This window comes from Nansenia antarctica (genome assembly GCF_963989245.1).
Source record: "Nansenia antarctica genome assembly, chromosome: 4".
NCBI lineage: Eukaryota > Metazoa > Chordata > Actinopteri > Argentiniformes > Microstomatidae > Nansenia > Nansenia antarctica.
Window position 1 is genome coordinate 16,302,989 of NC_137689.1, and position 71,303 is coordinate 16,374,291.

The 71,303-nt window shown below is 44.4% G+C and overlaps 5 protein-coding genes and 1 long non-coding RNA gene across 6 annotated transcripts in view; 4 read left to right on the top strand and 2 right to left on the bottom strand.

The window, feature by feature from the left end:
* Positions 1-19,724, top strand: part of sptbn2 (spectrin, beta, non-erythrocytic 2) — a 41,677-nt gene extending 21,953 nt beyond the window's left edge. The window contains 34 exon segments of the mRNA XM_080529826.1: positions 287-402; positions 847-959; positions 1,115-1,302; positions 1,523-1,640; positions 2,193-2,351; positions 3,175-3,477; positions 4,356-4,509; positions 4,792-5,186; positions 5,550-5,813; positions 5,935-6,146; positions 6,599-6,736; positions 7,038-7,257; positions 7,608-8,144; positions 8,282-8,484; positions 8,600-8,690; positions 8,837-8,983; positions 9,107-9,370; positions 9,591-9,815; positions 9,968-10,057; positions 10,190-10,480; positions 10,750-10,880; positions 11,091-11,295; positions 12,390-12,764; positions 13,507-13,751; positions 13,881-14,019; positions 14,469-14,553; positions 14,706-14,902; positions 15,098-15,225; positions 15,363-15,438; positions 15,923-15,997; positions 17,202-17,380; positions 17,676-17,849; positions 17,963-18,005; positions 18,117-19,724. Coding sequence (XP_080385952.1) covers positions 287-402; positions 847-959; positions 1,115-1,302; positions 1,523-1,640; positions 2,193-2,351; positions 3,175-3,477; positions 4,356-4,509; positions 4,792-5,186; positions 5,550-5,813; positions 5,935-6,146; positions 6,599-6,736; positions 7,038-7,257; positions 7,608-8,144; positions 8,282-8,484; positions 8,600-8,690; positions 8,837-8,983; positions 9,107-9,370; positions 9,591-9,815; positions 9,968-10,057; positions 10,190-10,480; positions 10,750-10,880; positions 11,091-11,295; positions 12,390-12,764; positions 13,507-13,751; positions 13,881-14,019; positions 14,469-14,553; positions 14,706-14,902; positions 15,098-15,225; positions 15,363-15,438; positions 15,923-15,997; positions 17,202-17,380; positions 17,676-17,849; positions 17,963-18,005; positions 18,117-18,338 — 6,502 coding nt within the window. The 3' untranslated portion in view covers positions 18,339-19,724.
* Positions 19,725-24,708: 4,984 nt separating this feature from the next.
* Positions 24,709-26,806, bottom strand: LOC308156473 (tubulin alpha chain, testis-specific-like; the record flags this gene model as incomplete). Its single annotated transcript, XM_080529816.1, has 5 exons — positions 26,671-26,806; positions 26,272-26,420; positions 25,919-26,071; positions 25,222-25,749; positions 24,709-25,002 (listed from the first exon to the last, which is right to left on the bottom strand). The coding sequence occupies exons 1-5, from the start codon at positions 26,789-26,791 to the stop codon at positions 24,709-24,711; spliced, it is 1,245 nt and encodes a 414-aa protein (XP_080385942.1). The 5' UTR covers positions 26,792-26,806.
* Positions 26,807-29,427: 2,621 nt separating this feature from the next.
* On the top strand, positions 29,428-30,203 carry LOC308156486. Its single transcript, XR_013937414.1, has 3 exons — positions 29,428-29,480; positions 29,594-29,636; positions 29,748-30,203. It is a non-coding gene; the product is annotated as an uncharacterized lncRNA (long non-coding RNA).
* Positions 30,204-41,568: 11,365 nt separating this feature from the next.
* On the top strand, positions 41,569-42,336 carry cdc42ep2 (CDC42 effector protein (Rho GTPase binding) 2; the record flags this gene model as incomplete). Its single annotated transcript, XM_080529815.1, has 1 exon — positions 41,569-42,336. One exon carries the CDS (start codon positions 41,569-41,571, stop codon positions 42,334-42,336), a length of 768 nt encoding a protein of 255 aa, XP_080385941.1.
* A 2,509-nt stretch (positions 42,337-44,845) lies between these two features.
* Positions 44,846-54,996, bottom strand: LOC308155740 (DNA excision repair protein ERCC-6-like; the record flags this gene model as incomplete). Its single annotated transcript, XM_080529114.1, has 3 exons — positions 44,846-44,908; positions 52,075-52,148; positions 52,929-54,996. The coding sequence occupies 3 exons, from the start codon at positions 54,994-54,996 to the stop codon at positions 44,846-44,848; spliced, it is 2,205 nt and encodes a 734-aa protein (XP_080385240.1).
* Positions 54,997-66,263: 11,267 nt separating this feature from the next.
* The window catches only part of dpf2 (double PHD fingers 2), a gene marked incomplete at its 5' end in the record, with an annotated part of 9,775 nt that continues 4,735 nt past the window's right edge, over positions 66,264-71,303 (top strand). The window contains 6 exons of the mRNA XM_080529805.1: positions 66,264-66,295; positions 67,989-68,149; positions 68,678-68,785; positions 68,894-69,075; positions 69,244-69,336; positions 69,546-69,630. Of these exons, the coding sequence (XP_080385931.1) occupies positions 66,264-66,295; positions 67,989-68,149; positions 68,678-68,785; positions 68,894-69,075; positions 69,244-69,336; positions 69,546-69,630 (661 nt within the window). The remainder of the gene's footprint in view (positions 66,296-67,988; positions 68,150-68,677; positions 68,786-68,893; positions 69,076-69,243; positions 69,337-69,545; positions 69,631-71,303) is intronic.

Below are 71,303 nucleotides of genomic sequence, written 5' to 3' on the forward strand. Positions count from 1 at the left end.
CGATAGTTTGAAATCTCAAATGGCTAGCCAGCTACAGTTAGTCATGTCAATTCTGGCATGTCCATTTACATGATCTGATCGGATTCAAAGTGGGAGGAAATGAATAATCATCGAGGGGTATCGCATTGGATAGGGCCACACTTGCTGATGTCATCTTTACAACATGCATGGGCTACCGATCAAACTAGAACTAAGGATTGTTCCTTAGGTCAAATCTACCCTCCAAGCTTCCCTTCCCGAGCTTCGTGTAAATCAAAAGCAAACAACTGTTGTCCCCCTCTCCCAGATCGGACCTGATTGAGTTTGACACCCTGAAGCGGTCCAACGCCCACTACAACCTCCAGAATGCCTTCAACGTGGCAGAGAAGGAGCTGGGACTCACCAAACTCCTGGACCCTGAAGGTGAGTGGTGCCCAGCAGACAGTGGACGGGGGGGGGGGTTGTGTTCGTGTGCCACGGCACCCTGGGGTAACCTTCTTCCACCCTCCCTCCCCCACCGTCAAGACAGTACACCTGTGCTGCGGTGTGGGGGTAGGCAGGATTAAGGCAATTAATTCCAGATGAAGTGGGAATAAGGGAAGCGGGTGGCCAGTCTGAGCACAGGGATGGGGCTGAGAGACCTTGATGACATCACCTGGCCAGAGAGGAAGTCTATACATGGGGTGGGTTTGGCACTGCTCCTGAGCCAGTAGTTAGGGTTAGACCAGCGCTGCGTGTGCGTGTGCGTGTGCGTGTGTGTGTGTGTGTGTGTGTGTGCGTGTGCGTGTGCGTGTGCGTGTGCATGTGCGTGTGCGTGTGTGTGTGTAAGTGAACTTGGTTGATGAAGCAGTACCTCTCTCTGTCCAGATGTCAACGTGGACCAGCCAGATGAGAAGTCCATCATCACCTACGTGGCCACGTACTACCACTACTTCTCCAAGATGAAGGCCCTGGCTGTGGAGGGCAAGAGGATTGGCAAGGTGGGGTGTGTGTGTGTGTGTGTGTGTTTGGTGTGTGGGTGTGTGTGTGTGTGAGTGTGTCTGCGAGCACAGTGTATTTCCTGTGTGTGTGTGTGTGTGTGTCTGTCTGTCTGTCTGTCTGTCCTTTCAGCCCTCCTCACATCTCTCTCTCCCAGGTCCTGGACTACGCCATAGAGGCCAACCAGCTGATTGAGAAGTATGAGACAGACGCGTCAGAGCTGCTGCAGTGGATAGAGCAGACCATCCACACCCTGAACGACCGGCAGCTAGCCAACTCCCTGAACGCTGTCCAGAACCAGCTCCAAGCCTTCAACACCTACCGCACCGTGGAGAAACCCCCCAAGTGAGTCTGGTGGTGGTGGGGGGGGGAAGGGGGCGCATATGTGGGGAATTTAGAATCCAAGTAGCTGAATGGTGTACCAGATCAGAGGTCTTGAACATGTATTGTTACCCCTTTCACCCAGTTAGTTTACTGCATACAGTATATGATGTGACTAACGTGAGGTGTGTGTGTGTGTGTGTGTGTGTGTGTGTGTGTGTGTGTGTGTGTGTGTGTGTGTCAGGTTCACAGAGAAGGGAAACCTTGAGGTCCTGCTCTTCACCATCCAGAGCAAGATGAGAGCCAACAACCAGAAGGTGTACATACCTAGGGAGGGCAAACTCATCTCTGACATCAACAAGGTACGGTGTCACATTCACTGTGCCCAGGGGCTCTGGGAGGGTGGGGAGACGTCATACACAAGCACATCCCTCACCTTCTGTTGAGATGTAGAACTTCTCATCACTGGAGCTTATATGTGACAGCTGGTGAAACCGGGAACAAGTTGGCAGCCGAGCAAATGTTTGGACAGAGGTCAGGGGACAGATCTGAAAAATGTTAATAAAATCACGAAGATCAATGACACACTCACTAGTCAACTAACACAGCTTGTTTTGTGAGCCTGCTAACAATGTAAAGTAGTGTTATAGTTAACTAGGTAGTAGTGGGGATTACTCACCAAATCCATTGCATTGCAATATTTTGGCTTGACTAGCGAGTGTGTCATTGATTTTCACGTTTCAACGTTGACATTTATTTCGAATAAAAATCGGAATAATTTGATTGGTTGCCGACTTGTTCCCGTCACATATGAACACTAGGTGACCCTGCAGAATCTCTAGAATTATACAGGAGCAACCTTGGTTCCATGATCTCCCTGACGACCAGCTTGTGTGTTATGATTGGCTTGGCAGGCGTGGGAGCGCCTGGAGAAGGCGGAGCACGAGCGGGAGCTGGCGCTGAGGAACGAGCTGATTCGCCAGGAGAAGCTGGAGATGCTCGCCGCTCGCTTCGACCGCAAGGCTGCCATGAGGGAGACCTGGCTGAGCGAGAACCAGAGGCTTGTCTCTCAGGTAACACACACACACACACACACACATATTATACACACACCTGGTCTTTCACGAGTCATAAGGAGGATTTTTAAAAACTAGCTAAAACACATCTACCTGGTCTCTGCCTCCCGACACTGCACTTTTTGCACTTTTATTTGTATTGCACCTTTTTTGTTAGTGTATTTTATCTATTTTATCAGTTTTTTTTATCTGTATTTTATCTGGCTTTTCTCTTTTACCAGTGTTTTATCTTTTTATCTGTTAAGCACTTTGGGCGGCTGTTTGTCGTTGTAAAATTGTGCTATATAAATAAACGTTACTTACATAATCATAACATTATGTCAATGTCATATCATCATAATATATATAATATATATTCAGACTCCGGGGGGAGCCAGGGCTGAGATAGCAGTAGGCGCCTGTCTCCCAGAAGTGCAGTGCTCACAGATAGCAGCAATCATAATCCATGGTTGTGATGGTTGTGATGACATTATTTTGATTGAGCGGACAGTTTCAATATCATGCTGTCCTGCGGAGGAGTAATTATCTCTTATCATGCTGTCCAGAGGATGTGTAATTATCTCTCTAATGCACATTGAGGCTGCACATTTAGATTACACATTGAGACTGCACATTTAGGATACCTAAATATACCTGTCTTGACAGTATTTGTATTTAACCATTTACCTTACCCATTACATTTACCTTTACGTTAACCGTAACGTATTCCTTTTGAACATATTGACTGCCGTGGACACACATATACAGTCATAATTTTCATAGTGACAAATACGCTGACTTTCCTTACTGATGAACGCAAACTCTTGCCCCTCTCCACCAGGACAACTTTGGAGTGGACCTGGGAGCGGTGGAGGCCGCCACCCGTAAGCACGAGGCCATAGAGACGGACATCGGGGCGTACGGGGAGCGCGTGGCGGCCGTGGAGGCGGTGGCTCGGGAGCTGGAGGCGGAGGGATACCATGACGTGAGGCGCGTGCTGGCGCGGAGGGACAATGTGCTGCGGCTCTGGGAGTATCTGAAGGAGCTGCTGGCGGCGCGCAGGGAGAGGCTGCACGCACACCGCGACCTGCAGAGGCTGCTGCAGGAGATGCGCGACATCATGGACTGGATGAGAGAAATGAAGGTAACCATGGTAACCCTGTATAAAGTAATAATAATAATGCATTTTATTTATAGGCGCCTTTCAGAGCACTCAAGGACACCTTAACAAAAGAAGACAAAACAAAAGACTTAAAAACAACCATCATAAAATATTATATATAAATATATATATAAATTACGCCAGTTTAAAAAGGTGGGTTTTCAGGCAGGATTTGAAGGTGGAAAGAGAGTCAGTGTTGTAAAGGTACAGTTCAACTCCAGCCATTCCGTACACTCAAGTCCATTGCATGCCGAGTTTGTAACCCAGACAAACTGGACTGATCTGTTATCTGTAGTGTAATATAGGGTACATGTCCCCAAACACAAACCTTTCCTCAACCCTGTTCAGAAGTCCATTGACACCCACAACACCTCAGCCCCCTTCCAGGCCATGTCCTCTGTAGCTGCCGTGGCCCTGCCTGCACTGGGGCGTTAAGGGTTAACTCCGGCTGACCTGACTGAAGGTAGTTTCGAAGAATGCCCTATGTGTCCAGTAGTCTTAGCCCTTTCTTAGCCCTTTGGTCTCGGCCAATTCTGTTTTTCTTTCCCGGGTTACAGTTTGATGTTACTGTGACTCAGAGAGTCTAATCTCATCAATACCAAATGAGCACTCCCCTCTCTCGAGATAACAGTCTCACTAATCACCACAAAAACTGTGCCCCTCTCATTTCAGATATTGATGTCTTTGCTTAATCTATAACTTTTAGTGACTGCTGGAATCCATGAAATGTCTTACCAATACAGCCTTCCATTAACTTCTACGGTAATTAGGAGCGTCTGTAAAAGCAGCCCTGGAATCCCGACATGGTGAGCTTTTGTGGCTTGTTGCTGATGTGGCTTGTTGTTTGTGTCGTCTCCCAGGGCCGCCTGCAGTCCCAGGACAGTGGGAAGCATCTCCACGACGTGGACGACCTGCTGCAGACACACAGCCTGGTAGAGGCAGACATCTCAGCCCAGGCAGAGAGGGTCCGAGCAGTACAGGGGGCCGCACAGCGCTTCACCTCCGACGAACAGGGTGAGACAAGAAACCTCCAAATTCATACCGTACTCACATACCGTACTCACATACTGTACTCACATACTGTACTCACATACTGTACTCACATACCGTACTCACATACTGTACTCACATACTGTACTCACATACTGTACTCACATGCCGTACTCACATCATGCTGTGAACAAACCCCCTGGTGTTGAGTAGGCCTGAACTGGGACTGAATTTGATTTCTCTTCCCCCTTCATGACCTCTTCCTCCTCCTCTTCCTCCTCCTCTCGTCCTCCGTCTCCCTCTCAGTGTATAAGCCGTGTGAGCCAGCGCTGGTAGCAGAGAAGGTGTCCCTTCTGGGCTCGTCCTACGAGGAGCTGGGCCGGCTGGCCGGGGCGCGGCGGGAGCGCCTGGAGGACTCCCGGCGTCTCTGGCAGTTCCTGTGGGAGCTGGGCGAGGAGGCGGCCTGGATCAGGGAGCAGGAGCAGATCCTGTCCGGCGGCGACTGCGGCCGCGACCTCACCTCCGCCCTGCACCTGCTCAGCAAGCACGAGGCTTTCAGGGAGGAGATGGCGGCGCGCTACGGCCCCCTGGGCAACAGCATCGCCGCCGGGGAGACTCTGGTGCAGGAGGGACACTACGGGTCGCCGGAGGTCACCGAGAGGATCCACGACGTCCGCGACCAGTGGTCCCATCTGGAGGAGGTGAGGGGGACGGGACAGGGTGGGAGAAGAGCATGAAGGGTAGACTTACAGTCAGTCTGATACAATCTGAGTATGTCGTTGTTCTTCTTGTAATCTCGCCTCTCATACCCTCTCTCTTTCACTATCTCTCTCTCTCTCTCCCTCTCTCTTTCACCCTCCCTCTCTCTCTCCCTCTCTCTCTCTCCCTCTCCCTCTCTCTCCCTCCCTCCCCCTCTCTCTCTCTCTCTCTCTCTCACCTCTCTCTCTCTCCCCCCCTCTCTCTCACCCTCTCCCTCTCTCTCCCTCTCTCACCCTCTCTCTCTCCCTCTCTCACTCCCTCTCTCTCTCACCCTCTCTCTTTCTCTCTCCCTCCTCCCTCCCCAGACGTCCCAGCTAAGAGAGCAGCAGCTGAGGGAGGCTGTGGCGCTCCACCAGTTCCAGACGGACGCTAACGACATGGAGGCCTGGATCCTGGAGACGCTCCGCCAGGTGTCCAGCCAGGAACTGGGCCACGACGAGTTCTCCACCCAGACTCTGGCCCGCAAGCAGAGGGAGGTGGAGGAGGAGATCCAGAGCCACCGCCCCCTCATCGACTCGCTGCACGAGCAGGCCCTCTCCCTGCCCCAAACCCACGCCAACTCCCCTGAGGTCAGCCCACGCTTTCTCTTCATCTCCTCCCCTATCCTGTCGCTCTTTGTCTTTGTCCTTTGATTCTGTTCAGAGCTTCAGCTAAGTGAACGGTCGTTGCCCCCCCCCCCCCCCCCCGCAGGTGGAGGGACGCCTGCCTGCTATCGAGCAGCGCTACGAGGAGCTGGAGTCTCTGTCTGCGTCGCGGCGCCAAGCCCTGGAGGGGGCGCTGGCGCTCTACCGCATGTACAGCGAGGCTGGCGCCTGCCAGCTGTGGGTGGGGGAGAAGGAGCAGTGGCTGGACGGCATGCAGATCCCCACCAAGCTGGAGGATCTGGAGGTGGTGCAGCAGAGGTAAGCTCCTGAGAAGAAGACGTGTAGGTAGAGAGGGAACGCTGGAGAAGAAAAGAGAAGCTCAAATACCCGAGACCCAAGAATCACTGACACTGTGCTCATTCTGCCTGGTTCAATGGATGTCAAACGAGCTCCTCTCATTTCTCATCTCAACGCTACAATCTGATGTAAAATCAGATCAGGGTTTTTATTTTTTATTATTTTCAATGATGAATCTAGAATCGTCTCCACACTCGCGTGACAGAGGCTGCTGCTTTCAGGTTCCCTTTCCCTTCCTCTTTTCTGCGTTATATATATATATACTGTATATATATATAGAGATAGACAGAAAGATAAATGGATAGGAGTGGGAATCACTGTATGAGACTTAAGTTGATTATTTGTGTGTGTGTGTGTGTGTGTGTGTGTGTGTGTGCGTGTGTGTGTGTGTGTGTGTGCGTGTGTGGCTGCAGGTTCGAGACCCTGGAGCCTGAGATGAATAACCTGGGCACTCGCATCGCTGACGTCAACCAGGTGGCTGAGCAGCTAATGGGCTCTGACAACCGCAGCAAGGACCAGATCCACCAGACTCAGGAGCAGCTTAACAACAGGTGTGTGCTCCACCAGCCTCTCAACGCACGCACTGTAACAACAATCTGTACAGTCTAGGCAGAAAGGACAGTCTGTGCACTCCAGGCAGAAAGGACAGTCTGTACACTCCAGGCAGAAAGGACAGTCTTCTTGTGTGACTAATTGGCTGTGTATTGTCTCCCATTGTGCAGGCTATAATGGTTTGAGTTTGTGGCCAGAGAGCTTGGAGAAGTGGGTGTCTATCAAACAGAGATATTGTCTATCAAACAGAGATATTCCTCTGATGTTCATTGAACATTCCCCTTGCTCATGTCTCCCCAGATGGAAGGAGTTCCAGCGGCTGGCGGACCAGAGGAAGCAGGCCCTGGAGTCGGCCCTGAACATCCAGAACTACCACCTGGAGTGTAACGAGATCCAGACCTGGATGAGGGAGAAGACCAAGGTGATCGAGTCCACCCAGAGTCTCGGCAACGACCTGGCCGGCGTCATGGCCCTGCAGCGCAAACTCACAGGCATGGAGAGAGACCTGGAGGCCATTCAGGTACGGCAGAGGATGGGGATCAGGGGATCAGGTTGTGGATTAGGTTTCGGAGATTAATATCTTATCCAAATATGTGGCCTGGGGTGGTCCAGTGGTCTAGCACCGCAGTCTACAGTGCACACAGTGACCTCTCTCCCTTCTTCTCCTTACTTTCCTGTCTGTCTTCACTATGCCTGTCCAATAAAATGAGAAATATGAGTGGGACTGCCCCACAAAAACAAAAAAACAAAAAAGATCTTATCCAAATATGAGAGAGTTTTTACTGCGCTTTACTGAGCATCATTAAAATAAGTGTAGGTCAGGTGATACTGTCCATGTTCCGTACTTATTTATTTCCTGCATCATTTCAGGGCAAGTTGGATGACCTGAGGAACGAGGCAGAGAAGCTAGCTCAGGAGCACCCGGACCAGGCGGAGGAGATCTACGCCCGCCTGGCGGAGATCCAGGAGGTGTGGGAGGAGCTCAACGCCACTATGAAGCGCCGCGAGGAGTCTCTCGGCGAGGCGAGCAAGCTGCAGGGCTTCCTCAGGGACCTGGACGACTTCCAGTCCTGGCTGTCTCGCACGCAGACGGCCGTGGCCTCAGAGGACATCCCCACCTCCCTGCCAGAGGCCGAGTCCCTGCTCACCCAGCACGAGAACATCAAGAACGAGGTGGACAACTACAAGGAGGACTACGAGACGATGCGCGCGGTGGGCGACGAGGTGACCCAGGGTCAGACGGATTCCCAGTACATGTTCCTGGCCCAGAGGCTGCAGGCGCTGGACACCGGCTGGAACGAGCTGCGCCGCATGTGGGAGAACCGCCACAGTCTCCTGGCCCAGGCCTTCGACTTCCAGAACTTCCTGCGCGACGTGAAGCAGGCGGAGGGGTTCCTCAACAGTCAGGTGAGGAGGAGGAGGAGACGGAGGAGGAGGAGGAGGAGGAGGAGGAGGAGAAGGAGGAGGATCAGGAGCATGGGGAAGATCTTCCAGAGATCATGTGTATTTGAATAAGTTACTAAGGATCCTGTGTTTCTCTGTAGGAGTATGTGCTGTCCCACACAGAGATGCCCCCCAGCCTGGAGGGAGCAGAGGAGGCCATCAAGAAGCATGAGGCCTTCCTGACCACCATGGAGGCCAGCGAGGAGAAGATCACTGGTGTTGTGGAGGCAGGCCGCCGCCTCGTCAACGACCTCAACGCCAACTCTGACAAGATCCAGGAGAAGGCTGACTCCATCCAGGAGAGGTGAGAGGAGAGGGGGATGAAAGAGACTAAAACCCCATTAGTTTTTGGTTCTGATTCTGATTCTGTTCTGATTTACCATTGAAAGAGTCACTATTCTCCTCTCAATTTTCCCCAGACATCAGAAGAATAAGCAGGCTGCAAATGAACTCCTGACTAAATTGAAGGATAACCGTGAACTTCAGCACTTCCTACAAGACGGACAGGAGGTAAACATGCAACTTAAATTTGACATATTAATATAGGTATATACATTTTTATGGACGTGTGTCCTGTAACTAGAAATCTTAAAGCAGTTGTAGTTAAGATAATTCATCTGAATACCCATTCATATCGTTCCATCTTGTCATTGCAGCTCACTCTCTGGATCAACGAGAAGATGCTGACAGCTCAGGACATGTCATATGACGAGGCCAGGAACCTCCACAGCAAATGGCAGAAACACCAGGCCTTCATGGCTGAGCTGGCCTCCAACAAAGACTGGCTGGACAAAATTGATACGGTATATTACCATTATACATTTAGATATTCAAGTAAAAAAACGAGGTGTGTGCCCATGGTTTTGCTCTGTCTGATCCCCCTGCTCCCTCTCACTCTCTCTCTCTCTTGTTCTCTCCTCCATCAGGAGGGCCAGGCGCTGGTGAAGGAGAAGCCAGAGCTGGAGCCTGTGGTCCAGCAGACCCTGGAGGACCTTCAGCATCAGTGGGAGGAGCTGGAGGCCACCACACGCACCAAGGCGCAGTGCCTCTTCGACGCCAACAGGGCGGAACTCTTCACCCAGAACTGCTCTGCTCTGGACGTCTGGCTGAAGAACCTGTCGGGCCAGCTGCAGAGTGGCGACTACGGCAAGGACCTGACCAGTGTCAACATCTTGCTCCAAAAGCACCAGGTGGGTAATGTTGTCCAAGCCATCCAGAGTGTGTGTGTGTGTGCGTCTCTCTATTGGAATTCTCCATCTAAAGCCATTTTGGGATTAAACAAGTGTTACTGTCATAAAAAACAAAAGAGTAACAGCTAACCGTCACTGGCAAGAGAAGAAAAAAAATACATGTCATTTGATAGCTGATATGGATCGTCTGAAAGGCTCCGTGTTTTTCGTCCCCGTCCAGATGCTGGAGCACCAGATGGAGGTCCGTGAGAAGGAGGTGCAGTCGCTGCAGTCCCAGGCCGTGGCCCTGACCCAGGAGGACGCCGGCCTGTCCGAGGTGGACGGACAGCAGAGACGCGTCACCGACAGCTTCTCCGAGCTCCAGGACCCTCTCAACCAGAGGAGACAGCGCCTGCTCGCCTCCAAAGAGGCCCACCAGTTCAACAGGGATCTGGAGGATGAGATAGTGAGTGGGACCACACTACCGCCTGACTCCTAGTACAGAGAAGTCGTACTGCACATAGAATTGTCTGTCTCTTTTTGCACTTTTGTCCGTCCCATTTGTTTATTTTTGTCATCTAATTTTCTTCCCTTTCTGTCCTGACTCTGCGTCCTCAGCTGTGGGTGAAGGAGAGGATGCCCCTGGCCACCTCCATAGACCATGGGAAGGACCTGCCCAGTGTACAGCTGCTCATCAAGAAGAACCAGGTACAGAGATGGGGGCAGGGAGGAATATAAGGGAAGGACTGTGAAGGGCAGAAATGGTAGATAGTTGTATTCTGCATATTACAAAACCATTTTAAATATTTTTTTTCTCCCTTCTCTCTTCCTCTCTGCTAGACTTTGCAGAAGGAGATCCAGGGCCACCAGCCACGTATCGACGACATCCAGACCCACCGGCGCGGCATAGCCCTGAGCCAGGAGGAGGTGGACGGGGAGAGACACTCGGCTCTGGAGGGCCGTCTGGCTGAGCTCCGGGACCTGTGGGCCCAACTCATCGCTGAGACAGACGAGCGCCACGCCCGCCTGGTGGAGGCTAACCGGGCCCAGCAGTTCTACACTGACGCAGCCGAGGCCGAGGCCTGGATGGGAGAGCAGGAGCTGCACATGATGTCAGAGGAGAAGGCCAAGGTGAGGAGAAAGAAGGGTTTCATACAAAGGAATGCAAAGCGAACATGCTATGGATGTATCGTGTTTTTTTTTTGTTTTTTTTTATGATAACTATTCTGCTCACTGGTTCTGTTTTTTTATTTTGATTATTTGAGCTTTTTTTTTTTTTTTTTTTAATCTTTTTTTTTTAATCTTTTTTTTTTACACTGGCTCTGTTTTCTTTTCTTTTATTTAGCTTAATGATGCTAACCTCATATCTGTTTGCGTCCATCTCTGTGTTTGTTACTCAGGACGAGCAGAGTGCTTTGGTGATGGTGAAGAAGCACCAGACCCTGGAGCAGGCCCTGGAGGACTACGCCCAGACCATCCACCAGCTGGCCAACAGCAGCAGGCTTATGGTGACCAGTGAACACCCAGAAAGGTGTGTGTGCACCCCAGCCCAGGGGACTTAACACTTCTCGGGTAGAAGGGACACTCAATGTCCGAGAGATGATGGAAGAAGAAAAGATGATTAGCTTAAACATCCACCACATAAAACCAGTGCCACTTTTTCTACCTCACGACGTGCGTTTTAATGTGCATCACTGCTACTGGTCTGAAGCTCACTCTCCTCATTCTCTTTCGTTATCAGTGAGAGAATCAACCTACGGCAAGCCCAGGTGGACAAGCTGTACGCCGGGCTAAAGGACCTGGCCGAGGAGCGGCGCGGGCGATTGCAGGAGAGGCTGAGGCTGACCCAGCTGAAGAAAGAGGTGGACGACCTGGAGCAGTGGATCGCCGAGAGAGAAGTGGTGGCCGGCTCCCATGAGCTGGGCCAGGATTACGAACACGTCACTGTGAGTGTCCTTTTCCTCGTCCCGCTAACTCAATCACTTACATGTCGTATGCAGCAACAAACCTGTTCTTCTCCACTGGACTGTTTAGTTGTTCATTTCTGAATGTGCCATCTATGCATTTACAGTACAGGCCAAAAGTTTGGACACACCTTCTCATTCAATGTGTTTCCTTTATTTTCATGACTATTTACATTGTAGATTCTCACTGAAGGCATCAAAACTATGAATGAACACATGTGGAATGATGTAAAAAAGTGTGAAATAACTCTAAATATGTCTTATATTTTAGATTCCTCAAAGTAGCCACCCTTTGCTTTTTTGTTGTTAATAAAATAAAATAAAATTGTTGTTAATAAAATATATAATAATAATATTATATATATATATATATAATAACATATTATTATTAACACATATTATATTTAATATTATTATTATATATTTTATTAACAACAAAAAAGCAAAGGGTGGCTACTTTGAGGAATCTAAAATATAAGACATACCTGTATTTAGAGTTGTTAAATACATAATTCCTATGTGTTCATTCATAGTTTTCATGCCTTCAGTGAGAATCTACAATGTACCAAATAGTCATGAAAATAAAGGAAACGCATTGAATGAGAAGGTGTGTCCAAACTTTTGGCCTGTACTGTATGAATGAATGAATGAATGAATGAATGAATGATCTTTATTGTCATTGTAACAGGTACAACGAAATTTAAATACAAACCCTAGATGCTAACAAACAAACACAGTCCTAAGATAATAAAAAAACAAGAATGAGATATAAGTAGACATAAATATGGGGATAAGTGATCGGTAGGCATCTGAGAATGTATCTATTAAGTGAACTTCTGTACTTATACACTATGTGGCCTATTCACAGGGGGGTATATAGACACGCGGGAGTTAGCATGTAACTGTGTACTTTTATAAACATATAAACATATGGACTAGTAAACGTATATACAGTATATGAATTCTAATACAAGAATGTAAACACATTACACTTGCACGGTTATAGAACATTGCACTATTCCCATGGTTATGGTTATTGGATCTTATCTCCCTTCTCCCCCGTTCTCACCCTTCAGATGCTGCGGGACAAGTTCCGGGAGTTCGCCCGGGACACCAGCACCATCGGCCAGGAGCGCGTGGACGGGGTGAACGGCTTAGCGGACGACCTCATCGAGTCGGGCCACCCTGAGAACGCCAGTGTGGCCGAGTGGAAGGACGGCCTGAACGAGGCCTGGGCCGACCTGCTGGAGCTGATCGACACGCGCACGCAGATGCTGGCCGCCTCCTACGAGCTGCACCGCTTCCACCAGGACGGCCGCGAGGCGCTGGGCCGCATCAGGGAGAAGAAGGAGGCGCTGCCCTCCGACCTGGGCCGCGACCTCAACACCGTCCAGCACCTCCACAGGCAGCACACCGCCTACGAGCACGACATCCAGGCCCTCAGCGGACAGGTCAGCACCCCGCCTGACGGCCTACGCACACTTACACTGGAGGGAGGGATGATAATAATAATAATAATAATAATAATAATAATAATAATACATTAGACTTATATAGCGCTTTTCTAGACACTCAAAGACGCTTTACAAACTGAAAAGATCGAGTAGTAAAAATAAAAATAAACAAAAAATAAATAAAATGAAGTATAGGGGTCTTGTAGGACAATCTACTCTGTATACTGCAATTACACCTAGATTTCGGGCGGAGAAGTGGCGAACAAGCAACGCCAGCGTCCTCTCTCAACCTCCCAGTGATGATACCAGTCCCAAACATGTGGCTCTTCATCACAGTTCCACTCTTCATCATCATCTCATCAGTTAGATTGAATGTGTTGGAAGGGTTAATGTACTACTCCTTAAAGGAGATTAGGAGTTTGGCTTCAACACTAATCTGTTGCAGATAACGATAGTATACGTCGTAGGGAAAGATGTTTTGTAAGTGGTTGGGACCTTTTCTCACCTGGCTGTTCCCCCCCCCCCCCCTCCTCCTGACTGTCCCCCCCTCCTCCTGACTGTCTCCCCCCCTCCTCCTTACTGTCTCCCCTCCTCCTAACTGTCTCCCCTCCTCCTGGCTGTCCCCTCCCCTCCTTCTGGCTGTCCCCTCCCCTCCTTCTGGCTGTCCCCCCCTCCTCCTTACTGTCTCCCCTCCTCCTGACTGTCTCCCCTCCTCCTCCTGACTGTCTCCCCCCCTCAGGTGAACCAGGTGCAGGACGACGCGGCGCGGCTGCAGAAGGCCTACGCCGGGGAGAAGGCGGAGGACATCCACAGGAGCGAGCGCTCTGTGACGGAGGCCTGGGAGGGCCTGCTGGCGGCTGGCCAGGACCGCCGGCTCCTCCTGCTGGACACGGTGGAGAAGTTCCGCTTCTCCAACATGGTGCGTGACCTCATGCTGTGGATGGACGGGGTCAACCTGCAGATCGACGCCCACGACAGCCCCCGGTGAGGACACACAGGCCTGCCAGACTCAACTAAACCACCTGGTTACATCATCGTTGCACTCAAATACATCAAATCAACTAAAAGATGCCCTCATCTGAAATAGTCTAAATGAGTATTTTCCTCTCTCAGGGATGTGTCTTCTGCAGGGCTGGTCATAGCCAACCATCAGGACATCAAGTCAGAGATTGAGACTCGGGCTGACAGTTTCACCGCCTGCAATGAGATGGGCAACGCTCTCATCGACAACAACCACTACGCAGCTGATGAGGTATGGGTCAGAACACTGCAGTCGAAAATTCTTTTTTAATTCCGGATATGTTTTGAATCAATTCCGGATGTGAATTCCAATTCAGTAATTGAAAAAAGGGCATTCGTCGTCAATTGCTTTTCAATATGATGTATCTGGGTTTCCCGCATATAGTCAGCAACTCAACTGTGCTTTCTTTAAATTCTTCATTCATTTAAAATAAAAACTGTTTGTAATTTGTCATTGAATTGGGTTTCAAAACACTTCCTGAATTGATGGAATTGAAAAGGAATTCACCTTAACTCTGGTTACCATACATACACACACTCTCCTGTGCATTCATATGAGACAATCATAGTATTGAGGCAGACATGAAACTGCCTCTGGAGGGATTCTTTCTTTGTTGAAACAGAATGTCCTCTGCAGTCTTTTCATATGATGTTACTCACCTGCTGCCAACTGTCCCACAGATCCGGGAGAAACTAGATCAGCTCCTGGCCAGGAGGAACGAGATCAATGACAAGTGGCAGGACAAGATGGAACACCTTCAGATAGGTGTGTGTGTGTATGTGTGTGTGTCTGTGTATGTGTCTGTGTCTGTGTCTGTGTCTGTGTCTGTGTGTCTGTGTTCTTTTGCGTTTAGCTGTTTGCGTATGCATTTCTCCGTTCCCATGGTCTCATACGTCCTCTCCCCCTCCCTCCCCCAGTGCTGGAGGTGCTGCAGTTCGGCAGGGATGCCAGCGTGGCAGAGTCGTGGCTGGCAGGGCAGGAGCCCCTGGTCCGGGCAGCGGAGCTGGGCTCTAACGTAGACGAGGTGGAGAGCCTGATCAAACGCCACGAGGCCTTCGAGAAGCTGGCCGCCGGCTGGGAGGAGCGCTTCGTCCAGCTGGAGAAACTCACTACGGTGAGTGGGGGGGGGGGGGGGGGGGGTTTAGGGAAGTGGGTTGGACTGGAGTGTAATTGGGCACTGGATAGGAGTGGGGAGGGAGGCATGGAGCACTGCATCGACACGCCACTGACGGGGTGAGGAGTGGTGGATCTGACGATGATCTTCTCCATGAAGAGAGTCCTCATCCACTGACCCGGGCTTCTGTTTCAGATGGAGGAGCAGGAGCTGGAGAGGATAAGGGAGGAGGAGGAGAGAGCGCGGCGACCCCCCACGCCGCCTCCGACAGAAGAACCGGCACAATCTGAGGCCGAAAGCCAAGCACACGAATCTGCTGCCAGGTAAGAGCGGAGCCATCCCTAAGACGTCGAGGAGGTAGTTGGACATGAGGTCATTGGTGGTCCTCCTAGACCTAGAGTATCATCTCTAGTGTTTCTGTATCTCTTGAATAAATCCCCCCCCCCCCCTCTTCATTCAGGACCAGTCTGGACCAGACAACACTGAACCAGTCAGTATCAGTGAATGGAGTCCACAGTGATGGTGACACTTCACAGGTGAGAGGGGTTGTTGGGAGAGAAAGCACATCCCATGACAATGTCCTTCATATTCAATTCGATCCATTCAAAGGACACCGTAACTCCTGTTCAGACACGCCCCCACACCTCCCAGTTAAACTACCAAATTCAACATTTCCAGTTTGCCAGAGAATGTCGGTTCATGTGTTATGTCTTGTTCCTCTTCATGTTGTCTTTGTCTGATGTGTCGGAGGAGATCTGAAAGAAAGTTGTTCTAAATGTTCTGTGTGACAGAATGTAGGAGAATTTAATTAATCAGTATTGTTAAATGGAGACCAATGAACCCGTAAGTATACATTAGACAAGAGTCAGAGTGTGTGTGTGCGTGTCTGTACTGTGTTTATATCTATGTGTGTCTCTCTGTGACATGTACGTGTCTGTACTGTATGTGTCAGGGTCTATTTTAGGCACATGAGCATTAGAGAGCTGCCTCAACTATTTCTTGTTGCATTTTTACCTGCAGTCGTTGTCAGTATCGTTGTCATTGGGAATGAAATCTGAGCCTAAACCTGTCTCTAAGCCAAAGCAGCGGGAGCGTGTGAGTACCAAGCCTTAGCCTTAGCCTAGCTTCCTCATCGTCCCCATCACCTGCCTGCGCTCAGCTCCTGGTCTACCGCAGTTCCTATGTCTGGCCCACCAGAGGGCGTCATCGTCCTCTGTCACTGCTGCACCATTGCTTTATTTGAACACATTTTTGCACATCTGAGCCAAGTCCCATTGCTGTTGAGGCCTTCCAGTCCTATGCAGATTCACAACCTCATTCTGCTCAGGGGTCAAAGGTCGTTCAAGTCTCTGGGGGCTGGTCCATTTTTTCCTCTTCAAAACGACCAGGACATGAGTGTTTGTAAGAGCAGTGAAAGTACAGTAGTTGTGTTTCAGTGTAGTCATTTGTGTTTGTCCTAGATTGTTAGTTTAAGCCCTTCCCTAGATTTACTGTGCCTTTGATTGGCTCTGTGGTTACTAGTTTGATGGTGTTGTTTTGATTGTTTGGTGTTGGTAGGAAAAGGTTTTTGACCAGAGGAAATGTTGATTTCCTCTAAAATCAAATTTGATGTTGTGCCAGGAAACAAAAATAATAATGTCACGTCCCCTCTAGAAAACGAATAATGTCACGGCCCCTCAAATGCATTTGGAGCCCAATGCACTTATCTTATCTTAGCAAAATTGTGATTGTGATTACTGCTGCATTGTCATGATCCAAGTCTGGATTGTATTAAGGAAGCCTCATTGCTCAATCTTTTGTTGGTGCTGAGTCAGCTGTTTGTGTGTGTGTGTGTGTGTGTGTGTGTGTGTGTGTGTGTGTGTGTGTGTGTGTGTGTGTGTGTGCGTACAGACGTGCACGTAGGCGTCAGACGTACAGACGACGGTTGGCTCGTTAATGACCATCATCAGTGTTTTTGGGGGTGAAGAGCCTATAGAGCTGAGCTGTGTACCCCATGTGTCACAGGGCTGCGTGCACATGTGTGTTAGCGTACTTCTGTGCCAGTGTCTCTCTGTGTTTGTACGTGTTCCTGTTTATATGTTCATGCTGTTAAACGTCACCATAATGCATATGAATATGGCAATTGTGCTATCATCTCAAACAAGACCGTCAATGACAGGTTTACAACATTGTTTGTCGAGGGTCATCCTGGCTTATTTTGGCTGAAGAGAGAAAAGAAGTTTGAGTTTTTTAGCAAAAATCCAATCTTTCTGCTCATCTTCTATGCTGACCGCGTGTTGTCTGCCATTGTGAACCCCAGGGTTCAGAGACTGAGTCTGTGAACGGTCCGGGTCGAGACAGCGGCCTGGCGTCCTCCCGCCTGGACCCGTCTGCCACGCTACCCAGCCGGGGCGGAGCCGAGTCTGGCCCAGACGCCATGGAGGGCATGCTCTACCGCAAGCAGGAGATGGAGTCCCACAACAAAAAGGCAGCTACCAGGTGAGTCACAGAGACGGGGGGGAGGGAGGGAGGGAGAGTGGGAAGGCATTGGTCAGTTCTGCTGGAAAGCTGAAATGGAAATTGAAATCTTTATGGAGATCAGCAGACGTTTAATGGAGGTGGAATGTATGAAATTACACCTCATTTTGTTTGATTATGGAAACTAATAAATAAGAATAAATAAATAATTCCTTTGCTTGTCTCCATCAGCTCTTTGAGGAATATGTGCGTTTCAGACTTGACTTATCTCTCTCTGACTCATCTCTCTCTCTCGCTCTCTCCCCCCCCCCCATAGATCCTGGCAGAATGTGTACTGTGTCCTTCGTAAGGGAAGCATGGGCTTCTACAAGGATAACAAAAGCGCCTCCAATGGGATCCCTTACCATGGCGAGGTCCCCATCAGCCTGGGAGAGGCCGTATGTGAAGTCGCTAACGACTACAAGAAGAGGAAACACGTCTTTAAGCTCCGGTGAGAGGAGCTTCTGAGTTCATAGACTTTCATGTACAGATATATGCATCTTCTACTTATTATTATGATCTGAATGTATACTGACCTCAGTATTCTACCCTGTGTGTCTGCAGGCTAGGGGATGGTAAGGAGTACCTCTTCCAAGCCAAGGATGAGGTGAGTGTCACATAGAGCGGTCCCTGGCCTTGTGTCTGTCGACTGCTAACTGCTGTTAGAATGTTCTGACCTGCTGGTGTCATGAGGAGTAACCCCCGTTGTCTCCACCAGCCGGAGATGAGCTCCTGGATCCGCTCCATACTGGCCACCATCCCACCCAGCGAGTCAGGGGACCACTCCCCCTGTGGCCCTAGGGCCCTGAGCCGGGCCATGACCATGCCCCCCATCTCCCCCAGCTCGACCGAGGCCGCAGGGGGGGTAACCATGCGCAACAAGGACGGGAAGGACAAGGACCGCGAGAAGAGATTCAGCTTCTTTGGCAAGAAGAAATAAAACATTTGAGAACACAACATCAACATCAACGAAAAATGATATTTGTTCTAAAAAAAATCCAAACCAAACTGAAACAGGCAGAAAAGGAAAGCCCTCTTTGTTGCATAAACGCATTGCTCTCAGCCCTGGTCCTAAGGAGTTTGTCAACAACTATATGTGGCTCACACAGAGCTTACTCTTTCTCTCTCTCTCTCTCTCTCTCTACTCTCTTTCTTCATCTGTCATATATTTCCCTTTCGCATCTCTCTTGTCCTCTCCATCGCTCACATCCAGCATCCAACCAATGTAAGCCCTTGTCCGTAGCTTTAGTGGCATTTTCAGCCAGCGGGGGTTTTGTTGATCAGAGTCACTAACAAGAACTCTCTTTGACCTTATCATTGGGGGGAAAGGAACCCCAAGGCTTTATGGGAGAGGCGAGAGGTGGTTCACACTAGTAGAGATGAGAGGCACTGAGGTTCCCACCAGTCAGTTCTGTTCCACCTGCAAATGAGTTTAATTTCAATCAGTCTTGAGACAAGCAATCCACTCTAAAGCTGTGTTACCTATGCCCACAGTCAAAACCCACAGTAGAGGGTGCTATCCCTACTGTCCCCTCTCTCCCTGTTTCTCTCATACTCTCTCTTTCCCTCTATCTCTCTTTCTCCTTGGGAAGGACCACATCATATTTTGTTTTTGTTTTTGGTATTGATGTTATTAACATTACCAATAATATTGCTGTTATTATTATTATTTATCTTTTTGCTGTTGCAGGTTTGAGAAAAAAGAAATTATTTAAAGTATGTCAGCAGATATCTTGAGTCATGTTGCGGAGCAAAACAAGAATTTGGTTTAAACTACAAACTATGTCGGTTGGCCATCTTGTTTCTGTTTGTATTGTTTTTTGTTTTTTTCTAGGAAGAACAATTTATGAGGTGTATTTGAAAAGAGAGGCTCAGTCAATTTTAGCAGTGTGCATTAATTGATCGCAAGTTTCACCAATGGGAAAATGATATATATTTAAAGTGGTTTTATTTTTCATTTTATCTTGGATCTTACCTGTATTTGATTTTGTTCTTCTGAGGGATCATTTCTGCTTTGATTTTGAGTTTCATTGTTTCTTTCCAAAGCAGAGATCATTAGTTTTCTAGTGAGGGTGAGAGTGAGTTGTGGTGCTGTGGGTTTTGCACGTTTCTGTTATTCTTGATCAGAGGCATCCAGTTGGATGCTGTTTTTCTGACTTTACACACACACACACACACACACACAGAAGTTTTTGGGATGGATTTCTATAAGGCATATTGTTTGTTTTATTGGTTTGAATATGTAGATGACAATGCTAATTAATTAAACGTTCCTCCTAGATTATTTTCAGACTTCAGTTTCACTCTTCACACACCTTCTCCAGGTCTCTCCATTTTGTTTGGTAATGGGATGGGGGCGGGGGCGGGTTAACAGTGACTCCAGAAGGAGCCGAAGCAGAAGAGCACGTCTCTCTGGTGAAGGGAGGTGGGCTAGCAGGACAGAGGGCAGGGCTGCTGGGGTCTGAGGTGGGATTATGGGGTCAAAAGGTGCTGTCATGTGCTAGATAAGGGGGAATGGTGAGCCTTACTTGAGATTGACCATTGACATACATTTTGCTAACCCAGTCTTTCCTACTATTTGAAAAGCTCTAAACCACAAAGGAAGCTTTATCATTTGTGAAACGAATCTAAGAAGAATGTTTAACATGTGCCCCTTGGCATTGGCTAAGTGTGTGAATGGATTCTATACCCAGGTACCCATATGCACATAGAGACAGACAGGCAAAGCTGTGTTGGATTGGAAGAGGCGTAACCACGACAAGCTTTCCTCACTTGATGGTGACAAGAGAGAATAGTCTTAAGCTGTTATTGTGGCATGATTTCATGTAGGATTATACTTGTTTGTGTCTTATTGTTGTCTCCAGTTCTCATCTACTTTGATGCATAGCATGGCATGATACCACGAAGCCCATGCTGTGGAGGGTGGAGCATTACACAGGAATGCCCAGGTGTACCATTATTACAACGATTGGGGCTAATTGAAATTGAAATTGAAAAATAACAATGAATAACGGTGAAGCTGAATTTGAAGGAGACAGCACAGTCCTAGCACAGTCAAGTAATGGTTTATTTTCCTGTCTTAAGAGTCGTGGAGGGTTCCTTTGTAAGAAACTGGTCTAAGCAAACCAAGTTTCTTGTGGTCCAAGGTACTTATTAATCAGTGGCAGGCTTATCTGGGGAGGAGGCATAATAAAATACCCTTCACTCCCCCCAAACCAGAAATGGAAAGAACACCATCGACTAAGTGTAAGAAATGTGCAGCTTTTCAACATTTAAGACAATTCGCTCAATTGGACTGATCAGCCAATGTGATTCAGATGATTCTCATTCAAAATAAGCAGCATAATAGGCAATATACTGCTTTGTCTAGCAGAGTCTCAGCTGTGAGCCAGTGTTAATTCTTTGTTTCAGCCTGATGTACTGAGCTATCCCTCTGGCTGCCTAACCAAAGTTAGGAGCGTATTCACATGATCAATGAGGGAAACTTAAGCGGTGGAGCTCAGTGAATAACCAGGTGAGCCTTCATCATTATTCACTGTGACCAACTGACCAAGGCTGTGCCTAATCGGCCGCATCGCTTCAAAAAGTAGCTTCTGTCGCCCTCTACTGGGTCAACTGATCTTTGTGACCCAGTTTAGATCCTGCCTGATTCAGGGAGAGGACCAATGGACAGTCCAGGCAAGTTGAAGTTGATGAATCTCTGAGGATGGGTCTACTATGTACATCCTAGTATGACTTCTTATGAATGTTTATGGCTCTCAAAGTGGGTTGGCCAAATTGGCCATGTGATGCAAAAGAAGGACATACATGTAACTTGGAGCCAGTATTTCACATGCGTCTCACACACACACACACCTTTCTACCCCCTCTCTGTTGTTCTTTCTCTCTGTCTCTCTCTCTCTCTCTCTCTCTCTCTCTCTCTCTCTCTCTCTCTCTCTCTCTCTCTCTCTCTCATACACACACACACACACACACACACTCACTCACTCAAATATAACCAATGTAGGATGACCCAAGCCTTTCAGTCAAGCAGAGATATGTGGAGCTTGGAAATAATGTGATTTGGTGTCACATTTGGATTGATGTTATTCAGCCACATTGTACTACTGCTGAGCATTGGCCATAAAAAGGATAGACTGCATTATTGATGGCAAAGAGGTGGAGAGAGCTCATGATGGTTATGACGGTTTTGGTTATAAAAACAACAACTGTTGAACGCTTAAAATATGTTTTTTAAGTTGAAGAGAAATAGAAATACACAAAATAGAAGACTGATGGCAAATTTGAGCTTCCTTTTTTAGCGTTACACAGGAGGATATATGCTGTCTCATGGGGGCTTGTATTTTCTCATCCAGTGATCTGTTTTGCAGCATTTGATAAGCCTGTCAACCTATTCTCATTTCTCATTACTTTTGAAGAATGTCAGTTCTTTCTTCTGTGACTTAACTAATTCTGAGTTGTTAATACCACTACTATGATTGATTATTATGATTATTATTATTGCTACTGTTATTACTACTACTACTGTTACTACTGCAACTTACTTATTACTACAACTATAACTGCTGTCCATTTTCAGGTACGTGTCTGTAATACCAGACCCTTCCACAAGATGTCAGTGTGCTGTGGAGCATTTTCATTACAGATCGAATAATGTTTGTTGACTTGTGTATCTACATCTAATATTAGGAATAATAAAACATGGTTTAAAAGAAAACAAAAACAGAATATACAACTGTGGTATTATTGATTATTGTGTCATTTTTGTTATCACTGTCATGTATGTTTTGTACAAAGTTCTTTGTTTAAAAAATTGGCTTTGAAACAGCAGTGCATATGAGGTACAGTATTGGTATTTCCTGGAGTTCTAGTCCTGATCCTCTCATTGCCCACTGTCTGTAGCTGGGTGGGGGACCTGCAATCTCCTTTAACCTGCAAGGGTGTCACATCTTCAAGCCAGCGCTGACGCAGAGAGGGGAGGGAGAAAAGGGATTGTGGACATATCCTGTCTCACGTTGGCAGGACTGGAACAAACTGCTCTGAAAAAGCACTTATTGTACTTGTTTTTCTTTAACTTGGCTGCGCATGCTCTCCTCTGTGTACCTCTGTGCCCCATCTGAGGCAGCTTCAACTAATGAATAAAAAAACATGTCAGAGGCCCAGATTACCTGCAAGTCTTCCATTTTCAATGGCTAAATAAATCATACTCTGCTCAAATATTGTTGCTCCTCTCAGACTTCACAAATACCTGGGATCTGAGTTTGAGCAGGGGAGGCTGGTGGAGCTAGAAATCGGAGGAGGGGCTCATTGTAATGCATGGAATGATATCACACATTCCTTATTTGATTCCATGCATTACTATGTATCATATATTATTATGTATCATGTCATGTCTCATGCGAGTCATGCCCCATGTATTGTTTTTGAACTCCAATCAGTCAGATGGCGTCACTGGTGTATTGCACTCTCTGCAGCATAAAATAGGGCTTCAAATCACGTGATCTTTGGGGACATCTCGTGGTTATACATGTTATGGCTATAACATTATTTTTGTTGCGATTTTAACAGTCAACTTCAGTTGCCCTTGTTCCAAACTGAAAATGCTTATGTCCTACCTAGACAATAACTGTAATGTAACATAAAGTTGGTTTTGATTTTGAGCTTAACACAGATCCAATAATGCATCAGCAGGGGTCCATTTGTGAAATTGAAATTGCAGTGAAATATCATGTTATGTTCCCTTGACATAGGGTTGATTACCTTTCAGTAAGTTCTTTAAAAAGGGATTCAAATCTAAGTGGGGGAAATAAATCAACATTTCACATGATCATTTAGATTTGACAGCTAGATGGGACTGGGAAAATATAATCCTTCTCAAATTCATGCAGCACTCTAAAATGCAAGGGTTGACAGACAACAACATTTATGTTGAACATAATGTATCTAATTGTTTGTTTGCATTGTTGTGCTTGTAAAATAAATACAATAGTCTAGGGTTATTATGTGGGTGAAACAGTGGCTGAGGGAATTTGCAAGATATTTCCTTTGAGAAGGAATGTACCATGAATGTAAATTACCATTCGAACAAATGACCATTATGCACCTAAAGTGCATAGTGTGGAAGATTTACAATAAGTGAACAATATTTTAATAAAATGTCGCAAATAAACATGACATGCTATACTGTATTTATTTCTTTAATAACAGATTTAGTTCAGAGGTTAGTATCAAAGAAAATACCAAATATCATGGAGTAAGATATGTAAGAATATATTAATATGAAATGTGTTTGTTTACCTTTTGATTGTGTACTCTAAAGGATATTGAGATTGGTCACATATGACTGTGTGTGACTTACCTGCCGGTAAGTAGGTGATTGAAATGTTTGTCTGTCGGTTAGATGGCGGAGAGCAAGTTTTCTGACCGCACATCTCAGAGAACAGACTCTGAACAAAGCACTCACACTACAATGGGAGCAAGATTGAGGTGCCTCCAACTAAATTTGACAGTAAAAAGTAAAAACTGGCCTGGTTTAATAGGCATTTGTATTCTTTAAGCAAAATAATCCTTAAATCATGCACCTCTACCCCTGCCCCTCCTATAACCAGAGGTTTGCCTTATATCCTTATCATTGTTGATTAAGGACACATGAAAACAGCCACAGCTCATTTTTCTCAGATAAAGAAATGGGTTAAAACTATTGGGATATTATCCAAGCCCCTTGGTAGTTGCTTCATGTATAAATTATAGAAAAAATTGTGAGCTCACTAATTTACCCACATTCAATGCTAACCAATAAAAACATTTTTAACTGTCACCAGTGTGTTGGTCCTCTGTAGCTGGATGGTCAGTGCCTATCCCAGACTCAAAAGCCCTTAAAGATTTTTTCTTCATTCTGTGGCCTATCCTCTTTGTCACCATCACAGAAACAGGTCATTACACTATGATATACAGTATACATAATATATTACGTTTTTAAGTATAAACTCCAAGCTGAATACCTACTTAACATAAACTTTTTATGTGATAAAAAATAACAAATAACATATGGGGGAACAAAACAGAACTTTATTAATAATTAACAGCAGAGAACACTGTGTGGAAGATTTACAATAAGTGAATAATATTTTAATAAACATGTCATGGACGCAAATAAACATGACATGCTATACTGTATTTATTTCTTTAATAACAGATTTAGTTCAGAGGTTAGTATCAAAGAAAAGACCAAATATCATTGAGAGGGTGCCACCACCTCCTATTAATAATTAACAGCAGAGAACACTGCAAAATGTGTTGAATGAGTAGGGTCACTCGTCCCCTTCCTCAGCTTCTCCCTCCACAGAGTCGAGTCCGACCTCCTCATAGTCCTTCTCCAGGGCTGCCAGGTCCTCTCTGGCCTCTGAGAACTCTCCCTCCTCCATGCCCTCGCCCACATACCAGTGGACAAAAGCACGCTTGGCGTACATCAGGTCAAACTTGTGATCAAGGCGTGCCCAAGCTTCAGCGATGGCCGTGGTGTTGCTAAGCATGCACACCGCCCTCTGCACCTTGGCCAGGTCTCCCCCTGGCACCACAGTGGGTGGCTGGTAGTTGATGCCCACCTGCAGGAAGGGCACAAGAAAGCAGTTGAGAAACCAACAATCATACTTGACAAAAATAATTCAGGTGATGGTTAAAAGACATATCAACTGCAGTAAATAAATATACCAAAATTATTTGTTTTATTTCAAGTGGGCATCATGATTAATTTGCACACAAAACACTTTTTGGGAGAATAAAAATCAGTGTGCAGTAATCATGAGCTTCAAATGGGTGTTTACCTTGAAGCCTGTAGGACACCAGTCCACAAACTGAATGGTGCGTTTGGTCTTGATGGTAGCAATGGCGGCGTTGACATCCTTGGGAACTACATCCCCACGGTACAGCATGCAACAGGCCATGTACTTCCCATGGCGCGGGTCACACTTCACCATCTGGTTGGCGGGCTCAAAGCAGGCGTTGGTGATCTCTGCCACAGAGAGCTGCTCATGGTAGGCCTTCTCAGCTGAGATTACAGGCGCGTAGGTGACCAGCGGGAAGTGGATGCGGGGGTAAGGCACCAGGTTGGTCTGGAACTCGATGAGGTCCACATTGAGCGCTCCATCGAAGCGCAGTGAGGCAGTGATGGAGGAGACGACCTGGCTGATAAGGCGGTTGAGGTTGGTGTAGGTCGGCCGCTCAATGTCCAGGTTAAAGCGGCATATGTCGTAGGTGGCTTCATTGTCGACCATGAAAGCGCAGTCCGAGTGCTCCAGTGTAGTGTGGGTGGTCAGGATAGAGTTGTAGGGCTCCACCACTGCTGTGGAGATCTGAACACATACAAAAGGAGTAGAGAAAATAACTTTTAGAGAGATACTCCCCCAAAAATGTTTACTTACGGATCATGATATATTAATTCCAGGAAATATAAATAAATTATACATTACTGCAATTCATCAAATAATCTACTGAAACGGTGATCCCAAAGCACTGCAATACCTGAGGAGCAGGGTAAATGGCGAACTCCAGCTTTGATTTTTTGCCATATTCAACCGACAGCCTCTGCATGAGCAGAGAGGCAAAGCCTGAGCCAGTTCCGCCGCCAAAGCTGTGGAAGATGAGGAAGCCCTGCAGCCCGGTGCACTGGTCCGACTGGGGACAGTAAAATCACAGGGCAGAGGGGGTTTGTGAATGAATGAATGAATGATGAATGAATGAATGGACTTTATTGTCATTGCTACAGTACAGGTACCAAACAACGAAATTTAGGAGGCCTTTTTGTGAATCAGGCCTTTAACAGGTTTAAAGCGCAATACCACAATCAATTGTTAATAAACCAGGACAACACTAACCAGCTTGCGAACTCTGTCCAGCACCAGGTCCACGATATCTTTACCGATGGTGTAGTGGCCTCGGGCGTAGTTGTTAGCGGCATCCTCCTTCCCGGTGATCAGCTGCTCCGGGTGGAAAAGCTGCCGGTACGTCCCCGTGCGGACCTCGTCTGCAGACACATCACAGCGTGCTCGCGCATTAACATTTCATTGGTACATTACATACCAGGTCTCATTAGCTGGCTAATCATTAGTTTAGCATTGTTATCGCTAGCTAAAAATCACCTGTAACTAATTAACATTAGGTTGCAATGCACATGAACTAGAAATAACAAGTTCACCGATTTTTTTTTTTTTTGCAGATTCTGTCAGATTCAGATTCACTATTCTGAGAATAAGTGCATAATTGTTCAACCATACCAACGACAGTTGGTTCCAGATCCACAAACACAGTCCGAGGGACGTGTTTTCCGGCCCCTGTCTCGCTGAAGAAGGTGTTGAAGGAGTCGTCCCCCCCGCCGATGGTTTTGCCACTCGGCATCTGGCCGTCGGGCTGGATCCCATGCTCCAGGCAGTACAGCTCCCAGCAGGCATTCCCGATCTGCACTCCGGCCTGGCCGACATGGATGGAGATGCACTCACGCTAGACGGAGAAAAAACCAGATCGATTTTGAGACACCACAATCTCGCATTCAATGTCGTTAATTTACCACAGAACGATTTACTTCGTTAAGACAATGTCTGGCTAGAAGCTAGCTAAACTGGACTTGCTTACTAGCCGGCTAGCTAGCTTACCTACTTTGAAAACCACAATGTACTCATTAGCTAGCTAGTAAAACTTACCATGTTGATGAGGATTCAAAGTAGTAACTGTGTATGACAGAAATACGTTTTTATAGTTAGTGAATAATACTTCTAATCTTCTGTTGCTAGCTAGCTAATTTACACAATCCTGTTTCACTGGCTTTGTTACTCGCGACGGCCAAACATGTCACATGAGTAACGGCTGCTCACACGTATATATATAGGTGCGTCAAAGAACCCGCCCCCTTTTAACCCAATTGGCTATATACAAATCGTACAAATACATTTTTCAGTCCCATCAATCAATATTTTCTCTTTTACCATTGGACCATGAATTGGATTTTCAAAAGTAAACTTCATTAACGGCTGTTACTCGGTTGTCTTGTGTTGATTGGATCAATCTACCTATTTGTTTTTCTTCGAAATTAAGTAATTATTATAATTATAATTATTATAATAAGTTATTATATCAGTAAGACAGTATCGTTAAATGGAGACCAATGAACCCGTAAGTATACATTAGACAGGAGTCAGAGTGTGTGTGTGTGTGTGTGTGTGTGTGTGTGTGTGTGTGTGTGTGTGTGTGTGTGTGTGTGTGTGTGTGTGTGTGTGTGTGTGTGTGTGTGTGTGTGTGTGTGTGTGTGTGTGTGTGTGTCTGTACTGTGTTTATATCTATGTGTGTCTCTCTGTGACATGTACGTGTCTGTACTGTATGTGTCAGGGTCTATTTTAGGCACATGAGCATTAGAGAGCTACCTCAACGCACAAGGACTTGTTAACTATTTCTTGTTGCATTTTTACCTGCAGTCGTTGTCAGTATCGTTGTCATTGGGAATGAAATCTGAGCCTAAACCTGTCTCTAAGCCAAAGCAGCGGGAGCGTGTGAGTACCAAGCCTTAGCCTTAGCCTAGCTTCCTCATCGTCCCCATCACCTGCCTGCGCTCAGCTCCTGGTCTACCGCAGTTCCTATGTCTGGCCCACCAGAGGGCGTCATCGTCCTCTGTCACTGCTGCACCATTGCTTTATTTGAACACATTTTTGCACATCTGAGCCAAGTCCCATTGCTGTTGAGGCCTTCCAGTCCTATGCAGATTCACAACCTCATTCTGCTCAGGGGTCAAAGGTCGTTCAAGTCTCTGGGGGCTGGTCCATTTTTTCCTCTTCAAAACGACCAGGACATGAGTGTTTGTAAGAGCAGTGAAAGTACAGTAGTTGTGTTTGAATGAATGAATGAATGGTCTTTATTGTCATTGATATAGTACAGGTACCAAACAACGAAATTTGGGAGGGGTGGCTCCCCTGGTGTGTGTGTGTGTGTGTGTGTGTGTGTGTGTGTGTGTGTGTGTGTGTGTGTATGTATGTGTGTGTGTGTGTGTGTGTGTGTGTGTGTGTGTGTGTGTCACGCATACAGACGTGTGCGTGTAGAGCTGAGCTGTGTACCCCAGCTATAGAGCTGAGCTGTGTACCCCATGTGTCACAGGGCTGCGTGCACATGTGTGTTAGCGTACTTCTGTGCCAGTGTCTCTCTGTGTTTGTACGTGTTCCTGTTTATATGTTCATGCTGTTAAACGTCACCATAATGCATATGAATATGGCAATTGTGCTATCATCTCAAACAAGACCGTCAATGACAGGTTTACAACATTGTTTGTCGAGGGTCATCCTGGCTTATTTTGGCTGAAGAGAGAAAAGAAGTTTGAGTTTTTTGCAAAAATCCAATCTTTCTGCTCATCTTCTATGCTGACCGCGTGTTGTCTGCCATTGTGAACCCCAGGGTTCAGAGACTGAGTCTGTGAACGGTCCGGGTCGAGACAGCGGCCTGGCGTCCTCTCGCCTGGACCCGTCTGCCACGCTACCCAGCCGGGGCGGAGCCGAGTCTGGCCCAGACGCCATGGAGGGCATGCTCTACCGCAAGCAGGAGATGGAGTCCCACAACAAAAAGGCAGCTACCAGGTGAGCCACAGAGACGGGGGGGGGGGAGGGAGGGAGGGAGAGTGGGAAGGCATTGGTCAGTTCTGCTGGAAAGCTGAAATGGAAATTGAAATCTTTATGGATATCAGCAGACGTTTAATGGAGGTGGAATGTATGAAATTACACCTCATTTTGTTTGATTATGGAAACTAATAAATAAGAATAAATAAATAATTCATTTGCTTGTCTCCATCAGCTCTTTGAGGAATATGTGCGTTTCAGACTTGACTTATCTCTCTCTGACTCATCTCTCTCTCTCGCTCTCTCCCCCCCCCCCATAGATCCTGGCAGAATGTGTACTGTGTCCTTCGTAAGGGAAGCATGGGCTTCTACAAGGATAACAAAAGCGCCTCCAATGGGATCCCTTACCATGGCGAGGTCCCCATCAGCCTGGGAGAGGCCGTATGTGAAGTCGCCAACGACTACAAGAAGAGGAAACACGTCTTTAAGCTCCGGTGAGAGGAGCTTCTGAGTTCATAGACTTTCATGTACAGATATATGAATCTTCTACTTATTATTATTATCTGAATGTATACTGACCTCAGTATTCTACCCTGTGTGTCTGCAGGCTAGGGGATGGTAAGGAGTACCTCTTCCAAGCCAAGGATGAGGTGAGTGTCACATAGAGCGGTCCCTGGCCTTGTGTCTGTCGACTGCTAACTGCTGTTAGAATGTTCTGACCTGCTGGTGTCATGAGGAGTAACCCCCGTTGTCTCCACCAGCCGGAGATGAGCTCCTGGATCCGCTCCATACTGGCCACCATCCCACCCAGCGAGTCAGGGGACCACTCCCCCTGTGGCCCTAGGGCCCTGAGCCGGGCCATGACCATGCCCCCCATCTCCCCCAGCTCGACCGAGGCCGCAGGGGGGGTAACCATGCGCAACAAGGACGGGAAGGACAAGGACCGCGAGAAGAGATTCAGCTTCTTTGGCAAGAAGAAATAAAACATTTGAGAACATCAACATCAACATCAACGAAAAATGATATTTGTTCTAAAAAAAATCCAAACCAAACTGAAACAGGCAGAAAAGGAAAGCCCTCTTTGTTGCATAAACGCATTGCTCTCAGCCCTGGTCCTAAGGAGTTTGTCAACAACTATATGTGGCTCACACAGAGCTTACTCTTTCTCTCACTCTCTCTCTTTCTCTCTCTCTCTCTCTACTCTCTTTCTTCATCTGTCATATATTTCCCTTTCACATCTCTCTTGTCCTCTCCATCGCTCACATCCAGCATCCAACCAATGTAAGCCCCCGTAGCTTTAGTGGCATTTTCAGCCAACGGGGGTTTTGTTGATCAGAGTCACTAACAAGAACTCTCTTTGACCTTATCATTGGGGGGAAAGGAACCCCAAGGCTTTATGGGAGAGGCGAGAGGTGGTTCACACTAGTAGAGATGAGAGGCACTGAGGTTCCCACCAGTCAGTTCTGTTCCACCTGCAAATGAGTTTAATTTCAATCAGTCTTGAGACAAGCAATCCACTCTAAAGCTGTGTTACCTATGCCCACAGTCAAAACCCACAGTAGAGGGTGCTATCCCTACTGTCCCCTCTCTCCCTGTTTCTCTCATACTCTCTCTTTCTCTCTATCTCTCTTTCTCCTTGGGAAGGACCACATCATATTTTGTTTTTGTTTTTGGTATTGATGTTATTAACATTACCAATAATATTGCTGTTATTATTATTATTTATCTTTTTGCTGTTGCAGGTTTGAGAAAAAAGAAATTATTTAAAGTATGTCAGCAGATATCTTGAGTCATGTTGCGGAGCAAAACAAGAATTTGGTTTAAACTACAAACTATGTCGGTTGGCCATCTTGTTTCTGTTTGTATTGTTTTTTGTTTTTTTCTAGGAAGAACAATTTATGAGGTGTATTTGAAAAGAGAGGCTCAGTCAATTTTAGCAGTGTGCATTAATTGATCGCAAGTTTCACCAATGGGAAAATGATATATATTTAAAGTGGTTTTATTTTTCATTTTATCTTGGATCTTACCTGTATTTGATTTTGTTCTTCTGAGGGATCATTTCTGCTTTGATTTTGAGTTTCATTGTTTCTTTCCAAAGCAGAGATCATTAGTTTTCTAGTGAGGGTGAGAGTGAGTTGTGGTGCTGTGGGTTTTGCACGTTTCTGTTATTCTTGATCAGAGGCATCCAGTTGGATGCTGTTTTTCTGACTTTACACACACACACACACACACACACAGAAGTTTTTGGGATGGATTTCTATAAGGCATATTGTTTGTTTTATTGGTTTGAATATGTAGATGACAATGCTAATTAATTAAACGTTCCTCCTAGATTATTTTCAGACTTCAGTTTCACTCTTCACACACCTTCTCCAGGTCTCTCCATTTTGTTTGGTAATGGGATGGGGGCGGGGGCGGGTTAACAGTGACTCCAGAAGGAGCCGAAGCAGAAGAGCACGTCTCTCTGGTGAAGGGAGGTGGGCTAGCAGGACAGAGGGCGGGGCTGCTGGGGTCTGAGGTGGGATTATGGGGTCAAAAGGTGCTGTCATGTGCTAGATAAGGGGGAATGGTGAGCCTTACTTGAGATTGACCATTGACATACATTTTGCTAACCCAGTCTTTCCTACTATTTGAAAAGCTCTAAACCACAAAGGAAGCGTTATAATTTGTGAAACGAATCTAAGAAGAATGTTTAACATGTGCCCCTTGGCATTGGCTAAGTGTGTGAATGGATTCTATACCCAGGTACCCATATGCACATAGAGACAGACAGGCAAAGCTGTGTTGGATTGGAAGAGGCGTAACCACGACAAGCTTTCCTCACTTGATGGTGACAAGAGAGAATAGTCTTAAGCTGTTATTGTGGCATGATTTCATGTAGGATTATACTTGTTTGTGTCTTATTGTTGTCTCCAGTTCTCATCTACTTTGATGCATAGCATGGCATGATACCACGAAGCCCATGCTGTGGAGGGTGGAGCATTACACAGGAATGCCCTGGTGTACCATCAATTGGGGCTAATTGAAATATCAAAATAACAATGAATAACAGTGAAGCTGAATTTGAAGGAGACAGCACAGTCCTAGCACAGTCAAGTAATGGTTTATTTTCCTGTCTTAAGAGTCGTGGAGGGTTCCTTTGTAAGAAACTGGTCTAAGCAAATCAAGTTTCTTGTGGTCCAAGGTACTTATTAATCAGTGGCAGGCTTATCTGGGGAGGAGGCATAATAAAATACCCTTCACTCCCCCCCCAAACCAGAAATGGAAAGAACACCATCGACTAAGTGTAAGAAATGTGCAGCTTTTCAACATTTAAGACAATTCGCTCAATTGGACTGATCAGCCAATGTGATTCAGATGATTCTCATTCAAAATAAGCAGTATAATAGGCAATATACTGCTTTGTCTAGCAGAGTCTCAGCTGTGAGCCAGTGTTAATTCTTTGTTTCAGCCTGATGTACTGAGCTATCCCTCTGGCTGCCTAACCAAAGTTAGGAGCGTATTCACATGATCAATGAGGGAAACTTAAGCGGTGGAGCTCAGTGAATAACCAGGTGAGCCTTCATCATTATTCACTGTGACCAACTGACCAAGGCTGTGCCTAATCGGCCGCATCGCTTCAAAAAGTAGCTTCTGTCGCCCTCTACTGGGTCAACTGATCTTTGTGACCCAGTTTAGATCCTGCCTGATTCAGGGAGAGGACCAATGGACAGTCCAGGCAAGTTGAAGTTGATGAATCTCTGAGGATGGGTCTACTATGTACATCCTAGTATGACTTCTTATGAATGTTTATGGCTCTCAAAGTGGGTTGGCCAAATTGGCCATGTGATGCAAAAGAAGGACATACATGTAACTTGGAGCCAGTATTTCACATGCGTCTCACACACACACACCTTTCTACCCCCTCTCTGTTGTTCTTTCTCTCTGTCTCTGTCTCTCTCTCTATCTCTCATACACACACACACAAATACACACACACACACACACACACACACACACACACACACACACACACTCACTCAAATATAACCAATATAGGATGACCCAAGCCTTTCAGTCAAGCAGAAATATGTGGAGCTTGGAAATAATGTGATTTGGTGTCACATTTGGATTGATGTTATTCAGCCACATTGTACTACTGCTGAGCATTGGCCATAAAAAGGATAGACTGCATTATTGATGGCAAAGAGGTGGAGAGAGCTCATGATGGTTATGACGGTTTTGGTTATAAAAACAACAACTGTTGAACGCTTAAAATATGTTTTTTAAGTTGAAGAGAAATAGAAATACACAAAATAGAAGACTGGTGGCAAATTTGAGCTTCCTTTTTTAGCGTTACACAGGAGGATATATGCTGTCTCATGGGGGCTTGTATTTTCTCATCCAGTGATCTGTTTTGCAGCATTTGATAAGCCTGTCAACCTATTCTCATTTCTCATTACTTTTGAAGAATGTCAGTTCTTTCTTCTGTGACTTAACTAATTCTGAGTTGTTAATACCACTACTATGATTGATTATTATGATTATTATTATTGCTACTGTTATTACTACTACTACTGTTACTACTGCAACTTACTTATTACTACAACTATAACTGCTGTCCATTTTCAGGTACGTGTCTGTAATACCAGACCCTTCCACAAGATGTCAGTGTGCTGTGGAGCATTTTCATTACAGATCGAATAATGTTTGTTGACTTGTGTATCTACATCTAATATTAGGAATAATAAAACATGGTTTAAAAGAAAACAAAAACAGAATATACAACTGTGGTATTATTGATTATTTTGTCATTTTTGTTATCACTGTCATGTATGTTTTGTACAAAGTTCTTTGTTTAAAAAATTGGCTTTGAAACAGCAGTGCATATGAGGTACAGTATTGGTATTTCCTGGAGTTCTAGTCCTGATCCTCTCATTGCCCACTGTCTGTAGCTGGGTGGGGGACCTGCAATCTCCTTTAACCTGCAAGGGTGTCACATCTTCAAGCCAGCGCTGACGCAGAGAGGGGAGGGAGAAAAGGGATTGTGGACATATCCTGTCTCACGTTGGCAGGACTGGAACAAAGTGCTCTGAAAAAGCACTTATTGTACTTGTTTTTCTTTAACTTGGCTGCGCATGCTCTCCTCTGTGTACCTCTGTGCCCCATCTGAGGCAGCTTCAACTAATGAATAAAAAAACATGTCAGAGGCCCAGATTACCTGCAAGTCTTCCATTTTCAATGGCTAAATAAATCATACTCTGCTAAAATATTGTTGCTCCTCTCAGACTTCACAAATACCTGGGATCTGAGTTTGAGCAGGGGAGGCTGGGCCTCATTGTAATGCATGGAATGATATCACACATTCCTTATTTGATTCCATGCATTACAGTGAACCGGGCCTCCCATTTCTATCTCCACAAGCCTCCACTGAGTTTGAGATGATTAAGCTGTAGTGGTCCTGTTTGATCACATTCATGATAAGGGAGCCATACAATGTGTCTTTGATTTTAACCTATTCTCAATGAACCGCTTATTCACAGAGTTTAATGCCAAGAGACTCAATGACATTTATATGGTTCTGTGACGGCTTTTAAGTCAAATACTCGTATGTAAGTAACGGTCACTTTTACATCTTCATTCTCTCTGTTAAAGATGTGTCAGTGGCAGTTAATCAAGTGTCTTGGATACCTTGGCAACTGCAATATTGAAAGGCAATTTTAAAAAACAACGTCTGCACCCCCTGCAACCTGCCCCCCCTCACTGGCTCCTCACTTTATTAACCTAACAATAGGCCCGTTACCCAGCGACTGCTAAACCTCTAGAGAGAAGACAAGGAGGTCACAGTGCTTTGGAACCACTCGGCTCAGTGAAGCAGATTGTCTTTGGCATGGTAGCCTACACTGATCATCTTATCATGTATCATGGAGCTAATACATGGAATCCAACGCAGTAAGTTGTCTAAAATTATTTGTTCCATCTTTTCATGCTGTTGTGATATGTGTGGACCAAGAACATGTTTCCACTGCCTGGCCTGGTTCCTAATAATCCGGCCCTTCCTTTCAGGGCCTTGTTCAGCCAAACTGGCGTCCCAGGATAATGAAATGAGACTCGGTCTGGCCTATGAGAATTCAATGTTATTTCGTTTTTTTAATGACTGTTTTCTAAAGTATATTTGGGCATTTGTGAAATGCAAATGTATGTATTTTACTTGTAGTTTAACCTGGTAACAACATTTGACTGAATTGTGTCCGTAATCTTTCAAACTATACTTAACCTCTCAATGTGTTTTAAAATAACTATATGGCAGAACGCCGGGTTTATATTGCATAGATTTTCTTTTTCTTAAGCCCTAATGCATTATGCATGACAGCAAGCACAGAGGGTGGGGGGGGGGGGGGTGAAGTCTGAGCACTGGGGAGCCTGAGGAGTCTTTTTTCTACTAACCAGTCTAAGGACATTGGTGGAGAAGTAGAGCTCCTGAAAGTACCCAAACTCTGGCTATCTCGGGAATACAGCTCTAAATATGCATAACATCTGGGGTGTGTTTAGAGCTGCATGAAAAGGAAGGGGAAAATACAATAGTAGTCAGCCCTTATCCGGGACAGGACTCTGCTCCCTCTCCCACATCCCCGCTCTGTTACAGTGCACCCTCTCTCCAACACATTCAACGATTAGCCAAAACCTTGTCTACAACGGGGGTATATATACAGATTATATATACTATTTTTCTGTTCTTTTTACATATTATGATTGATCACTACACGAATGGTCAACACATGGTTGGGTAGAAGTTCAATGTCATTAAAATCATGAGTGTTTTTAAATTGAAGACAGATTTTATGACATGTTTGTTGAACCAAAGCCCAAATAGCGAGAGCCCTCGGAGGAGGGCTGTGTAGCATTTTTGAAATGCTGCCGTCATTGCACTTTGGGCCTCTCTTCTGGTCACCATATGTTTGCTATTGTTGCTGTATCAAGAGAGTTAAAAGTGTTTCATCGCAATTAATACGTTCTAAAGTCGATCAATCAAATGTATTTTATAGCACTTTTTACATAGACAAATGTCGCAAGGTGCTTCACAACAAGAACAATGCGAAACAAATATAAACAATAAATACAATACAAACAATATTTAACACCAAACCATAGACCCCCCCAAAGCAAGCCATGGAAAAGAACTCCCCAGAGGGTAGGGCACATATAGGGCACAATGGCCAGGGAAAACTCACTGGGAGTCATCATAGACAATGTTGTCGTTTACCCCGTGCAGGTATAACGGTTATACCTCTGTAGACTGAGAAACCGTTGATTACTGAATAGATTGAGATGCAGTGCCGGTTTCTCTTCTCAAATCTCAAGTGGCTGTAAATTCCGACGAGTGTCTTATCATAAAGGTGAGTAGAGTAGGTGTGACAATTGTCTCATCTGATTGGATTAGGATTGTCAATGCATGATTTGCATTGTTGCAAGTTGTTTGATTTAGAACAACAAAATGTGTGAATCGCTCTCTCGGCCTCTTGTGTTTTTGGAGAGGGGGGTGTGGCGGTGCCTCTGGCAGTAACAGGGTGGGACGGTGAGTCAGTGTGCGTCCCCGCCGTGGTGCGTGCTCGTGTGGAAGGCGACGGAAGCGCTTGATGTGTTGGAATTTGCAGCGACAAGGAAGCAGCGAGATAGCACCGGAGACGGACACAAACCCTGGCCTGGATCTCTGCACTGTCAAGGAACAGTCGGTTTCAAGTTCATCTACTAGAATTTGGTAAGATGGCATTGTAGACTATTTTACACGTTGGTCTCATCTGAGTCATTATAGCGAACATTACCATATGACCACCATTTGATATGTTGTTCATATGTGTTCCGCGCGTAATCCAGTTCCATAGTTTCTATCTATTTACCTTGAGTGAGCGAGGAAGCAGGGTGTCAGATGAGGCGCGTCTCTGATTCTACACTCTCAGCAGATCGTCGCCGTGTGGGACAGGCTATCAAGTGAAGTGGGGGGGTTAGTGGGGGGATTTCTGTGGCGCAGGCACCTCCCGATCGCCGTGCAGTGAGAGTTCGGATACCGCTTCAAACCTCGAATATCACAGCACTGTCTTTCAGAATTATACTTTTTTGGGGGGTGAAATAGTTCTGTATGACTCTTCATTGGCTGTCACAACGTACGGCGGTCACAGAGGAGGTAAGAAGATTACTTTTATATTCTGTTGTTACACAGTGGGCCAGTATCACAGACAAGGTAACTAGGCTACTCCAGGATTAAATAACATTTGCAATGGAAAATCTCCATTGAGGATGCTTTTTAGTCTAGGATTATTTAGTATTAATCTGCGTCCATGAAACCTCTGGCCACCACAACACCTTAAAATACATCGTGCATTATAGGCTAAAATGAAAACGTGAGGTGCAGCCCGTAGATTAGAAAATACGAAATTGGGTAGGCCTATAGCAGAAAACTGACACCCTCAAGAGGTTAGATCATGTCCCCACTTTTTTGTCAGCCCTTCACTTTGTCAGCCCCCCCCCCCCCCCCCCTCACCTTTAATAACACAGAACAATATAGGCTACCCTTTCCCTCTTGGCTAAGTGAGCCCTGCTATTTCTTCTTACGAGATGATTATTGGAAAATGTTGTCTGTAGGATTACGTTTATCTCATGAGAAAGGAATCTACAATGCCATCCAAAAAGCTCTCAGATCTACTAATCACTTTCCGGGAGATGCTTGTGAAGATTTATTTTTTTAACACCTGTCTTTTTTTCTTTTCAAACAGACCATATTTCTCCAGCCCTGCAGCAGTGAAATTCTTTCAAACTTGGAATGACGTGATCCCCTACTCGCCCGTTAACGCCTGTCTCTCACTGGCCTTCTGTGACAGAGTAGTTTGAATGGTGACAGTGTGTGCATTGTTCAAAAAACCGCTCAGTTGCAGTCAACAGTATGTGCTGGGTGAACAATGTCCTCCTTAGACCTCTGACAGTGCTCTTTGTGTGAGCTCTCAATGGCTGCCTGGGCCAAAAACGTTGTGACAGTATGTTTCATGTATTATCTAACTAATGAGCAAGCTTTTCAAGGGCTTCACCAAGCATGCATTTTGCTTTTTCAGCTCTGTCCGTTCAAAGAGTGCCACTCCTCCCGGCCCCCTTAAAAAAGTGATTAGTTATTCCATGTTTTCAGCTCTGATATTGTGTGTTGGCAGCCAAGTTGGGGAGCAAGCCCCATCTTGTGTACAGCATGTCAAAACAGTCCTCAGATTCTTCAGAAGTGTTTGATTTACCAATGCATTTTTGAAACTGAAAGTGCTGTGGTGCTCTTGATTATAGCTTATTCTGTCTGTTTTTTCAAAGGTGTTCTGAAACCAAACCTCCAAGATTGGGAAATGCTGGTAGTAAATGTCAGGAGGATACTAGCAGATGTGTGTGTGTAAACATGTTCTTCAGTCCAATCTCCTAGTCTCCTGATACTTAACGACATTAACATTAACTCATATTTCCCTCTGCCAATGTTCACCTCTCCCTTCTCCCTGTGCTGTTGACCAGTATGGTGTGGAGTAGGGCTGCAACTATCGAGTATTTTGGTTATTTAGTATTCTGTCGATTATTCTGATGATTCATTGAGTAATCAGATTGAAAAAACATGTGATTTAAAAGAATGCTTTATTGAGAAAAATAACTAATAATAATTAATACAATTATTAAAATAATACATTTGGTAGGGTATAGTTACAGCTTAGAACCAAACTTATGCCTATGGATAGAACCAGAATTGTTTTATTTCAGCATGCTGTATAACAATGCAAAAAACGACTAAATGTTTTGGTAATCCAGTTATTCAAGTTATTTGAGTATTCAGCCCTAATATGGTGACCAGGGAGATGGTGTTCCTTATGTTGGCTCTCCTGGTGTCAAACTCTGGCTGTTTGGGCTGAAAGAAGGACAAGTCACAAGATTGTGTCTGCAACCTTGGCTGCTATTATCTTGGATAATAAGACGTGGCGTCAGAGACTCAGTCTGATGGCCACTATGTAGCAGCATCTCACTGCAGTCGCTTCTCAGCTTTGGCCTTGGCCGTGCCTGTTACTGGGCTTGTGATGTCGACTCTGGTGGTCCCTCCGCCCTAATGCACACCTTTTGAGCATATGTCTAAAGCGGTGCAAAAAAGACCAATTAATGTAATGTGACCAGTATGCTTAACCCAGTGGTGCTCTCGAGGTCTTGAGGCTGCTTTGTTACGTGTAGGCTAAGCAATGAAGCATGCTCTCAGACCCGGCAGTCTTCAAGCCGCTGCTCACCCATACCATGCAGGGTGTGTGTGTGTGTGTGTGTGTGTGTGTGTGTGTGTGTGTGTGTGTGTGTGTGTGTCTGGGTGTGTGTGTGTGTGTGTGTGTGTGTGTGTGTGTGTGTGCAATCTGTGTGTGTGTGAGAGTGAGAGAGAGAAAATATAATATTTAATAATAGATTATGTGTCCTCACATGTTTAAAGACAGTGACTGTGTCAATATTTTGGTCATTTGTAACTTCTATCTGTAAAACATGTTGCCAGGCCCAGGCTTTCATACTATTGAACGGCGATGGCCCTTGAACTATGACAAACAAGTATCTGCAATGTAGCCGAATATCGAAACCTGTTCAACCTGTGCATCTGTTATTACCGTACCCTCAATAAATAAGATTGAGTCTGTGCTTTAGACCGTAACAAAGTATTCACGTACACAGTCGGGATGCACAAGGGCAGCACAGAGAGGCTCCCTCACTCTGGCCAAAGAGAGCAAAGTGCAGCTAGTAGATGTGGTCCATAGCAGTCATTATCTTCACAGCCCAGTGATTCAGCTGGCACTGCTACCCTCTCTTTCTCTGTTGGTGAACAATGTCTATCTCTGCCCATTATGAGAGGCATCTGTCAACACCCAGAATGCACTGTTCTTTGCTCAGCAGAGTTCCAACCTAGTCGGTTGGACGAGCGACTCTCGCTCAGCAGCACTGACATCATGTGACATCACATTGTCCCTCCTGGTACCTTTTGTATCTTTAATACTGTGCGCTACTATTGTTGACAGACACTCATGGTGAGGTGAGGCTTTGTGTTTTCTGCATGCTGTCATAAGGGAGGTGTTGTTTTGTTGGTCTCTATGAGTGATCTGTGAGCACAGTAGCTGACAGTGAGGGATTAGCCTATCACACAAACATGAAAAAAAAAAAAAAGAACCTTTGTGAGTGACTGGGGCGCGGGCTCCCCCTGTGAACTCAGTAGTGATGTATCTCATAGCTGTAACCTAAGAAGCGTGAGTTAATGTCGGCGGCGTGCAAGTCATGCCCTCTGTCTTAACCTGGTTGTCCTGCTCTGCCTCTGGGCCAAGGCTCTCACTGCAGCCTGCAGTCTAATCTGGGTCCATCAGACCTGCTGGATGCCTGTCACTGTCACTATCCCAGCTGCCTGGTGGCTAAAGCTCCCTAAAGCGGTTTAAACCAGCGCTGGACCACTTCTCTAGTGTACTCCCTAGCCACTCTTATTCACACCCTCACACACACACACACACACACACACCTGTCCCTCTCAGAGGCTGGTGGAGGACGAAATCGGAGGACGGGCTGATTGTAATGCAATGTAACACCATTGGTTATTCCATTCCATCCTTTACCATGAGCCCTTCCTCCAATTTTGACCTCCACCAGCCTCCCCTGGTCCACTCACAACATCTCTCTGTATGGTTTGACGTGATCTCCATCAGCATTGGAATACTGATACCTAGAGATAGGATCAAGAGGTCATCATCAACTTCATAGGTAAACAGGTCACAGCAAAGTATATTGATTGAAATGCAGCAGTACAGTCGATCAGGATTCACTCAGACCATCACTCGAAAAACGTTATTCCCACGCTCCATTGCCAATGACAATACGCTGTGGGATTGTTGATGTCCCGTCCTCCAATTATACCATGGAAGTACAGATTTATTTTCTTTTAGTTCAGCTTATTAAACTCATATTCTATGTGTTTGGCGTTGTGTAAATAACTCTTTTCATAGATACTAATTCAACATGACCCAGGGGATCACTGGGATTCTACCGTATGTGTCACAGATGTTGGTTGCTGGAGTCGGCTTTTTGCAATTGTCCCCCTGCACACTTCAGTATCCTATTATGTTTAAATTAGAATGTATGCACATGTGGAATGTCAGACAAACAATGGGTAGAGATATCCGCTACTTTTGGAGCATGCATTTCTATAGTGATTCTAACAAATTGCCAATGAGAGTTGTGTATTTGTATTGTACAAACCGCTTTCTTCTGCTTATTTCCCCAGTTGGAGGTGATTGACGTTGTGGATACCGTCAGCTGACCTCTCTGACAAATCTCACCAGCAGTCGCCCAAACCAATGCCATGAAGACTTTGTTTGGAGAGAAAAAACAACCCTTTGGGACTTTTTATCACTAAAGCAGCAAGTCGTCCGTTGACTGCTAATAGCTGCTCCACCAGCCAGCCTGCTTCTCTCCCCCAGCCGACCTGTGAGTCAGAGAGGAGCGCTCCCCTGCCTCCTCTCTCCAACCACCTCCCTCACATTGTTGCAGGGGCTGAGCCTCTGCTGCCCAGGGAGGGCTCCTGACATGTCCACCAAGGCGCCCATCTACCTGAAGCGGCGGAGCAGGAAGGGGAAGAGAGAGAAGTTACGGGACATTCTCTCCTCGGACATGATCAGCCCGCCTCTGGGGGACTTCCGCCACACCATCCACATTGGGAGTGGCGGAGGGGAGGACGACCTGTTTGGGGATCTGTCCTTCCTGCAGGGGAAGTTCCACCTGCTCCCTGGGCAGCAGGGCCACAGCCTTTCCCAGCGCTCTAGCATATACGAGGATCCCTTCCAGTTCAGCCGCACTGCCAGTGTCAGTGGCCACCTCCCTTCCTCGGACAGCTCCCCGCTGCTGAAGAATGCCTTCTCGCTGCCCGTCATCGGAGGGGTACAGGCCATCACCCTGCCTGTCACCTCTGCCAACCCCCCTGCTCCTCATCCACCTCCCAACACGGCCCCCCCACCAAAACCACCCAGACTGCACCTGGATGACAAGGCCCTGACACCACAGCACCCCGACCTGGTCCCTTTCTCACCATCTGGCCAGGCTCTCAGCAGGATGTCCCGGTTCAGCCCTCCCATGCCCAGGGTCTCATCGATTGACGACGTGTGTATCCAAGACCCCTATCTGGAGGACGGGGGCCAGGAGCGTCCCTACCTGTCCCATGCTGGCTCCCTGCTCTCCCTACACCTGGACCTGGGGCCCTCCATCCTGGACGACGTGCTGCAAATCATGGACAGCCAGCGGCTGAGTGGGCTCAACGGGACCTGTCTGCAGGGGGGCCGGCAGGGACTGTATACCTGATGATATGAACCCCCTCCCCCCTCCCCTCCCCCTCTGCTCTCTGTCCCTCTGTTCCTTCTTAGTGTAAGAGAGGTTCTGACCTGACCCAAGCCTTGCTGGATCACAAGGCTGGGCGGTAGGGAGCTCATATTAAGTGCTTTTTCTTGGAACTTTTACTTCAGTTGCTGTTAGTGTTTAATTGATATTGAATATCTTTCTATACTTCTACACATATGACTTCTAATGTAGTTTGTTGTACTGTGTTAATGACATTACGTGAGCCAAAAGCTCTGCTTCATCCTCCAACGAGGGTATGGGGGGTTGAGGTGAAAGAATAAACTGCTGGTCAGGAACTTTCGTCAGCGTGTGTCTGACTGGGAACATATCTGTAAATGAATAAAAGAAGTCATCACAGCACCTGAAGGTCGCTGTGTGAAAACGGATTTTATTAATGCACCTGAGCTGCACTGCATTTGCTCTTGACATCAGATTTGGCAGCACATGCTGACATACCCAGCTTACAAAGCTATACTGGAACAGATGTTTTCAGACTCTGCTTGGTTTGGTTGATGATATTGTTCTCAAAGACACGCCCATGGAAAACTGAACTGTACAAATGGGATGATGTCATCCTCCTGCAAGGACAAGGTAACAGGGCCACAGCGTGTGAGAGGAGGTGACCTCCCCGACTCTCTGCCACACATTTTCCAGTGAATGTTCAAACTGTAAGTTTATATCAGAACAGACACTGGATGTTGGAGGAGGGGGCAGAGCTGTTTTCAGCAGATATGCAGAGCAGAGCTCTCTGCTTTAACTGGCCCCTCTGGGCTCGGATCATTGACCTGATGGACGCACTAAGGAGTGGAGTACAGTTACCTTTTCATTCATAACCAGACTGCTTATAGAGATTCTGTCACCACTGAACTTTCACTAATCCTTGTGTGATTCTGTTTTCTGCAACAGAGTTGCTATCTGTGTCTTTTGGGAATTCAATATGTACTGGACCATAAACAGTAGCTGTATTGTTGAGATCCATTAAGATGGATGCATGTATGTATCAAAATGCAATTAATTGAGGCACAAAACAAGATAGAATGCCAGAATCACCAATGGCTGCATGGGTTTTTATATTTCTTTCCTTTTCTATGTTATTAGTACATGAATTAGAATTTAGCTTAAGGCTTAGAACAATAATTAATGATAGTTCACAAACCCAATTACATGGGTTTTAAATTCACTCTGATGAAGTAGAAGACCTTTAAAGGTGTCATATTACAAGGTATGATTTAGAAAATATACAGGCCCAGGGTGCTTTCTGTTGGATGGACCGTTCTGTTGAGGAAGGACCAATGGCACAAAATATTTGATATTTTACCAGCAGAGATCCTAAATAGTGTTGGTACATGGAACACTAAACATGACCATTATAGTCTCATGCTCGATAATAATCTGTGAAATGTACACATTTGCAATACACCTCTTATTACAGCTTTTGAACTACAGTACTACTCTATCATTTTATATACTGTACAGCTGAGCCTGTGGGGAAGAGAGCCTGTGTATTCATAGTTGCTCAGAGAGGGTGTGATAAGATGTACCGCAGTCTGTCCGGAGCCTGGTCCAGATACTGTAGCTGTCCGAGCGTGGCCAGGATGGTGTTGCATAACGGTCTGTTTACACTGGAGATCTGCTCCCAGTTCCTCAGCTCTGTGGACCATACTGCAGGCACACAGGCCTGCAACGTGGTGGACAATACCCGTCAGGCTTCTGCTGCGTGGGAGAGACAGATGTTGATGCTACTACCCTTCAGACACTGATACAGATCTCTACAATCTAGTCAATGTTGTATGCATGTTGTAAGCTGTGACATGTAGGCCTCCTGCAACAATTCAACTCAAGTTTGGCATTGTTTTTTTTAAATAATTCTCAAAACTTGTCTTGATGAATACTTCCGAAAAAAGGGTTGCTTTCAAAAATGCTTGTAGTCATACACACACACACACACACACACACACACAAACACACACACACACACACACACACACACACACAAACTCCAGTCCTGTCTTGCCTACCAAGCTGATAGTTCTAGGCTTTTGCAAATCTGAATCAACAGATCAGGTATCAGATCCATGCAGTGAACGTCCTGCACCAAACCTAGTAAGACTTTGTAGATACTCCTCATCATTATCTTTGCTGATGTTACATTTTGCACACGTATTCTGCGTATGACGAGGACTCTTATCTTGCTGCTATCAATTGGCATATTTTACATGCTCTGAACAACTGTTTACTGGCATCAACAAATTGATTGCAAACTATAAATGTTTGTGAATAAATGCAATATTATGATTAGAACAAATGTACATCCTTTGTTATGTCTCTGTGAGTGAGAGGATGGGGGTGAAAGAGGTGTGTGTGTGTGTGTGTGTGTGTGTGTGTGTGTGTGTGTGTGTGTGTGTGTGTGTGTGTTGTTGCCATTGGCCATCAGCTTTTTGAATAGCCCTGGGAATTGCTCCAACTGGCTTTGTTAACACAGGGCCCTCAGCACACAGCCATTGACCCTGAGAGCAGAGGCGGCCTGGGAACACCACTGCGAGGGGCCATGGAGGGGGGGAGGGTCTCACAGGGGGTGATGTAACAGCCGTGGCGGATGAGAAGAGGGAGAATGAAGATATTTGTAGCCTTTTCTCTCAAGTTCTCTATCAAGAAGCCAGTAAAAAAACATGTTTTTGTGTTGTATCCATGTTTACAGAAAGCTAAGCTTCAGCGAGGTCATGCCTGGAGATATCTTTGGTGACCTCCAACATTTCTTTGTGACAATTCTTGCACCACAAAGTTTATTGTCCTTTGAATGAATCACACACAAAAAAACTCATGCTGTAAATGGAATGTTTCTAATGGCTTTGATATTACACAACTCAACGCCAGAACCCAAACAAAAGTAATGAGAATTTAAAGGGGACCACTGGTAAGTTTCACAACCAAACAATTGTTGTTTTGTTTCCTGGTCTCCTTCACTGCCTGAGTTGGTACATTAGAGGCAGTCTTATTAGTTACCAGCTATGCCTCTAAGCGTGGAGTGGCACATATTAGGGCACAATGAGGAAAGGCTTGCCCCTTTCTCTCCTTAAACCTCAGTGAGGGAGGTTAAGTGGACTGAGGTCCTGCTCTTGTGTACCTGAATGCAGAGACTGTCAGCAAACATAGGGAAAAGATCTGAAAATGAAACGTGGAACAGAGCTAAAAGTAGATAGTATCCAGGAAGGTTGATATGTGTTGATATACTAATGGGTGTTATGATTATGAGAGGTTGTATTTGTTATGTCATATACATAAGGTATTGCGAGTTTTTTCCACATGACCTGACCAGGGGGAAATGTAGTTATAGTAATAATGTGCCAGAGCTTTGCTCATTTTTATAGGCTACGTATTGACATCGCCATCTGCTGGAATTTTTACATTTCATCACCAGAAGTTAGTGCACACACAACGATTAATAAATAAAGAACAGCCACACACCATGGCTCAACCAATGATCTACGTAGTTCAGTGGGCTACACACGTTGGCTGCGTCTGAATGCTCATACTGCAACCTATTTAGTCGGTATTTTCCGATTTTAGTCTCACAATTTAATGGAGCAGACAGGGAAGTGGGCTGTAGCGACATTTAACCAACTACCATGAATAACATAGTTACAGATGCACAGGCAGTAGGCTACGAACCTCGTACGAACATTCAGACACGGCCATTGTGGTTTTATTCAAACAATCACTAGACTAGGCAAACTAGTAATTAGGTGATATTTACTGTATGTCTAAACGTCTTGGCATAGGCCTACATCTTATGTCAAATTAACTTGAATTTGTCACATGAGAAGTCACATTAATCAGAATCCATTATTCATTACTCTGTTATCGTTACAAACATCCTGATTATTTTATTTATTTTTAAATAATAGATTGGTCACGTTTGCCCTCTAGTGGTCTTTATGTTTTCCCTTCCTTTCACATTTTTAAAAGGATATAGCCTACTACAGGCTTACATATGACCCAAACATATTTCCCATTATTGGCAGCCCTCTAGAAATTATTGGCATATTAACATACAGATACATACTATATCAGTGATATCTGCATGCAGGGTCACAAACAATGTAAACAATGGGGGAATGCCTTTTCAGGGGGGGGGAAAGCAAAGGGGAAAAAAGCATTTGATTTTTTAACAATTTGAACAATCTCTTATGTCAACAAAACATAAACAATACAGTAATAATACGTTTTTTCTTTGGTTATGAAGAGGTACAACTGGTTCTCTCTGTCTCTCTCTCTCTCTTCTCTCTCTCTCTCTCTCTCTCTCTCTCTCTCTCTCTCTCTCTCTCTCTCTCTCTGTCAGAAGGTTACAGTACCTTCATTTCCTCATTTCACAGACATATCTTTTTGTTTACACCTTTCTCATGTCATATAACCAGAGAAGAGGGAAGCTGTGGTGAGTCTGATCTAAGTCAAATATATTACTATAACATTGGTGTGCATTGTGTTGTGTTTGCATCTTAATCGCTGGCTGTTTGTGAGCAGAAGTTTTATAGAGAGTCCAACTACATGTGTTGCCAATTGAGGATGTTAGGAATAGACTCATTCAAACAGATGTACATATTCCTCATGCACTTACTCCATTGGATTTATGTAGCGTTTATGTAGAGGAGGCTATGAGCATGTCATTAGAACTTAACGCTTACTTCTCTTGACAGTGACTCAATTTCATTATATTCATCATGACATTCATATTTATCAAGAACTGCATGAAACTGTTTGTAGTATCAGTCTATAGTCTCTACATTCTAATATCAATTATTGGCAGCACAATACTATTTATTTGGAAGACCCACCATCAATTACATTACATTTACATTTATGGCATTTAGCAGATGTCTTTTCCAAATACACATTTGACTGAGTAAGTGAATCATTTATCCACAATGGCTGTAGTTTCATGTCTCTAAATCTCACTTCTCTACATCCCACTTCTTGTTTGTGTCCAGTCAGATGAGAGGACCATTGTTAAGGGATTAGGCTCATTGTCCCAGGTACACTAATTGTGGTAGTGCCCATCTGTAACTATAACTACTGTAACTATGAGAACGAGACTCAACTTTTGGGAACACACTGAGTGACTTACATTCATTCAATTAATTGTTCTGTGTGCTTGAAAAGTGCATATTGATCTTTAGAATTTATTTATCCAATGCAGATGTTAAATCACATCACTTGTATTTCAAACGTTATGTCTCTCTCTGGTCCGATTCAGTGTCATTCAGAGTTTGGTGAGTTCATGTTCATAACTGTTGTCAACAGTTGACCTTGTCTGACATTCCCTGTGAGGTGTGTTTTAGTATCAGAAGGAATGCTAGTTTATTATGATATGAACCTGGCTGGGCACATTTTTCATCTGAATCTTGGAAGCAGATATACTGTAATGTATCAGCTCTCTATTACTGTAATCTTGGCTGTAATTCTCAGTTGTTTCCTCATTGTTACAGCTAACCTGTATTGATGGTCTGGAATTAATTGAGGCAAAACACATCATGGCAGACCAGGTAAGACATGAATGGGGCTGTGGCACTTTTGTGTGATTGCAGAGTTATATTACATTTTCCCCATGTTTAAAATAGTGTTTGTGAACATTTATGTACCTATATCCAATGCTATTTCCAATTCACCATACTCAGGCCATATTTGATCTATTTTCATCATTGCACCTTTAAGGGGATTGGTACATTCATTTTTGGACATTGTTGGATTACATATCACTGTTGATTCTGGAACAATATAACTTCAAGGGTCTTACCCCATCATAACCTAAAATCTAAACTTGTTTTACTTGTAAACAAACACTGCATAGCTTCAAAACATGGTTAATAATTAACTATAATATAATCTCTTAGATGGATGGTCAGTCCTTGCATTCATAACTCTGTCTATGAACTTTGTAAAACACCTCTCTTGCTTTTTAAGTAGAACCATGTGCCTAGGCCAGCTCTTTGATTGTGATTGTACACATGACAGACAAAGTCATTTGTGTAAAGTAATCACTCTACATTCACTTTCTGGTCTGTGCCCCATAGGAAGCTGCATTACGGGCCATGCAGAACTGTTTCCACAGTAAGTTTAGTACAGAGGTTGAGGATGAGGACAGCACTGACCATCATTTAGAAACAAGCAGGTGTGTATGAGAATGTTATGTGTGGGTTTGTGTGTTGTGTGCTTGTTTTAGTCATTTTGAACATGGTCATATTATATACGTTGCGTATGTGCTTGTTTTGTCTTACAATATGTGTAATATGTGTGTTAGTCTAGTATGTGTACTGTACTTCCACATACCATGCAGTGTATGTACTATTTGTATGTCCTGTGTATGAATGTATTTATCTTTACCCTCAGGAGAGAGACATCTTTTGATAATGACAGTATCTATCTTGCCTGCACACTCTCACAGACATTTGACCCTGGGGACATTGTTCCCCACCACTCTCCTGTCATTAAGATGGGCTGGCTGGACAAGACCCCACCTCAGGGGTAAGAGCGAGAAAGAGAGAGAGAGAGAGAGAGAGAGAGAGAGAGATAGAGAGAGAGAGAGAGAGAGAGAGAGAGAGAGAGAGAGTGAGGGACAGGGAGATAGACAGAAGTGTGTGTGTGTGTGTGTGTGTGTGTAAGCAATCTCTGCTTTGTTTGCAGGAGCCTCATTTTCCAAAAGCGTTGGGTAACATTGGATGCAGAGTACCTGCGATACTATCAAAATGAGAAGGTTCTGACATCTTTTGAAGAAACCCACATATCTTATTGAATACTGTGTACTGAGTGACTTCAGACATATTCCCCCCTCCTCTCTAAATCCTCTTCCCCCTATTCGTTAGGAGGTGTATTCAAAGAGGATCATTGTCATACCTTCCATCATTGATGTGCTTAGTGTTGGAGAGCAGAAGTTTGAGGTGTTGGCAAAGAACAGGACTTTCTTGTTCCGTGCTGAGAACAACAGTAAGTGATCCTCAAAGAAAATTGGCTATGAAGAAATATATAGATATATACATAGAGAGAGAGAGAGATTCTGTACTGTCTGTGTGTGATCAACATGTCTGTGTGTTTTTCAGTGGTCAGAGAGGAATGGGTCGCAACACTGAAACAAACTATTGCAGAGGTGCCCTTTACAAACTCCACTAATATGCCGGGACAGTGTGATAGGGAAGTCTCACTTATTAGCAAACAAGGATACCTGGAAATGAATGGGCTGCGCTCCAAGCTCTATGTAGTCATCTGTGCAGACAGGTTCTTCCTCTATAGGAACACTGAGGTGTGTGTGTGTGTGGGGGGGGGGGGGGGGGGGGGGGGGGGGGCTGTGATAGAGGGGTCATACTGACGTGTTGTTCTCCGTTGTCAGGAGCACAGCCAGGGTGTTGGCATTACCTCTGTCGACATGAACATGGGCTCTGTGAAAAGCACAGACAAACGAGCCTTCAACCTCACTACACTCTACAAAACATTCAGGTGAGATTGAGTAACCTAGGATCTACAGCTGGTGAGTTACTACCATTGGAACATTAGGGGCGCATTTCCACCATGGGACTTAAACCCAATGCTTAGCCTAAAGTCGCTGACTTCTGTGTTTTTTTTTTTTCTTCCAGATTTTATCCCTTTTTCACCCAATTTGGTATCCAATTGACCAATTTCCCCTAGCTAGTCTCCATCCTTACCTCTCCACAGAAACAAGAACGTGCGAGGACCTTCCCCAGAAGGATGAATGACCGACAGTAACCTCCAACGGACGTCATATGAGTCCATCTCTCTCAGCCAATGGGTCTGAAGACCGAAGACCGTGCCCATTTGATGCTTCGTCGAGGTAGAACAAGTATCAATGCTTGTCAACCTCTCACGCAAGGTCACATTATGATTACTAATATTTTGGTCACGCTTTACATCAAGGTTACCTTGACTGTTGGTTGAAATAATATTAGTGGTGTGGCCGTGGCTGTTATATACGTTACCATTGTAAAGTGCAGACCAATCTATAAACCGTTGGTTTTTTATAAAGGCAACTATTTTGTGTATTGACACGTTTAGTCTTCAATCACGCAAAGCACCAAGGGCGTTGAGGTCAGCTGGACATGAGGATTCATTTTGCTAGAGGCATCTGGGGCCATGCAGACAAATCGGTAATCTTCATTAATCAAATTACAAGATGAAAACGGTGCCTTGCGGAGGGGCACTTACCCTGATAGTCCCATCAGATGGCCTCAGGCCATTGTCCCAGGGTCACTGCATTGTTTTACTACATGAACTCCCTGAACAGATCAGTGTGGACAGAATGAAGCAACAATGTTGTCACATTCCTGTGCTACTGTAGAAAATATTACTTGCAATCAGTTCATTATCATTACTTTACCGAGTAAAAAATAAAATAAACAAATTCCTTACATAAATTGCCTTCCTTACATTGGGGGGACATGTCATCTCTATCCCCTAGAACCTTGCATAGAATAATTCATAATAACACATTTATATCTTCTCCACAACCATAACAGCATTCAAGTGGGAAACTCATGAACAGTAAAATAGCCAGCATTAAAAGTTGAAATCAATCAATTCATGGGATTACTAACCTGTTCGCACTTGCAGCATTGAATGCTAATATAAACGATTTTGCATTGACAGTAAGACTTCAACATTTTATTTTCTTAAATATACCTAAACCAACCTTTTCCAGAGGCATCCAGTGTCTGACAATAAGAGATTAATTGAGGTCATTACAGCAACATCTGCCTCGAACAGTAATTGGTAATAGGTTTAGCGCATTTACTTTTGGTCATACTGAGCCATTGTAGTTCCGCCATTCAAGTGACCATCTGCACCACCAGTTCATACACCATACTGTACAAAATTGTTGTTATATTATGTGTAAGAAATGTGAACTTTTACACCAAAAAGTGATGTTCAAATAGAAAACCCAAATACAGATTATAGAATATATTTAATTGCATTTGTAAATTAGATTACATTACTCCAACGATTAAAGACAGTTCGATAGAACACACTGTAATGAAATAAACATGGACATTTCAAACAATTTCAGAGTCTGCAGTGACTAAGGGATGTCCTCAATTTTAGAGAAGGTATTTTAACTCTTCATTTACTGACTTGCCGGTATAGTTGTATTGTCATAAGCTGAATTTCAGGATCACCACTTCTGATGTCAATTGCCTTCAAAAAGAAACTCAGCGCATCTTGTAATTTCCCTTCAGTGTAAGTGCTTTCAGTATATATCAGCTATCAGTGCTTTCCCATATTCACTAAGGTTTCATACCTCTTCCCCTCCGTCACAGATGGGGAATCACTGTTGAGGGGTTCAGCTTTTTGCTATGTGCAATCTCTGCCAGTAGTACACTGGTCCATTCTTTCATCAGAAGCAAGTTCAAGATCATTGGTAGATTCCTCCAGACTACTTTCTTCCTCCTCTCCAATATCAGATTCAGCAACATGCATAGACTCAAGTCCCTCTTCCTCACTCTCTTCAGCAGATTCAGCAACATGCATAGACTCCAGTCCCTCTTCCTCACTCTCTTCAGCAGATTCAGCAACATGCAAAGACTCAAGTCCCCCTTCCTCACTCTCTTCAGCATTCTCAGTGTTTAAAGTTTCCCCAGTGGGTTCCTCCTCCTCCATGAGGGACTCCTCATGAGATCCACCTTTCTCACCTCCATCACTTACATCATTAGACTGCTCCTGTGAAACTTCGTCTGTGTTATCTTCTGTGTCACTGAGGTCTTCCACATCTTCAATTACTGATTCCACAAGGGAGCGTCTTGAGGCCACAGAGGTGTTCAATCCAAAGCTTTTCCTGACCTTGAAGGAACTGGTTCTGACAGATTTTGGTGTAGAGGATCCTAAACCTTTGAAAGATTCATCCAATCCACTGGTCATCAAGTGGGGTGTCTCCTCATCCTCCTCACTATCATAAATTACTGCTACTCGTTTCTTTTTTCGGAATATAATAAATGAGTTATCTGCGCTGTGGTATGTCAGATGTAGGGAGTCACTGGCAGTTCCTACATTCTGTTCAACAGCTCTATTCTTAGTAGGCCTTTCATCTGGATTTAAACTGTCATCCATCTGGAACCCAGAATTCCCCTCATGGATATCATCCTCCTCTGGAAACATATCAGTAGCACTGTCTTCTAACTGTAAATTGAAGTTTCCTTCAAAAGCCTCAATCTCAGCATCAATTTTCAAAGGTGTGTCTGCATGACTCCCTTGGCTCATCATGGACATCTGCAGGATGTCCTTCATGGATTTGACAGGAGAGTCCCTCTCTTCCATAGTGGAATTATCTTGGTATAATGACAAGTTCTGCCATTGTGGGGATGCATTTACATGTTGTGGTGCATCTTCATCAACAGCTGAGGAAACATTCTGGCTTGTGCTATTCTCCAAACCAATAACATTGTCATCTTTCACAGTTGATGATGCATCCAAAACCACTTGAACGGACATAAAAAACATGGACAACTCAAGAGACTTGTCTATTGGAGAATCATGGTTGCTGTTTAGCAATTCTTCCTCACTTGCATCTTTTGAAGTGGGTTCTTCATTGTCAATACTTTCATCTACAGCTAGATCAATGAAGTTGTTACTGAGATTTTGGACATCATCCTCATCACCCGACCCAGATTGAGTAAGATCCACCAATGCAGGAGAGTTGTTGAAATTGGTCTCATGGCTAGGAACGGAGGGACTGAGCTTTCTATCCTTGGATTTCCTGTCAGTTGACGTCACTGTGTTGTGCTGAGCTGGTTTTCGCAACCAGGCTGGCTCTGTGTTTGATGCAATGCTGTCAGCTAGCTGCATATGCAACTCTGACTCGGCCTTCATCAGGTCCTCAGCTTTTTGCACCCTGTTCTGAATGTAGTGGTCTGCTTCTTGATCCTCAGGGGCATCTTCATGGTTATCCACTTCTTTTGAGAACATGAGGTCATGATCAGAGATCCCAAATATCTCCATGGAGTGAAGGGTGGCAATGTGCTCATCCAACTGAGTATCTGTGCACCTTTGTCTGGAGTGCAGTGACTGCAACTGCAACTGTGTTGATGAAGATCGCGTGTCCTGCAGTGTGAAAAGTTCTTTCAAATCTTGTTTGGTGAAGTACCGGAATGGATTTTTCTTGTCCCCGGTGGTCTGTCTGATCAAGGAGTCTTTGAACACCTGCCGTCTGTATATCTTCTCCTCCACTGTGCCACAAGTGATCAGTCTGTATATAATGACATTTTCAGTTTGTCCAATGCGATGGGCCCTGTCAGCAGCCTGGGCGTCAGTGGCTGGATTCCAACTGGGATCAAAAATAACAACTCTGTTTGCCGCTGTTAATGTGATGCCAACTCCTCCCACTTGAGTGGTCAGGAGAAACACAGAGTAGTGCTTGCTGGTCTGGAAAAGTGAGATCCGTCTGTCTCTCTCCATGAGTTGAATAGTGCCATCAATTCTTAATACCTTGAAACGCTTGTTGACTAGAATCCGTTGGATGATGTCCAACATCTTCAGTGACAGTGAGAACACAAGTGTGCGATGGCCTTCTTGCTGCAGCTTCTCCAACAGTGCAATAAGAAACAGAAGTTTCCCAGATTCTGACATAAGGGTTTCATCAGAAATGTTGTCAATATTGATGGCAGCGGTCTCATTATCATCTTCTTGATCAAGGTTTGTGCCTGTTCCTTCTTCAAGGCCTAACTGAGCAACCGCCCTATTAGAGAGAAGTCTTGGGTGGTCACACAATTTCTTTAAGATATTCAGTTCAGCTAACGGTGACTTGGTGGTCATCAGCAGCTCCTTGATGTGATCCAGTGATATGAACTGGTTGTAGATGCCCTCTTGAATTGGGCTCAAGTAAGTCCAGATGATTAGGTCGTTCTTCCTGGTAAGAGTTGGCATTATTGCACCACCATTATTTAGCGGTTGGTTTTCCTTCTCTTCTGACTCCAAGTCTTTTTCACTGGCTTGCTTTTTGCTCAATTCTGCCTTTGTCCTCCTCAGGAAGTATGGACTTATGATGGCCATGAGGTTCTCTGACATCCTGAGTCCCAGTGCCTTCTCACCAGGGGTGGCATCCTTCTCCCTTGCACGGGTGATGGGATTTTCATACTCTGTTTTGAAGGTTTTAGATGTACCAAGGAGTGCCCCATGACAAGCAAAATCAAAAAGAGACCACATTTCTGTCAGGTTATTCTGTACAGGGGTGCCTGTAAGAAGTAGACGATTTTTGGCAGGTATCAAGTCCACATTTTTGGCAGTTTTAGTTGATGGGTTTTTGATCCTGTGTGCCTCGTCCAAGATGACATAATCCCATTCGAATTCTTTGCCGTCGTAAGATGCGAGAAGCTCCCAGTTATGTATCAGCATTTCGTATGAGGTGATGATGGCACCACCTCTCCTTTGAATCTTCTCCAAGCTCCTGTTGCGTTCTGATTTGTTTGTACCATGGAACGCTTTAACTCTCATTCCAGGAGTCCATTTGGCAAATTCTTGGATCCAGTTCTTGATGAGTTGTGATGGCACGACAAGCAGAGTATGTTTCACCAATTCAGCATCATACATACCAGAGAGAAATGATATCACCTGAATTGTCTTCCCTAAGCCCATGTCATCGGCAAGGATTCCTCCATTCCGGCCATCTCTGTGGAGACCATACATGAAAGCAACTCCTTCTTTCTGATAATCATAGAGTTTGTCACAAAGTTCTTTCAAAAGCATAAGACCACTGCTGTTAACATCAACAAACTCTTCATAATCAACCTCATCTGATTCTTGCCGTGCCACCTCTTTAATAGCCTCTTCAATTTTCTTGATCTTATTCTGAAGTCTTTCATTTGGGTGGATGCCATGGGCCAATTTAAACAGTTCCAGCGATTTTGACAGGTTTCCTTTTCTGGCAGCATCTTTTCCACCCTGAATGTACCTTTAAAAGAAAAGAAAAGAAAAGAAAAGAAGGTTGAAAACATGTCAATGTCAATCTTTTCAGTAACAAAATGTAATTTAGGGGGTGAACCACAGAAAAAGTCATAAGACAATCTAATGAAGTAAGAGTTTAATTTGCAGCAAAGTTGATATAGGGAGATCAATGGTGGACATGCTACTGCATGCTGGAATCTTCCCAAAAGTATATGAAAATATGCACTTACAAACAGTTATACAGTGTTACGTGTGTAAAGGAGTAATGTCAGCAAATTGTCACACTGTCTTTATGCATGTTTGCCATTGTTCATAATCGTAAGATGGTTGAAATCCTACATGATAGCCTATATATTACAGCATATTAGCCTCACCAATTCAATAGAGTAGGGACAAAACATTATTCCACTTTACCTTGATGCTATAACAGTACAATGACACTGTCATTACACCAGGGCTCGACAGTGCGACTGTTTTGGTCGCATTTGCGAGTGAATATATTTCTGTGCGACTTGGAAATACATTCAATAGCACCAGTGCGACTAAAAGACTGCTGAACTACTGTCATGCGCAGTCAAACGTATGTGTATAAGCGATGAGGGAATGAAAACAGTGAACAGAAACGCTCGCAGAAATGCTTCACGCGAGTCCTATATGCGCTTAAAATGCGCATTATGGGTATATGGGATACAGCTCTCATAGTTCGTAGCGCTGTGTTTTGTTAGCCGCTAGCTGCTAGCAGCGTTTGCTTCTGGTTTCATTACAAAGAGGTTAACCCTATATGTGCCTGACGTCTAACAACATTCAAATGACTCTAACTTCATATTTTTTCGGATTTCAATGTATGACACATCATTTGAAAGCTTATGATCCGTAGTACCAATCCACAACACGTCACATTTGAAAGTGTTTATGTAATTTTTTTACATTTGAAAGTGTTTTTTGTTTATATATATTTATATTATACAATATACCAGTCATATTCTGGAATGTGTCTAAATGTTAAAGTTCCATAAGTATAAGCAAAATAAAGTAACAGTTAGTACTTTATAGTAGTAGCATAAAAAATAAAAAAAACACGAACCATAAACCGTGACCTAAAAACCGAGGTTCATACCGAACCGTGGGCCAACTGAAATTAATATTCTTACTTCCCCTTTACATTGTGTGAGTCTCCATTTTTATTACGGCCAAGAGCCGGTTATGGTAATTTTGATATGTTATGATTATGATAATTTGTTGTCGTTGACGAAAATTGCGCAATTTTCATTGTGCTACTGAAATTCTTGGTGTGCTACTAAATGTTTCAACATGGTAGCACAGTGCTACCTGGGGAAAAGGTAAGCGTCAAGAGCTGCATTACACTGTCATTCAGAATATATTAAGAATGTATTAACATGTAGCATTTTAGTAGATATTTGCAAGGTATATGGAGATAAAGGGGAGTGTTTATGAGGGGAGTAAGGGCCGATCCCAATTCACCCCTACGGCTTCGTTTTGCACGTTCGCGTTTAGGGTAGGGGTGTCCCAATTCATATTTGATCAAGGGCTAGGAGGAAGGGGGAGGGCTATCCCCGGCTTCATTTGGAGATTTTTTATTTTATTTTATTTTTTATTCATTTGTTCGGAGCCATAACCCTCGCTCCCAGGATGCATTGAGAACCATCTCCAGAAATCAGATTTCGCTCTAGGCAATGTGGAAGACAGCCACAAATGTCATTAACTTTTTCTATAATTTCTTATTAATAAAGATTAGAAAATTACGATAACCATCTTATTATCTGAATGTCATTTCAATGCATTATAGACCTTTTCTTTACAACAAGCATAACAAAGAAAAAGCTATTATGCCTTTTCTTTACAACAAGCATAACAAAGAAAAAGCTATTATGCCGAGGTACTGTGCCTATGGTTAACATAGACTGTTCCACAGTCCAGCGCGCTCTGGTTTAGCAGTAGAGGACAATAATAGCAAAATTATTACCTGGGCACTTCCATTAGACTACCAAAGCAAGACACCGGAGCACTCATATCTGCGCGTTTGTCAGAGGGTGACAGTCACCCTGTTCCTCTACATCAAACACAGAGATTGTATGAGCGCCCGGCGTCCCAGTCCAATGGAAGCGTCAAGCACAGCCTTCCCATAGAAATACATCGGAGCGCAATTCACATTTCCAAGATGTACAATCCTGTTTATTTAGAAATAAATTATTACCTGTGGCATTTGACAGCGGATGATGGTAGACATATTTAATAGTTAGTAGTTAGTTTAAAGTTATCTATCTAACGTTAGGCTGATTTGTGCATGATAGGCACGCATTTTGGACCGTGGACAGCCAGCGTTCCTGTCACATCGGATTTCGAAACGCCATAAAAAAAAATCTGCGCTCCCTGTCTAACATTATATGTCTAACGTTACATGTTTTAAGGGTGATCTGTGCATGATAGTGCTGCATTTTGACATATTTCATGTCACATTACCCCCAGTTGAGCTGTATAGTGGCACTTATTAAAACAAAACAACCTTTATCTATCTAACATTGCATATTTTAAGGCTGATTTGTGCATGATAGTCATGCATTTTTACATGTCTATTTCCCCCCTTTAATGGTATATGACGCCCGAAATGTAACTAAAGTTCAGCCGTGAAGTTGTTGCACTGTTGTCCTATATCAATGCAGACTGGCAGGGTAGGAGCACAGGTTAATAGCCTACAGAGCACCGTTATTCTGTTGGTCTGATAGTGAAGCATTGTTCTTTTTTATTTGATGACTTTTGATCGATTGATAGCGTAAAACATAAGTTGTGAATGAATTGCAAGCGTCAATGCTTTTCTATCACACTACTGATGATGTATCAGGGTCTTGAAGGGTTGTCCCGAAGATTTCAACCACTACGGCTTGTGGCTCTGTTCGGAGGCCTTGGCTCCAAAGCGAGTGGCACTCCCAAACGAGCCATACGGGGTAGAAAAGGGAATCGGGATCAGGCCTAACTGTCTCTGAAAGAATGGATCACCGATTGGTGATCCCACCTCAGAAACTGTTGAACTGACTAAATGCTATTAATAATGGCCCCTATACACTTATCAGATACTGTGGGCCGGTTTCACAGACAAGGCTTAAGCCTAATCCTAGACTAAAAAACATCTTCAATGGAGATTTTACATTGAAAGTGTGATTTAGTCCAGGACTAGGCTTAAGCCTTGTCTCTGAAACCGGCCCATAATGTATGAAAGTTCCCACTTAACAATAAGGATATCAAAATCAATGTTAGGCCTATATTAACATACCAATAAGTAATCCTGAATAAAGACTAGTTACCACATCAAGTGTTGCCACTTTAAAATAAGGATCAGAAAAGCAATTAACTACTGATTAAGCACTATTAATATGAGTGGGCTATAAATGTGTAATTTTTTGTTTTAGGCCTTAGTTTTTGCCTATTCCATTTGCCTTATCGACATGAAATGACAACATTTTCAGCTTCAGGTCCAAGAAAAAAGTGTGCAGGGCACAAATCCAAGATGACCGCCGTCGTCCCTGAAATCACATTTTTAGCCATAACTGTCATTTTGGGGTCTTTTTACTTGGTTGTGGTGTCTAACCCACATGTTTCGGGAGTCAAGCAATCTAGGCCGACGATTTTGTCATTTCATGTTGAGATTGGTCAAATGGAATACACAAAAACTGACATCTACAAAAAGTGTTTTTGATCTCTGTATAGCCCACTCCTACTGTTAACTGATTATTAATAAACACAAAGTTATTCATCTGAGAATGAATTTGCCACTAGGTTCCACAAGATAACAACTAAAACATTAGGCCTGATGTTTGCCAAAATGTGTCAATTAACATTAATGTGCAAGTCATCTTGAATGACTGGCAGGTAACTGATTCTTGACAACATGGAGTAATGTTCAATAAGATATTGTGGCACTTCTGGCATTTGTTTTCATGCACCCCACTGCACTGTATTCACACACACAACACTAGTGTAAAATATTGTTAGAACTTGCTTGTAGTTTATAGCATTATTATGTATTACATTGTTAATTGCTCATCTATTTAAAATTAATAATTTGTTGAAAAGTAAATTAAGCCAAATATAGATTGCTCCAAGTCTATGCACTGACTGCTTTCTATGCAAGATGACGTTACTGAATTGGACTAAATATGTATGGCATACACATATGGCCAAGAGAGTCTTTCCAGAATAGGCCAGAACAAGACATGCAGATTGGGAGTGCTGTGCACCCAAAAGAAAGCAAACCACACCTTGGACCTTAAGTAAACAGTACTCAGGCCACGTCCCAAATGGTCTCAGTTCAGCTCACTTCAGAGGGGTCTTAATTCATATGGATGTTTACGCCTAATATCTATGCCATATATATGACAAAAAAATATTCTAAACAAATGGTGATAGTCATGTCTTAAATGAAGGTGTCTATGTTTTCTATTTATTTGAAATTGGGGCATGTAGTTGTTTCATACTGCTGCTCATATTGAAAAACAAGTTTCACATCTGGCTTTGTCAGGGGGGTATTCCACGTACAGTACGTTGATAACTGAATCAGCGATTAGTTGAAAACGCCTGGTTAATGTCAACTGTGATTTAAGTCATTCCAATAACACAATTCAGCCTTGTCTCTCGTCAACGGCAACTCTGTTCAGGCTCGGAAATGCTTGCTTTGGGCGCCGCACAAGTAATAAGCAGGCCAAAACAGCCGATTGTTGAAAAGAAGATACTATGACTGGAAAATTAGAGTGCAGCGCTGTGTCCCTTGCAGCACAGGAACATGCCCTGCTGCTGGAGCGTTATGAAGACGAAAAATAAGATACTGCCGCAATTAACTAGGCAAGGGAAATGGCTTGGCAAAAAAAATGCTGACAGATTAAATGCGTACGTCATACTAGTCCCTATTTATTGTTTTATTTTCATTTTTTAATAAATTAACATCCACTACTGTGGTTATATTATCAGCAGGCAGGCATGGGTTCGAACCCCCCTTCTGACATACACTTTTCACTGCATTTCATTGTCTGATACTTGTACTCTGTAATAACAATAAAGTTGAATGTAAAAATGTATGTTCAAAATGATGGTGTAGGCTAATTTACGAGAACTGACATAACTACAATGGTGTTTGAAGCCTTTCTGACTAGTATGATGTTCTTCTAGCATTGTAACTGCCAATGGCCCGTGGACTTGGCAGATTACTATTTCTTATCATTACTGATGGATAGATGATTCACTTACTTCGACAAATGTATTTATTGTAAATCGATTTGGATGAAGGCTTCTGTTAAATGCCAAAAGAATTACACAGTCCACCACTCCTGAGGCCAGGATCAAACCAGCAACCTTCTGAATGCTAGCCGGTTGCTTTAACTTCTGCGCATGACACAGCACTGTGCTGTTAATGATGCAACCTGATACACATACCTACAGTATCTACCTACACCTCTTCCTCTGTCTAGCTATTTAACTATCTATGATTAGCTTTTGAAGACAGTGAATGTGGTAATTTTCTTAACTTGTTTATTTTCATTAATACGTTCTTTGGAACTTAGGTAAAACTTAAATTCATGCTTTGTCACATTTGTCACAAATTAAAATGATCGCGGTTTATCAAAAATAAGCCTGGATTTTCCTATAGCGCCGTTCATGGAACACCCTCACGTTGGTTCTCCAATTTGTATGCGTTTCTTTTCATTATGAAACAAAAAAGGACAATTTGCGATGGACGGAGATACTGCAACATCGCATCACCGTCATAAAATCAGTATGCAACCCCTTCATTCAAAATCATTGTGTCCACAGGGACATTTTAGTAGTAGATGTTAGCAATACAATAGCATACATTGCTGAATAATGAGAGTAAGGAGCATGTGGATTTTGCAGGGTTGCCACGCTTGCCTTGAAATAATTTTCCATACTACCTCTTGATTTTCCAGGTACCATGTTTTGTGATGATATCTAGACCGTTAAAACTTTGCGCCCCCGCCCGTCCACCACACCGGCCCACCCCCACCCCCAGAGGACACCTGACTACTTACTTGATTTAAAAGATGTGCCGTCTAGATGTGCAGTCTAGTCTAGATGTGTGATCAGCTCTTAAATGCTTAGAGATAGTTAGCTGTCTAACCAGTGTTTTGATAGCTCAGTGTAGATGTATTAAACTAGAACTAATTTCCAGCCTAGAACACCACTGGGCTGAAAAACTTGGTTCCCTAAAACGTATAGGTGATGGTGGTGATTCCAATTCATCAGAGCAGTCATACGTCATCTTCCTGTATTCAGAACGATCATGCCCCCTTTTGGGTGGTAGAATTGTTAGAAGTTTGACTTGCGGTCAATGCAAATGTATGGTCTTTGCTACTTTTATACGTTAAAATAAGAAAACAGTATTGCTTTTTAGCTATTAGGAGCCCAAATCCGATGGCCAGTCAGGCAAACAATTTGATAGTGTCGTTGCCGATCAATGATCTACGTCGTTACGTTATACATTTTAAAAATCATGAAATAGAGGTTGATGTGTGTCCTTTCAGTCTGCCTCCATCTATGTGGCTGAACTACCTGACGGCCTGAGATGTCATATAACCCTAACCCATATCCTGAGTCCTGACATATACAACTACCTTATTGAATCTCCAGATAATGTATTTCTGACATCTATCACTTGCTGTAGTTAAGATACTTTATTATTTTTCTGTTTTGGTAGTCTGTCCAATGTGACACTTGCCCTCCTCCACCGGCCCTAGTTTTGGATCTAGCTTGCTGTTCATTATTTTGATAATAAATCGTAGCTAGCTAGCTATAACATCTTCATATAAATATATATATATATATATTATATACACACACATACATATACTATATATACCATACAGGCATAGTGCGAAATAAGGGGGAGCTCGGGGAGCTATAGCTCCCCTAGTGGTGACATGTGCTCCCCTGGAAACATGGTTTGTGAAATTTTGGGGGAGCTCTAAAATATTGATATGATAGCCAAATAAATGCTATTTTGGTCATGGTTTTTCTCAAAGGTATAAAATAAGGGGAAAACATTATATTTATTTTTCATATTTTTTATGATTCATGAAAAAAAAAGATTTTACCGCGCTAGCCTAGAGCCGCTCGGAGCGTGGGGGCACTGTCTACAGGCATCCACTACCCACTCACGAGCTTGTTTACTACGTGCGTTAAAAGCTAAGCTGTCTGCTTAGGCTGTACTCTATGCAGGGATGCCAAAAGCCTTCTCCTCACTGATAAAGTTGGAACGCACTTGTCAGAAGAGTGGATGAACGGGGACGTAACCAGTAACAGGCAGAACAGCGTAAGAAAATCTACAAGCACCGGGATAGTGTGGCGCACAAAAGGGCAGTTGAACTGGCAGAAACAAGACAAAAAGAAATAATGCCAAACAGGATTCTCTGTATCAACGCAAAGAGGAAACATCAATCGCGTTCAGATCCGCCTATATGGTAGCCAAGGAAAGGATGGCTTTTAAAAAACTTCCACCCGTCATGCAGCTCCAAGAGATCAATGGGGCAAAGGTAGGCCCTGTACACAGATCCGATAAATCCTGTGCTGAGATTATTCACCACCTTGCACACGAAATGTGCAAAAAGTTTGTTGTTAATGTTAAAAAGGCTCAGTCAAAAATAAGCATCACTATTGATGAGAGCACAGTGCACGGACGTGCGTATATGATGTTATATGTGAGATGTGACGTGACAGGAAAAGGGGATGTGGACAATGTCTATTTAGACCTCACAGAGCTAACGCAGGGCACAGACGCTGAGTCCATCTACAGCAGCCTGAGAGAGGCTCTACGTAAAGCAGGTTTTGATGATGAGTTTTTGGCTAATAATCTCATCAGCATAGCCACTGATAGTGCTTCTGTCCTCACGGGCAAAAACAGTGGAGTCATTGCGGCTCCCCGGCACACCGTGATTTAATTCGCACACTGCATACAGGCTAAATACTGATAAAATGGTTTTTCTTAAGTAAAGTTTGAAACGGATAGGAGATCTTTATTCCACAATTACCTTTTGTAGATGTCCATGTCCACCTCCTCAGTGTCAATTGACAATGACCTTTAAAAAGAGAGAACAATGTTAGTTAGCCATCTTACTTTAGCATGCTAGAAAGTAGCTGGCTAGTTCAAGCGATTCTCTTACTTTGCCGAAGTAGGCTACTTACTTCTCTAATTTGTTCGACATCTCATCAATTGGCAGATCTTCGACGTTGCCCTGCGAGACGTCCATGCTCAGTCTTCGAGTCGTTTTTCTTATTCAGTAATAATAACAAACCAAGTTTTTAAATGTAATTATCACTTTGACGACTGGAAGAATAGAATTCCTCTCACTAGGAAGTTTCACAGGTTGCACGAGACTGTCGTTCCCGCCACATATCCAAGCGAATCAGATTGCAGGTTCTGGACATGTGCTTTGTTTGGTCCAATGGGAAGGAAGAATCATTTTAGTGGGCGGAGCAACTATGGAAGCAACCAATGTACGGACTGTACCTACGATGATGCAATCGTCTGCCGAGAAGTCTTATATTCCAGATCTTTCCATTACATCATTTTTGAATGTCTCTTTTAGCTATATTCTGCTTGATCATTCTTAATTATTCACATAAGAATCCAAATAATTTACAGAATGAATGAATGAATGAATGGTCTTTATTGTCATTGCTACAGTACAGGTACCAAACAACGAAATTTAGGAGGGGTGGCTCCCCTGGTGTTAGGAAAGGGGAAAAAATACACTTTAAAAAAAAATCACAAGAAGGGAAGGAGCTGGTTTACATAAATAAAGGCTATGTACACTATCCACTGTACTATACTGTACAGATAGACGACTAGGGTTGTCATATTGCACAATAGTGTTATTTCACATTTATTTAAAGTGTCGCAGTTTGCAGGCTTGAAATGTACATATTTGTGCCTCAGCACTACACCTAATTTTTTCAGTCCAGCAGCTGCCATCAATCCGTCCAGACTGTCCAGGGCCCAGAACCTAGGTCTTTGCTGTGTTCAGGGCCTGGACGGCCCTGTGGTAGAAGCTGTTCTTCAGTCTGTTTGTCCTTGCGGCCAAGGTCCTGAACCGCCTTTTCGAGGGCAGCCTGGTAAAGTGTTCGTACCCAGGGTGGGTCGGGTCCCTGGAGATCTTGGAGGCCTTCCTGAGACAGCGTGTGTTGTACAGCTCTTCCAGAGAGGGGAGGGGGGCGCCGGTGATCTTCTGTGCTGTTCTCACGACTCTCTGTAGCGCATTTCTCTCCGCTGTTGTGCAGCTGGAGAACCAGTTGCAGATGCCGTAGGTGAGGATGCTCTCCACTGCGCCGCGGTAGAAGGTCACCAGTATCTCCTGCTTGCTGTGTTCCTTCCTGAGGACTCTCAGGGTGTATAGCCGCTGTTAACGTGAAAAAATACTATTGTGCAATATGACAACCCTAGTTGACTATCTGTACAGTATAGTACAGTGGATTGTGTACATAGCCTTTATTTATGTAAACCAGCTCCTTACCTTCTTGTGATTTTTTTTTCTTCTAAAAGTGTTTTTTTCCCTTTCCTAACACCAGGGGAGCCACCCCTCCTACATTTCGTTGTTTGGTACCTGTACTGTAGCAATGACAATAAAGTCCATTCATTCATTCATTCATTCATTCATTGTTGTGCCTTCTTGATGGTGGCTTTTGTGTTGTCCTTCCAGGTCAGGTCATCCCGCATGTGCATCCCCAGGAATCGGAGGGTTGAGACTCTCTCCACGCTCTCTCCGTCGATGAGCAGGGGCTGGATCTCTGACTTTTTCCTCCTGAAGTCTACGATGATTTCCTGGGTCTTTGACTTGTTCAGCAGCAGGTTGTTAACCTTGCACAGCTTGCTCAGTTGCTCTACCTCATCCCTGTACGCCGCCTCGTCCCCCCCCCGAGATGCATCCCACCACGGTGGTGTCGTCTGCAAAATTTACGATGGATTTGCTGGGGTGGACGGGTTGAAGTCGTAGGTGTAGAGGTTGTAGAGGATGGGGCTTAGCACGCAGCCCTGGGGGGACCCAGTGCTGAGTCTGAGGGCTGTGGAGGTGTGGGGGCCCACCCGCACCCTCTGGGGGCGGTCGGTCAGGAAGTCCTTGATCCATGCACATATAGAGTGTGATAGACCCAGGTCTAGTAGTTTGGTCACTAGCCTGTCTGGAAGGATGGTGTTGAAGGCGGAGCTGAAGTCCACAAAGAGCAGTCTCGCGTAGCTGTTTCCCCTCTCCAGGTGGGATAGAGTGGCGTGGAGAGTCGTCGCGATGGCGTCCTCTGTGGACCTGTGGGCTCTGTAGGCGAACTGGTATGGATCCAGGTTGGGCGGACAGAAGGGCTATTTAGTAGTATTAACTGTTTTATATCTGTTTATTTGTTTATTCGGGAATAAAACAAAACGTTTTGAGTTATGTATTTCAATTTTCAAATAGACTATACATAACTTAAATGCCGGTATATACAGCATTTGATTGTTCAAGACAGAAGAAGCAACACAATATAAGACTGTTCCCTCTAATCGGCCTTGGTGTGTAGAGGTTTGCTTCCCTCTAGTGGCTAGTAGTTGCATGTGCACATAACCTACATACACAGATCTCTGCTTTCCTGATGACAGAGGAAATACAACACATCTGACTGATGAAAATAGCCTGAACACGACTATAACAGTCAAAATGATTGTACAATTATAACATGTAGAGAAAAAAACTGACAAAATATGAAACATAATAAGTCACTGGTAGTAGAAGTTCGGCCAGAGATATTTTAAACCCATGTATTTTGAGAGTAGTTAAGAGTATCGTGTTGTTGAACTAATGTTGCCCAGACAGTTTCAACTAAACTGGGATGATCACTTCTTCTTGGATGCCACTTGGCCCTGCGCATGCGCACATTACTCAGCCTACTGAGTTAGTGGGCGAACCGAGATGGCGGCTGTAGTTGAGAATGTTGTCAAACTGTAAGTGGTCTTTTTTTTTCTTCTCTCGAGTCAGTGCGAATGTATGTCATAGTGCTAAGGTCAATGATAACTGGTTAATGAAATGGAAAAGATATTCATGAAAGTAAACGAGTAACGTAGCTTTTGTTATCTATGAAGCTAAGTGAACGTAGCTGTCAGTGTCACCGCTATCGAGTCGGAGTGGCTTGGTCAGTGTCAGTAGCAGGTTAGCTCTCCGGTACTATGGTAGCTCGTCCGTTACCATTTCATCTAATATTTCAGGAATTATTAGGAATTGTGTCAATATTTCACTGAATATGTCTCTGTCGGTCGCCACACACTGTCAGGGAGAACTGTCATCGTGGTTGTCGCGCGTTATAACAAGCCAGCTAGCTAGCTAGCTATGTAGCTCATTTAGCTAGCCTGTGTTTTTGAAACTCCCCCGTGGGATTTGATTTACCTTAGTGAAGGATGATTAGTGATAGATAGTGATGGAGTTTTAGCTAAGAGAGACACTGGTCTGGGATGCCCTTGCAGATGTTCAGTGATCAACTCTAGCTACCTTGCTCGTTGCAACCTTGGTTGCTTGATGATCTGATTAGTGGGCAACCTTCTAACAACATTTAAATAAATAAATGCCTCCAGTATTCCCATGCAGAGAGAGCACTTCATTTCTATACAGTAGAACGAGCTATTTCTTATCATGTTGCCATTCCATGAGAACAGCATTACATTTTCAAAAGTTGTTTTGAAGAGATACTTTTTCTGCGTAGTCCATGATAGTGTTTTGATTATGATAAGGTAAGAGTTTCATAATCTCGTCACGACATCTGTCATGCCTTCATGTCCTTGAAAATGAAAAGGTATTTAATAAATATTGCAGAATGAAAGGTCTAGGCCTACATTTACTAGATGGCAATGGTAGGTAGATATTTTGACAATGTTGGATGCACATTTGATCAAACATTCCTACAGGAATAGCAGGGTCACCACATTGGGTCAGTCACCAGCTATGTCATTGGGGCAGTTTTAAAAATATCTTTTGCTAAATGAGTGCAGTGCGGTAATATGAATCAGATGTGGTTGCCCAGGGACGAAGATCAAGATACAAAGCATTTATGAACATTTTCTTGACATGCAAACAAACATAGGCTACAATAAATAAACAATTTCAATGATTATAGGCACACATCGTCTCTTTATTTATTCTTTACCTCCATTATAATTTGGCAACACATTGTCCCTGTCAGTGTGGGAACATTGGTATTAGACTAGGCCTAGACTACTGAAGCTTGTTCCTGTTGAACACATGAGAGCCAGAAGACCAAAGGCTGTACTCCCTACCAGGCTAACTGCTGTTGCCACGCCAACAAAAGAGCACCTGCTGACACATTCTCACCAGTGACTGAGCCCTTGCCTGCTGCTTTGAGGTGCCAGCACAAAATGAATTCTATTTTCTTTTTTAGCTGAGGCTGTGTTTTAAGGTTTTTTGTCTTTTACCAATATCCTTGTTTACAACTAGTTAGTAGAGTAGTAGAATATAGACAGTGTGATGATTTGGCTTAAGGAGATGGTTGAACCACCTGCCCCATGCTCGAGGTGCCATTAGACACTTTGTTAATGTGTTATTTTAATGAAGCCCTTATACAAGACAGTTTGCTTCATTGTGTTAACTTGTCCCTGGCTGCTCCTCTGGCTGTGTGTGGGGGTGCAGGCTGGGAGAGCAGTATTACAGAGATGCCATGGAGCAGTGCCATAATTACAATGCCCGGCTGTGTGCCGAGAGGAGTGTCCGAATGCCCTTCCTGGACTCTCAGACTGGCGTGGCTCAGAGCAACTGCTACATTTGGATGGAGAAGAGACACAGGGGACCAGGTTAGACACACCCAGTCACAGGCGTCTTCTGGTTATTCACTTCTAAAACAACATACTCAAGTACCGGTAGTGTGTCATCAACAACAGTGAGCCCTGTAATTCAAGCGCTAATATAACAACATTGTATGAAAGTGAATTTATCCAAGTCATTCTTATACGATATATGGGATGGAAGGTTACATCGATATTTGTATGTGTGTGTATACATGTGGGAATACGGTACATGTGGGAAAACTAGGGTTAGGTGCTAGGGTTACGGTTAGGGTTAAGGTTAGGGGTTAGGGTTAGACATGCCAGCATGTACCAAGTCACCCTAGCACCTGACCCTAACCCTAGTTTTCCCACATGTACCGTATTCCCACATGTACCGTAACACATATATTTGTTACATACACATACATATATATATATATATGTGTATGTATTTTATCTATGAATGTCTACTGTATGTATTCAGAGTGGAACAAAGTCTGAAATATATATATGTTTGTTTGTTAGTCAGTGCTCACTCACGCTCTTCTCTCTCAGGGATGGCCCCAGGACAGCTGTACACCTACCCATCCCGCAGGTGGAGGAAGAAAAGACGAGCTCACCCTCCAGAGGACCCCAGACTTGCATTCCCCCCCCCTAAGTCAGGTACAGCTCAGCCCAACAACATCTCTACACTGTGTTGAAGTGTGTTGACCTCCTTTTGTATGTGCGTGTTTTCTGGTCCACAATTCGTGTTTGTTGCTTTCTTTTTAGAGCCGGACCTGGGGTTGAAGAAAGATGCCGTGGCATCATCTGATGGCAGCAGTCTAGAGGCCCTGCTGAAGGGTGAGCCCCTGGACAAGCGGGGTCCTCCAGAGCTCCGAGGACCTGAGGAGGAGCCTAGCCTGGCAGACTATACTGGTGGGGTGATCAACCCTGCTGCCCGCATCAGAAAGGTACAGCAGCCATTTTGTGTTTCTCTCTCAACAAACGTTTTTTTTCCTCAGCATAATAGATTGGGTAGCTTTAAACAGTTTGACAGGTATGAGCCTTACAACAGGGAGGGTCTCACTGGTATGCATTGGTATTTCCAGTCCTCACAACTCCCTCTCCTCTACCCACAGAGGATCCTGGAGCCAGAGGACTTCCTGGATGACATGGATGATGAAGACTACGAGGAGGACACGCCCAAAAGAAGAGGCAAAGGAAAGGGGAAGGTGAGAGGCTGTTTGGAGCTGAGTGAACGTTGGAGTTTGTGTTCAGGGTTATTCCCCATTCAAGTGTTCATTGTAAATGGGAAACTGCTGTCAGAGATTCTGAGTAGTCTCAGAATCCACCGATAGTGAGCTCGCAAATCTTACGTAGAAGGTTCATATTTTGGAAGGCGCACTTGTTTACACCATTAGTATGATGTGTTTTCTCCCAGGGTCGAGGAGTGAGCAGCGCTCGGAAGAAACTGGATGCTGCAACGGCTGCACAGGAGGACAGGGACAAGCCTTATGCCTGTGACAGTGAGTTTCGGCGGGAGGTCGAGTAGAGCTGGGGGCTGGGCTTCGTAAAAGGGGGTCTGTCTGTGGCCTACAAAACCATTTCTCTATACACTTGGAACTGATGCTGGGAAATAATCAAGCAAAGTTGACCCCAGACCCTTGAATGTGTCAGCTCTATCTACCATCAGGCTTTCTGTTCTCTGTCTGTCTGTCTGTCTCTCTGTCTGGCTAGATTTAGGTCAATGTGAGATGTATTAGCAAGAAAAAAATCCTATACATTTGCAATGAGCATGTAAAGCTGATCATTGGTGAGAACTAAATGGACAGTACAAAGATAAACACACTGAATGTACAATTTGAACACACTTTTTTGATGGGAGGATAACCCCCCTCACCGTGGCACAAATCCTCACTCTGTCTCACAGCATTTATGAATGAGGTTTCATACTGATATCCTCAACCACTAAGATCAGATATGAAGTCTGACATCCGGGTAGAAACATCTGTCTATGGCCTTTTGGGTGCTTTCAAATGGCTGCTAACTGTTGGTTTTGTTCACTACTAAAACTGTGTTGACTTACAGCTGAAACTGCCAGATGTGACATTGTTGACAGTTGTCTCTGTCAGTCTATGAGGGTACTTCTCTGAGGGCTCCAATTTGCTTTCGCTGAAGAGCGCTGTGCAACACTAAAACCATACAGTCCTGACAGTGTTTATGTAACCCCTCACAATCCGGACAGACCAGGCAGGCACACAGGTTCACTTTCAAGCTGTTTTATTTATCTGAATGTGCAAACAAAATGATGGTTATTATTGATGGTAGGCTCCAGCACAAAACAGCTCTCACCCCATCTCAACCGCTCACAAAGACGAAAGGGGCTTTTCTGCCTTTGTCATAACATCAAATAATTATCAGTTATCATACCATTCATATCATTACAACACACAAGACTAAACCATACCCATGGATACAACATACCTGAATGTGCAAACAAAATGATGGTTATTATTGATGGTAGGCTCCAACACAAAACAGCTCTCACCCCTGCATGTCAGCAAAACAAAACATTCAGAACACGCCACATTGCCGCCATATTAGCTCACGTTAACTGTCTGGCAAAGTAGCTAACTAGCTGTTAGCTAGTTAGCTCACAACTTTATCCATCCATAAAATACAAATAAACAAAACATAACTCAAAAGTAATGGCATAAAAACCAATGGTAAACATTAATCTCAAATAATACATTCGGTTTATATTAGTGGCAACTCTTTATCAAAGGAAATATAAAACGGGGACCGGAGCATAAACTTTAACCTACCATCTCAACCGCTCACACAGACGAAAGGGGCGATCTTTGCTGCCTTCGTCTTAACATTAAATGCGGCCAGTCCAACCACCACTAGGGGCACTACACACCGTATGCAGCCATGGGTAAATCAATTCAAAACACTTTACCAAATGATAAAAAGCAAACGATTTTGATTAACTTCAACCTATAACTTAAATATAATTTATAACCCTGTTACATTTACAGAGAGGAACCGAAAAAGGTTTGAAATGATATAATTACATGCGTGTAGGCCACTGTACGACTACACTCAAGTGGCAGACAATTATGGTTGTGATTGGTGGTTGCAAGATCTAGCTCATGCAAATGATAGAAACATGTGAAAAGAAGCAACAGGTTCATTA